The 70,738-nt window shown below is 40.2% G+C and overlaps 4 protein-coding genes and 1 long non-coding RNA gene across 5 annotated transcripts; all 5 read left to right on the plus strand.

Annotated features, from left to right (window-relative positions):
- The first annotated feature begins 10,584 nt into the window (after positions 1 to 10,584).
- Positions 10,585 to 11,158, plus strand: LOC115731672. The gene is made up of 2 exons (XM_030662352.1): positions 10,585 to 10,840; positions 11,067 to 11,158. The coding sequence occupies exons 1-2, from the start codon at positions 10,585 to 10,587 to the stop codon at positions 11,156 to 11,158; spliced, it is 348 nt and encodes a 115-aa protein (XP_030518212.1).
- Positions 11,159 to 17,355: 6,197 nt separating this feature from the next.
- Positions 17,356 to 20,147, plus strand: LOC115731671 (receptor-like protein 7). The gene is made up of 2 exons (XM_048281941.1): positions 17,356 to 19,994; positions 20,090 to 20,147. The coding sequence occupies exons 1-2, from the start codon at positions 17,356 to 17,358 to the stop codon at positions 20,145 to 20,147; spliced, it is 2,697 nt and encodes an 898-aa protein (XP_048137898.1).
- A 17-nt stretch (positions 20,148 to 20,164) lies between these two features.
- On the plus strand, positions 20,165 to 23,733 carry LOC125316050. The gene is made up of 2 exons (XR_007199366.1): positions 20,165 to 20,347; positions 23,551 to 23,733. It is a non-coding gene; the product is annotated as an uncharacterized LOC125316050 (long non-coding RNA).
- A 3,694-nt stretch (positions 23,734 to 27,427) lies between these two features.
- LOC115732292 (receptor-like protein 7) lies at positions 27,428 to 30,592 on the plus strand. The gene has a single exon (XM_030662931.2). The coding sequence runs from the start codon at positions 27,428 to 27,430 to the stop codon at positions 30,590 to 30,592; it is 3,165 nt and encodes a 1,054-aa protein (XP_030518791.2).
- Positions 30,593 to 47,645: 17,053 nt separating this feature from the next.
- LOC115733433 (receptor-like protein 7) lies at positions 47,646 to 50,633 on the plus strand. Its single transcript, XM_030664088.2, has one exon. It carries the CDS (start codon positions 47,646 to 47,648, stop codon positions 50,631 to 50,633), a length of 2,988 nt encoding a protein of 995 aa, XP_030519948.2.
- The last annotated feature ends 20,105 nt before the right edge of the window (positions 50,634 to 70,738 follow it).

Genomic DNA, 70,738 nt, shown 5'->3' on the forward strand with positions numbered 1-70,738 from the left:
TCAAGGGCAAATGGGTCCTTTCCCATATCCAGTCCAAATATACTTTTCCTGAACCTCTTTGGGGCGAACCACGAAGGAATTTCACACAGGATGAGGAAACGTCCAAAATTTTATTTATTGAAACCCCCGAAGGTCCGACGTCAAATTCTGAAGCTCGATTCGCGATCAATCTCGATCAATAGAATTTTCAGCGTATCTCAAACTAACGGGCGGCTTTTAGGAGTTACGCGTATCGACCCGTGATTAAAATCACGTTTAAAAATTACTCGAGCCACGGCGACCTTGGTTGTCAATCAATTGCGAGGGTCAATCACTAGTCCCGATGGACACGATCGTTAGAAAATAATTCGGGGACGTTTGGAACCCACACGAGGTCGAACGGAATCACCCGTGATCCAAACGTTGGGTATTATCCAAATCGTTCCTTAATTATTCTAGGATCGGCCTATATTGGTCCAAAATATTCCCTCGACAATTTTCATGGCCAAAGAGTCAGTCCATGACCAAGTTCTTAGGTCCACGTACTTGATTTTCCTAGCTAGCCATTCCCATTTGGTTAGTCTACTCGAGAGGGATCGGTTCCGAGTGAGATTCGACTGAAGTACATCGATGAGACTTTTCATTTATTCAAGGCTTCAAAACGAGCCGGATTACAGGATGTCACAACTTACCTTGACTACCATTCAGGTAATAATATTCGTATCAAGATTGACGATATAACGTAGCTTCTCAAGAGATCCATTAAACCAAGAAAGCCATTGTATAATCTTGTTTCTTTATTAGTCTTTCATTCATATCCTCATATCATTTCATTTCGTTGGACTTAGATATATGATGTTTGATGTGAGTGACTTTTTAAAGTTCTCGTTTCATATTTGAACTCATGTAGACACCAAGAAAGTTGGAGTGGACACAAAGAAGGTTAGAGCTTGTGCGGATTCATGCTCTCAGGGTTGCCAGAAGACCTATCCATTGAACTAAACTTTGTAGAACTTTCTTTTTTATATTTCAAGGCAATTGAGTTGTGTAATGCATTTGTGGTTTCACACCTCAAATAATAAATTGTGATATTTTAATTATCTGCTTGGCTAGGAACGAAGAACATGTCCATGAAATTTAGTTATGATAAACTAAGTCTGCTCTATATTATCAAAATTCAAATTACGAGACATAAATACAAAAGAAAAGCCAACCTTTAGAATAAATCGACGTTGAGTTTGTCACGAGTGTGTCTTCACACAATCAAAGTTTTACGATGTGCAGAAGAATGTCAATCTCTGACACGACATGGCGTAAGAGCATGACCTAGCGGTGTTGCAAACTAGACGATGGAAAGTCCTATCCCTTAGACTAAAGACTGGAAATTTTCCATTTTTATAACTAATGATGGTAATTAAAATATGTAATGCCTCTGTGTCTAGCAAACGAAAAAAAAGGAATTATATAAGTCATTCAGCGAAAGTGAACTCTCTTATATATGCTTGGATGGCAATTTGTAATAAGATAGGCTATCAAATGTTCTATGATCACCCTATTTGAGTATAGCCTAAAATCAGGCAAAGATTCAGGAATGTACTTTCGTCAACACTTTGACGAGTCATAACGCCGCTTGAAAAGATTCTGGAAACCGAACCGGTCTTGTCTTCTTTATAGCTAGCTAACCATCTTATGACGTAAAAAACATCAACAATCTTTGCCTCTGCACACACAAAAGCTACAGATACCATCAAAGGTTGCAAGAAAGTCCACACAAGTGCAAATTTGTGTTCGCGAGATTGCCAGAAGTCTTATTCACCACACTAGAGATATGGAAAATAGCCCAGTTAAATAAGTATGTACCACATAGACAATCGAAAATGATTTGTTCTGTTTCTACCAAAGTAGGCAACATGAATAGAAAGATCAAAGTCCAAAGCAAAGTAGATCCCCCGTTGAATTGTCTATGGATGATTGATGTGCTTCAAAAATTTGCTCCGGCAGGCAACATACATCATATTCAAACAAGATAAAATTATCTTCAATGGGTCTACTTGGGCATAATTTGTCTCGACTCAAAGTTAAGACTGACTGAACAAGAAGAAATGTATGCTAGCTCTTTGGAAAAAACTTCAAAGAGGAATCGGTGAGAAAAATGGATATTTTATTCCTTTAATAGTCTTCAAAACATTCAAAACATCTCAAGTTTTGTTGTGCGCAGTTATGAGTTCTATGGCTAGATCCCCATTGGTGCTTATGTCCTCGTCGATGCTGTAACAAGTTAAACTCTAAGCATTACATGTGACTATCTTTAATCCACTGTGAGACTATCAACCTGTTCTGGAACGCACACACTAAAAAAAAAAATTATTTTGCATTATTGTGGAGTCCACTCCTTTGAAAATTTGTAGCCCACAAAATGCTATTACTTTTACAATCACTCGAAAATTGTTATGCTCGCAAAGCCCTACAAATGTAACAGTCTGAACATTTCATATTTTTCCCTTCAGCAAATGGAGACCTTGTTTACTGTTTTGTAATGTGTCTAGATTCCAAGAAGGCCGCAGCAGAGGATCTCAAGAAGGTTGAGGTGTGAGATTGTCCCTACAGGCCGGGCCCGAGACTCATACCTGAGCCGAGTCTTCGGCAATCAAACTTGGGACCCAGTTTGTACTTGAGACTCATTCTCAAATGTGCACTTCATTATTTTCCCATGGCAAATATCAGGAAGTGACTTATGAAGTATTTGCAAAATACAACCAACCATACCTTGAAAATAAAATATTTTGAAAACAAGTTCCAACAAAGTTCACCTGTGAAACAAACGGAACTTAAGGTTTAGACACTTCCTTAATTCAATTAGGGAGTGAACGTAGTGAATTTGTTGTTCTTAGACTATGGAGTGTGAAGTGAAAATAGCGCTAATATCACATACAGAAGTTCAAGACGGAGCCAACACAGGGCAAACTAGAGTGGCAGTACGAGCAACCAAAGTCTTCAATTTCACCCGTCCATTCGTACCACAGTAAAGACTTGTTTGATATTGTCCCAATTTGCAAAATGCATATACTTGTCTAGAGTGTAGGGAACAACTTAGTGCGGTTTTTGGTTGCTTACATCTCAAACATCCATTTTCGGTTGAAGATAAAGTGAGCCGAATTCTCCTTTCAGATTGCAGGATCCGTTAGTACATATTACCGGTGACCATCCCCAGCCATAGGTGAGGGCTATAACAACCTCGCCCGATCTACACTGGGCAAGGGCTGCGGCACCCTAACAGGCCCTAAGTCCAGGAAAAAGAAAAAAAATTAAAAAACAAAAGATACATGAAAAAGAAATTACAAAATAATACAAAATATTGTTAATTATTATAAACAAAGAAAAAAAAAGATCCACGGTAGCACCGGCCAAATGGACTGAATTGATACAAATGCAAAATGTATATGACTGAATTGGCACAACTACAATAAATCTAAAATTTTCTTGATAATTCCCCTTCAATTTAGTGTATTAACTTTTCAGATCTTGATGGTGCCAACGACAATATATTTTTGTCTCCGGTTGCTATTCGTTTCGGCATAAACAACCCAAGCAATAGGATAACATTAGACAACAATGCTAGGCTATTGCACAATACAAACACCCTGTTATACAGACAATCACACTAATAAGGTAGACTGTTGAAAATTTTGGGAGAAACAATCTGCACAAAACAAGGGTCATTTCCACCTCTATCTCCCGCTCAATAAGTGAGATTGTTCAAAATTATGAACAGTCTTAATTTCTCCGAATGTATTACACAACACACTTTACATTCCTCATCACTAACCAAAGGCAATGTTCACCAATCATGAATTCATATTGGAAACATTGTTAATATCGCAAACAATGAGGTCCCACACGGAGCAGCCATCGGATGAGCAAAAGGGGCCAGATGAGCAACCGAAGTCTTCGATTTCGATCCTCAATTCTTACCATTTCATAGACTCTTCTTCTGCTATCACAACTTATGAATGGATACATAACTCATCTCTTAACTATACAAACTCTTCATCTTATCTCCTCACATAAAAACTTTTTGTTGCTATATGACCACTTGGTTTGTAATTTTCGAGCTGGCTGTTGACCCAAGTCTCCCATGCAAATGACAGCTCTGTTGACTGAATTCTGAGTCAATTAATCATTGGTCGTTTGGCCTGAAGGTTTTTCTCTTATATTCCCCGGTAGCCCCACATTTTTCTCTTATTTTGTGAGATTTCATAAAATGTGCTTCCCCGTTAGCATTGCACTGCACAAAGTCAGAAAAGCACGCTTGAGAACAAAATAGAAACCCTCCATAAATCTTTGATCATTCATCTAATTCCAATCTCCATACGAAAAAAATTGCTTTTAAATGTTTTACCTTTATTTTCATTTTTTTTTTACTTTCTTTTTTTCATTTTTCCCTCTTCTTATCCCAATCAGTCGTCAGCTCTGCCAAGAAAATAAAAAAAAAACTCAAAAAAAATTATTATCGTCGGTGACCAAATGAGATGTCCAGAGATCATGAATCCAAAGTCAAAACAGGAATCAAATTTCTTCAATTTCGACCACTTCATAGACTTTGATGCTTTCTCCACTATTGACCCAAAAGTCTCGGAACAAAATGGCCCCCTCGTCGTGCTTCCACTCCATGTCCACACACATATGAAAGTAAGTAACGACCTTCTAGATTCCGTAAGCTACCATTAACTAAAGATGCGTTCGGATATCTCAATAATTGGTAATTAGTTTTGACCACCAACGCTGGATAATATGTTAATTTGCCGGGACTAATTATTTGTTTCTTCGATCTAATCTGATCCCACGGTGCACATTTCTTTGTTAAGAATGAACGGTCCAAAATGGCGACAGACTAATAATTCAATTTTAGGCCAACTAAACCATAGAAACGACCTCCGCCAAAAAAAAAACAAAAACCATAGAATAGATCCAACATGATATTATCATGAGCATTTGCGAAAGTATGTTAGAAGAGGGATTATACATACCATGCACACATTAATGAAAAAGCAAAAAAAAGTTACCCCTCCTTGTTTTGTACGCTTTATTCTTCTTTTTTCTTCTTTTTTTTTGACATTGCACGTGGAGTTCTAAAAAGAAATGAAATAAAATATTGGAGAGGAGGGAGAGAAAGAAAAATAAACCAACGACCAATAAGATCATTGCTCTGAGTGGAGTGTCTCAAAGATGACGTGGAATCACAGATGTATGCAAAGGAAATGTCCACCGATCGTGCATTCAAAGTGAAAAACAGCGCTAATATCGCAATCAAAAGTTCCCACATGGAGCAACCGTTGGGTGAACGAAAGGGGTCAGATGAGCAATCAAAGTATGCAATTTCGACCATCAATTTGTACCATTTCATAGACTTTTTTGCCGCTGTCGCAACTTATATGAATGGATGCATTTGACTGGAATGGAGGGAATGACCTCAAACCATCTTTTTACCATATAAACTCTTCATCTTATCTCCTCCCAGCGGGACTTTTTGCTATATCACACCTTGGTTTTCAATCTTTGAACGTAACTGTTGCAAATGACAGATCTATTGGCTGAATTTTCTTTGTGCTTTATCTCACTCGCAAATTCCATTGATTTGATGCACCGTAGCATGAGATGAGGCATTTTCACATCCACCTATAAAATCTGCTTCCCTCTCTCGTACTCTGCTCATCAAAAACCTTAACTTGTCTCTGTTTCGAACGAAATGGCTCGCTCCTCCTCCTGGCTCTACGTGTCCATATACTTGCTTTTCTTGTACTTGTGGCCTCAGCCGATTGGCGCGCACAAACTCTCTCCTTCTGCGAAATCTCTGTGTCTCGAAGACGAAATGTCCGCCCTGTTGCAATTTAAAGAGAGATACGAAATAGCCAATGTTTCGGATGATCCTCTCGCTCATCCCAAGACTCGATCCTGGAATAATAGTCGGGATTGCTGCTCCTGGGATGGAATCGAGTGCGACGAGAACACGGGCCATGTCATTGTTCTCGACCTGGGAAGTAGTTTTCTCTATGGTTCTATCGACAACAACAATACCCTCTTCAAGCTTGCTCATCTTGAAAAGCTCAATCTCAGCAACAATCACTTCAACTACTCTCAAATACCATCCCGAGTTGGAGAATTGTCAAGGTTGACTCATCTCGATCTCTCTGCTTCCAGTTTTTCCGGGCCGGTCCCATCAGAAATCTTCAAGCTTACAAGCTTGGTGTACCTCGACCTGTGTTGCAATCTGCATCCAAAACACTTCCACAAATTTGTTGGAGACGAAAGCGCCAGGCTTGAGAAGCCTAGCTCAAAATCTTACTAGCCTGGAAGAACTTCTCCTAGGTCACGTCAACATGTCGTCCGAAGTGCCCAACACTCTGGCAAATCTGTCTTCCCTGAGATGGCTGAACATGGAAGAGTGCAACCTACATGGTGCATTTCTGTCTGCCATTTTCAATTTACCAAAGGTGCGACATCTCAGTGTGGGTCGCAATGAAGCTCTCTTGGGACGATTGCCCGACTTCAACTCGAGCAGTCCTCTTGAAAAGCTGCCATCGACTGGCACGAGCTTTTATGGAGAGCTACCCTCGTCAATCTTAATACTTCCTTCCTTGGGCTATCTCGACATAAGTGGTTGCCAATTCTCAGGGTCACTGCCTGCATCAATCGGAAACCTTCCCTCCTTGACTTATCTCGACATAGGTGGTTGCAAATTCTCAGGATCCATCCCGCCTTCATTTGCTAATCTTAGCAACCTCGAATACGTATGTCACGACCCGAACCCTGCGAGCTCATCGACATCCCACCTGGCCACACTTATGTACAGTTCTCCAGGATCCAAAGGCCAACAAATTCATGCGGAAGCAAAAACAAATCCCCGTACAGAAACAATTAACATCACGATGACTTGGGACGGTAAAAACAAACTTATATACATATCCACACGTTCTATACAATTTTCCAAATCTACGGCTTCGGAGGCCACTGTACAAGCCTATGACCACTAAAACAAAAAGATTACGTGGTCGAAGCCTACTATACATCCCAAATAAAACAGCCAGCAAAAGTCAAGAGGCCAACTACCCTAGGCCTCGTTCTCGCTATCCGGTACTATATCATCTCTCGCCTCCAGCTCATCCTCGTCAAGCTCAGGTGGCTGTTCCGCATCCGATGGCTTTACAACCTCCCATCTTCTCCCGGTACCATGACATTAGGGAATACCGAATCTCCCGGGCAGAACACTCATGGCTGAGGCGGGTGGTCTGAAAAACAACGAACCCACGACGGGGTGAGATAAAATCTCAGTAAGCTAGCCCCTAATCCTAGATTAGGGCTCTAGTGCCTCCAGACACATTTTTCAGTGAACAATTTCCAATAATTCTTCTTTCTTCCCAAAAATTCCACAATTTAATTCTAGAAAATTCCATTCTTTCTCCGAAAATTCTCACACCTTCTCCAATATTCTACGTTACTCCCGTTTCGGCGTTCCACGCCTCAGCCTAACAATAAAATATTCTACGTGCTCCCAGGGCCCCTTTTTAGCACAACAGGCCATAATATAAATGTCCACCTTACTCCAAAAATTTCCACGTTACCCTGAAAATATTCCACGGCACTCCGAAAATATTCCACGTTACTCCGGAAGTATTTCACATTGCTCCAGAATATTCCACGTTACTCCGGAAATATTCCACGTTACACCAGAATATTCCACGTTACTCCAGAAATATTCCACATTACTCCACCGCCATCAAGTAAGTTCATAACATTGAGCCTCGGACCTTTATGGAACACGGCTCTATATATATACCAGGGTCTCGCACACATAGGAATACGACCCACGGATCTCGGTCTCGGACACATAGGAACACGACCGGATCAAGTCTCGGACAATTAGTCGAACACGACTCACTTTGGTCTCGGACGACTTAATTGAACACGACTTTCTTACTTTCTCGGTCTCGGACAATCGGACGAATACGGCTCACTTTGGCCTCGGACGACTTGATTGAATACGACCCTCACATTTCCTCGGTCTCGGACAATCGGACGAATACGGCTCACTTTGGCCTCGGACGACTTGATTGAATACGACCATCACATTTCCTCGGTCTCGGACAATCAGACGAATACGGCTCACTTTGGCCTCGGACGACTTGATTGAATACGACCATCACATTTCCTCGGAATCGTTCGGGATCACGTGATTCACTCACGTTAGAGAATTAATAATTCGGGATCACCCGATCAATTTATGCTACCATAGTATCCAATCCACGCCATGCGACCATATTATGCTAACGTAGCAATTTATAAATCACGTGCCATTAAAATTATACTAACGTGGAAACTTATCACGGCCAAACAATAATAATTTTCTAACATATAATTAATTTACAACCATAGTACTATACTATAATAATGTCACATTTAATAAGCACCGTGGCATAACGACTTTATGTCACATAAAAGTAACCCTAGTTAATATATTAACTAACCATGGTTCAAAATTAACTAGAGTTAAATACTAACCTAACCATGATTAAACTATAGCATAAAGTAACTCTAGTTAGGGCATAAAGTAACTAGGGTTGGTAGGGTAACCATGGTCAATCTTTGACCAAACAAATATCCTCTTGCATTTACTATTCATTGCAAGAACAAGCTTTCTCTCTCCTCCAAATATTCATTCTCGGCCAAGGCATAAAAATGGCCAAAAACAACTAATTTTTCACCCAAATCTACCAAATCTCAAGTCCATTAGCATCCTAGATACCTAATATAAGGTTAGGGACCAACTTACCACTATTTTAGCAAGTTTTCCGGCGAGAAACCAAGAAAAATTTTGACCCTAATCCGGCGGCTCCGGCAACTCCTCTTGACCGGCTTTAACCCACGGAAATCCGGCGACTCCGAGTAGCTCACGGCGGTAGTCGAGCTCCGGCGGTTCAAGGCGACACCGGTGGTTGTTTGAAGAATTTTCGATGAGGGAGAGAATGAGCAAGGGTGAGTTCGGCCAAGAGAGGGAGTGACCTAGAGAGAGAAAGGGTTCTTGAAAAATGAAGAAGAAGAAAGCCAAAATAATTAATATAGGTTAAAATAATTATTGGGTGAGATATTTTGGTGTCTTGAAAGTCAAGAGGGACAAATTGGTGATTTTCTCCACCAAAAATAGTCAAAATTCGGCCAAGGGGTAAAATGACCAAAATACCCTTCGTTCCAAGTTAAAAATGGGGTATTTTTCGAGGGTAAATGGGTCCTTTCCCATATCCAGTCCAAATCTATTTTTCCTGAACCTCTTTGGGGCGAACCGCGAAGGAATTGCACCCAGGATGAGGAAACGTCCAAAATTTTTTTTTTTTTTTTTTGAAACCCCTGAAGGTCCGACCTGCCGGATTACAGGATGTCACAACGTAGATGTCAATATGAACCCATTCACAGCCCAATCCATTTCCTCTTTGTCGTGGGTTTGGAAGAATAAAAAGCTTGTCACTTTGATACTCGAGAAGATCAATTTATACGGTGCGATTCCACCTTCGACCAGAAACTTGTCTCAGCTTGTGGAATTAAAACTTCATGACAACCATTTAAGCGGTGTCATCCCATCTCAGCTCATGAACCAGATACTTGTCTCAGCTTATCGAGTCCACAATCATCATTGTCGAAAGGGTAGGCCTTTTTTTTTAACCCTATTTCTAGTTTTTTTTTTGTTGAACTCTATTTCTGGTTTCAAACAACAAAAATATTAGCCGTTTTTATTTTCCACGCATATTTATTAAAACTGTACTATTTTTCGAAACTTTAGTGCGGTGAATGAGACTTTCGATAATCTCACGAATATAAAGGTACTATAAAAGGAGAAATGCAATCCTTTTCATTTAATGAGGATATTCTTGAAATATCATCTGGTCGATTTCTTAACAAATTTTAGGGTTCATTAATGTAAGACTTTAACAATGTGAATATTGAAGAAATATTACATATGCCATCTGAAATTATGGAAGAAATGCAACGGTATTTTTTGGGCCTCTATCGATAAAGTCTTGGTTTTGTAAAATCAATTCAATTTTGTCCTCAATGCATATCATATGGTGTTCAAAGGATAAGACGATGTGTCAGGGACTCCAAAAAAAAAAATCTCTCTATCCGCCTAAGGGACTTCCTCAAGTCACTATGCTGTGGACTAGAATTAGATAATTTGTCAAGGATTAAATTGAATTTATTTTAGAGAATTAGAGCCCTTTAGAAAGAAACTTATTGATGAGATTAAATTTCACAAGTACCTGCGTATAAGAAGAAAATTATGGTCATATTTTTAATGAACCCTAAAATTTGTTAAGAAATTGACCAGATTATATTTCAAGAATATCCTCATTAAATGAAAAGGATTGCAGTTCTCCTTTGGTATTACCTTTATATTAATCTACTCATTCGGCGATCGGAATGAATCTCCAAGTATATAAAGGTGCTATATTTGTTCATCTCGACACATCACTGCACTCGCTCGCAAATCTGTCAAGACTCATTGAGAGAGAAAGAGAGAGAGAGAGAGAGGTTACGAACAGTTTAGGTTGCATAGCCATGGAGGTAACAACATCCAAGAGAATGGGGTCGATGATGCTCGTGGCGGCTCTAATACTGTGGACGACCATCGGCGCCAACGCTGCATCCAGGTCATGCAAGCTGACTTGTGCATTGTTGTGTGCTGACGACCCCTTGCCATTTGTGTGCATTCCCAATTGCCTCAAGACGTGCTCCAATGGGTCTTTGACGTCCTCGGCATTAGAGCACTGCGATGTCGGTTGCTTCTTCTCTACTTGCCTTGACTACCATTCAGGTAATAATCTTCGTATCAAGATTGACGATATAACGTAGCTTCTCAAGAGATCCATCAAACCAAGAAAGCCATTGTATAATCTTGTTTCTTTATTACTCTTTCATTCATATCCTAATTATGAGAGGATGGCTGCGTGCTATATCATTTCATTTCGTTGGACTTCGATATATGATGTTTGATGTGAGTGACTTTTTAAAGTTCTTGTTTCATATTTGAACTCATGTAGACACCAAGAAAGTTGGAGTGGACATGAAGAAGGTTAGAGCTTGTGTGGATTCATGCTCTCAGGGTTGCCAGAAGACCTATCCATTGAACTAAACTTTGGAGAATTTCCTTTTTTATATTTAAAGGCAATTGAGTTGTGTAATGCATTGTGGTTTCACACCTCAAATAATAAATAGTGATATTTTAATTATCTGCTTGGCTAGGAGTGAAGAACATGTCCATGAAATTTTAGTTATGATAAAATGAGTCTGCTCTATATTATCATAATTCAAATTACGAGACATAAATACAAAAGAAAAGCTAACCTTTAGAATAAATCGACGTTGAGTTTGTCACGAGTGTGTCTTCACACAATCAAAGTTTTACGATGTGCAGAAGAATGTCAATCTCTGACACGACATGGCGTGAGAGCACAACCCAGCGGTGTTGCAAACTAGACGATGGAAAGTCCTATCCATTGGACTAAAGACTAGAAATTTTCCCTTTTTATAACTAATGATGGTAATTAAAATATGTAATGCCTCTGTGTTAAGCAAACGAAAAAGAAAAAAAAGAATTATATAAGTCATTCAGCGAAAGTGAACTCTTTTATATATGTTTGGATGGCAATTTGTAATAAGACAGGATATCAAATGTTCTATGGTCACCCTATTTGAGTATAGCCTAAAATCAGGCAAAGATTGGGGAATGTACTTTCGTCAACTCTTTGACGAGTCATAACACCGCTTGAAAAATTTCTGGAAACCGAACCTGTCTTGTCTTCTTTATAGTTAGCTAACCATCTTATGACGTAAAAAACATCAACAATCTTTGCCTCTGCACACAAAAAAGCTACAGATACCATGAAAGGTTGCAAGAAAGTCGAAGCAAGTGCAAATTTGTGTTCGTGAGATTGCCAGAAGTCTTATTCACCACACTAGAGATCTGGAAAATAGCCCAGTTAAATAAGTACGTACCACATAGACAATTGCAAACGAATTGCTCTGTTTCTACCAAAGTTGGCAATATGAATAGAAAGATCAAAGCCTAAAGCAAAGTAGATCCCCCGTTGAATTGTCTATGGATAATTGATGTGCTTCAAAAATTTGCTTCGGCAGGCAACGGACATCTTATTTAAACGAGATAAAATTATCTTCAACGGGTCTACTTGGGCATAATTTGTCTTGACTCAAAGTTAAGACTGACTGAACAAGAAGAAATGTAAGCTAGCTCTTTGGAAAAAACTTCAAAGAGGAATCGGCGAGAAGAATGGATATTTTATTACTTTAATCATCTTCAAAACATCTCAAGTTTTGTCGTATGCGGTTATGAGTTCTATGGCTGGATCCCCACTGGTGCTTATGTTCCCTGTGAAGTTTTTTCTTATGTTCCCGGTAGCTACACGTTACGGCACTGCACATAGTCATGCTCACGCACCCAAAGATTCGTAGGAACTGCAAGTGCACACAGTGGGACGTGCTGATCGGAAAAGTCATTGATTCAATGCATGGCAGCATGAGAGTGAGGCAATGTTCATATCCCTATAAAATGTGCTTCACTCAATCCTAATCTGCTCATCAAAACAGAGTCGTCTCTGTTTCCCACAGAATGGCTCCGTCGTCGTGCTTCTACATTTCCATACACTTTCTTTTCTTGTACTTGTCATCTCAGCCGATTGATGCGCACATTCTCTCTCGTCCTGTGAAACCTCAGTGTCTGGAGGACAAAATGTCCGCACTGCTGCAGTTTAAAGAGAGATAAGAAATCGCCGATGTTTCCGGTAATCCTCTCGCTCATCCCAAGACTCTATCATGGAATAACAGTCAGGATTGCTGCTCCTAGGATTGGATTGAGTGCGATGAGAGCACAGGCCATGTAATCGTTCTCGACCTGGGAAGTAGTTTACTCAATGGCTCTAGCCACGACAACAGCACCCTCTTCCAACTTGCTCACCTTGAAAAGCTCAATCTTAGCAACAATCTCTTCAACTACTCTCAAATACCATCCCGGGTTGGAGATCTGTCGAGATTGACTCATCTTGATCGCTTTACCTCTGTGTCTTCCGGCCAAGTCCCATCAGAAATCTTCAAGCTGACAAGGTTGGTGTACCTCGACCTGTGCTGCTGTGACATCCCTAGTCCCACATTGCCTAGGAGGAGGTCTTGGGAAGGCCTTATAAGCGTTGGGTGCCCTTAGACTTGCAAGACGCATTTTCCGAGCGTTGTATGGGCGACGCTCGGAGGAACAAAACCGTGAGGACTGTGTGTCCAAAGCGGGCAATATCTTGCAGAGTGGCGCAGTGGAAGCGCGTGGGCCCCAAGGCCGTTACAGCTGCAATCTAGATCCAAATACTTCCACATATTTGTTGAAGATGAAAGCGCGAGGCTTGAGAAGCCTAACTCAAAATCTGGCTGCCCTGGAAGAACTTCTCCCATGTCACGTCAACATGTCATCCGAAGTGCCCAACACTCTGGTGAATCTGTCTTCCCTGAGAAGGCTGAACATGGATGCATGCAAACTGCGCGTTGTATTTCCGTCTGCCATGCTACGATGTCTCGAGTTGGGTTCCAATAAAGCTCTCACGGGACGATTGCCTGACTTTAACTCGAGTAGTCCTCTTGAAGAGTTGTGACTGCCAGTTGCGAGCTTTCTGGGGAGCTACCCGGTTCAATCAAGCTCTTCCGGTGATCTCCACTTCTTGCAGATATTGAATCTCAACTCATGGTCACTACCCTCGATAGTGTGAAATACATCCTTCCTCGAGCTATCTCGGTGTAAGTGGTTGCAAATTCTCGCGGTCACTACCGGCATCAATCGGAAACCTTCCTTCCTTGAGTTATATTGACATAGGTGGTTGCAAATTCTCAGGATCCATCCTGGCGTAATTTTCTAATCTTAGCAACCTCGAAGATGAACCCAATTCACTGCCCACTCCATTTCCTCTTTGCCTTGGGTTTGGAAGACTAAAAAATCTCGCCACTTTAAGCCTCAGCAAGATCCATACATATGACGAGATCCCACTTTCAATTGCATAGTGCTCGAGTTCATCAACTTTGCAAACAATTTCGTTGTGGACATCTTCCCATCATGGTTGGGATCTCTACCGGAGCTTCACGTCCTTGTATCGTGATCCAATAAATTCCACGGTCCCATAGAGAGGCCTAAATCTAGTTCCATGTTCCTTAAGCTGTAGATACTTGACCTCTCTATTAATGCATTTGCTAGTAAGTTGCCCATGGAGTTCTTTGAGTCTTGGAATGCCATGAAATCCAAGACGGAAAACTTTACGTGCATGCAAAGAGACCTGCGGCCGAGGTAGTACATTCCATTCACCTACTCTGGTGATTGTGATTTCTCCATGACAGCAATTTACAAACGGCTTGAAAGGTTTTACCCAAAGATCTCAAAAGTCTTCATGGTCATCGACCTCTCCAGCAATTTGTTCGAAGGAGAGATCTCATGTGCCATAGGTGATCTCAAGGGACTGCAAGGGCTGAACCTTTCCAGCAATTTTCTCAGTAGTCACATCGCACCGTCACTAGGGAATCTCACCACACTTGAGTCATTGGACCTTTCTCTTAACAAACTCTCGGGACAGATCCCCCAAAAGCTAACGGAATTCGGGTTTCTTTCTTTCTTGAGCATATCTTACAATAATCTGATCAGGGTTGTGCCAAGAGGACACGATTCTTTTGAAAGGAACTTGGGACTATGTGGGGAATTTGTATCCAGGAAATGTCAAGATTCAGGGGATAAGTCAAGACAACCTTCATAACACCCACAAGAAGACCCGGGAACTTGGGACTATGTGTGGAAAATTGTTCCTACGGGATGTAGGAGCGGCTTAGTGATTCGAATGGTCATCGAAAATGCATTCATCTCCTGAAAACATGTTTGGTTAGAAGGAAATGCCAGGAGAAGGCGATGGTCTAGTTGGAGGCAGCCTAGGAGGGGTATAAACTCTTGGTCAGGCAAATTTTTCAATTTTTGCAGACAATAAAACTTATCGTTAAAATGATCTAGGCATTTCCTTCCTTTTCTTGAATGTACATGTTTTGTTATAGTAATTTTGCTGTAATTTATGTAAAACCTTCACTTTCTTCAGTTAATCTCTCATCACACCTGTTTACTACCTCTCTCACCTAAACTAACACTAGGCTCTCATCCTCGCTTCAATCATTTTACTTTTTCACCACGCAAATTGGACGGACACCGTTGTATTAACATTTGAAACAAAATCCACATTTGGAGGTTGATTGGACAAGAACTATAACAAATTTTTCACTCGAATCTTCTTTTATGTTTGTTCGGTTGGAAATAAAACTCTCTCCTATAGCAGCAGAGAACCAACATCGCACGGTTGAAGTTCTTAAAGTTCTTACTATGTCTGTCTGCTAGTCATGTGCACCGGAATTTACACAGTAAATTCATATGATTTTTCCGAGCAACGATATCTTTTCTTACTGGTCTACACCTAATTTAATCACTTGGGATGGTTCTCAAGATAGTGATTGGTTGATCATGGCTCGAAGTTCATGCATTGGTTCTCCAATTGTGGGGAACTTGCGAGAGACATGGAGCATTGAGAGCCTTCTAACAAGAGAATTAAGAGTGAGAAAACTCCTCCGTTGCAATCGATTCTTGTAATTTTGGGTGTTATCTAAGATTTGAAAACACTTAAGAGTTCAGTAATCATTTATATAGTGATAAGAGATTATCGTGTAAGAAAACCTCGACGCAGCACTTTATCCTCATTTCATAATAAGTATTTTCATGTACAACTTTTATTCAGAAAAGAAAAATGAGATAGCCGAGAACAGAATAGAACTTAACATGCCATGGATCTTTGATCATTCATCTAATTAGACTCCATATATACATCAATAGTCTCGACCCGCCGGAGGAGCGTTGGTTGGAGTGTTAGCTCCAAATTAGTGGAAAGTCCTCACTTCCTGATGCTTATTCGTTTTCTTCTTCTTCTCATCGAAATTGACATGATGATGGTGATCAACGCCATTGTGGTCATCACCAAGCTTGTTACCTCTAAAATCGGCCTCTTGCAGAGGGGTCTATTCAGCTTCAACACTATCACTAGGACCAACATTTGAGGGCGACATGTAAGCACCAAAATCATCACATGAGGGACATAAATCCCAAGTGAAATATCACCCCTGATATGCGAAAACAGGCCGAGCTTATCAAGTGGGTATCTTTGGACCGAGGCCTCCGATTCGGACAAAGGGATTGAAGCACCAAAGATCCTTGCTCGGCCGAGGAACTGCTTGTTGAGGAGGCTCCTTGGGTTGCCCATGTTGAAGACGAGTTTCTCATTCCACCGGAGAGGCGGCCTGCTGTCGGAGAGGCGGCTGGGCACGGAGCAGAGGCAGCCGGCCATGGAGGAGAGGCAATAGTTGTAAAAAAAAACATGGTTCTCCTCTTGTGTTGCTCTCCTCAGCGTGCAATTTCTGCTCTTATGAAAAAAAATATATCATATCCGACTCTATCTCACCCCCTCCTCGTAGGATTTTTTTTTTTTTTTTATCATGGCCATATCCCCATATATGCTTCTTTATTCTATCATGAACAGTTACTAAACACGGGATAGGATAAACTCGAACCGACCAATTCACAATCCTATCAAATACGAGATAAACATTATCAAGCAAAACACTGTAATAACAATGACTCGACTAAATTAAGCTTATTTATCAACAAAATGACTCCTATGGGTCAACAAAACACTCGCCCAAAGTAGTTAATAATTTATCCACTACGTGCAACCCGGGATACAAAACTTTAAAAATTAATTCTGGCTAAGCTGTAATTCTAAATCAAAGTCCGTCAAATCTAAGTCTCCACGACGCCTTAACCTATTATTTTCATATAATTTCACAGCTTAACAACTCCGAACCCTGTATCTCCCGCGTGCAACTCATTCCTTTCTCTTTCTTTTTCTTTCCCCTTCTTTCTTTGCTTTCTCTTCTTGTCGTGTCTTTCTTTTTATCCCATGCTTTTCTTCTTTTTGCCTTTTTGAACAAGTCAACTTTCCTCTGTTTTTCCCTTTTTGACCAAGACAAAATAAAAGCCAAGCATTACACTTTTTAGGTGTATTTCATATGCTTTCTTTCCACGGTTGACCCAAAGTCTTCCATGCAAAAAGCAGATCTAATTTTGCTGAGTTCTCACTATGTTCCCTGGCAGCTACACGTTGCGGCTCTGTACATAGTCAAAGCACCGGCCTATAAAACCTGCTCCACTCTCTCATACTCCTTGCTCATCAAAAACTATAACTTGTCTTTGTTTCGAACCAAATGGCTCGCTCCTCCTCCTGCTTCTCCATGTCAATGCACTTGCTTTTCCTGTACTTGTTGTCTCAGCCGATTGGCGCGCAGCACAACCTCTCTCCTTCTGCGAAACCTCTTTGTCTCGAGGACGAAATGTATGCCCTGCTGCAGTTTAAAGAGAGATACGAAATCAACGATGATGCTTCCGATGATCCTCTCGCCCATCCCAAGACTCTATCCTGGAATAACAGTCGGGATTGCTGCTCCTGGGATGGGATCGAGTGCGACGAGAACACGGGCCATGTGATTGTTCTCGACCTGGGAAGTAGTCTTCTCTATGGTTCTATCGATAACAACAGTACCCTCTTCCAGCTTGCTCATCTTGAAAAGCTCAATCTCAGCGACAATCACTTCAACTACTCTCGAATACCGTCCCGAGTCGGAGATCTTTTGAGATTGACTCATCTAGATTTCTCTGCTTCTGTTTTTTCTGGGCCGGTCTCATCAGAAATCCTCAAGCTTACAAGCTTGTTGTACCTTGACCTGAGTTTGAATCGCGCTCCAGATGGTCCCGCAGGTTTGTTAGAGATGAAAGCACCAGGCTTGAGAAGCCTAGTTCAAAATCTGACTAGCCTGGAAGTACTCCTTCTAGGGTACGTCAACATCTCGTCCGAAGTGCCCAACACTCTGGCAAATCTGTCTTCCCTAAGATGGCTGAACATGGATGTGTGCGACCTGCACGGTGAATTTCCGTCTGCCATTTTCTATTTACCGACGCTGCGACGTCTCAGGGTGGGTTTCAATAGAGCTCTCACGGGACGATTGCCTGACTTTAACTCGAGCAGTCCTCTTGAAGAGCTGCGATTGTCTGGCTGGAGCTTTTCTGGAGAGCTACCCTCGTCATTTGGAATACTTCCTTCCTTGAGTTTTCTCGACGTAGCATTTTGCGAATTCTCAGGGTCCATCCCGGCTTCATTTGCTAATCTTAGCAACCTCGAATACCTGGATGTCAGTGGGAACCCATTCGCTGCCCAGTCCCTTTCCTCTTTGTCTTGGATTTGGAAGAAAAAAAAGCTCGCCACTTTGGGTCTAAGAATGATCAATTTATATGGCGAGATCCCACCTTCATTAGGAAATTGTTCTCGGCTTGTGGAATTAAGCTTACTTGGCAACCAATTAAGCGGCGCCGTCCCGTCTCAGCTGATGAACCTCACTCAGCTGACTAATTTGTACCTCCGAATGAATCAACTGTCCGGCTCCATACCGTCTTGGTTGATGAACGTGACTGGACTTGCCGTGCTTGACCTTGCGAGCAATAAATTCCACGGCGAGGTACCTTCGTCAATCTCTCAACTTCAAAATCTCCAAGTTCTCCACCTTGCTGGAAACAATTTTAGCGGTACTGTTGAACTAGACAATTTTCTCAAGCTCAAACAATTGGAAGTGCTCCACCTATCATCTAACAGGCTATCATGCCATGCGAGTAGCGCGAATGTTATTCTTCCTCAGCTTTCAGTCCTGGGATTGGCTTCATGCAATTTGAGCGAGTTTCCGGCATTCTTACAAAAACAAGAGAGTATGAATTGGTTGGACCTGTCGAATAACAACATTAGGGGAGAAGTGCCCTTTTGGGTGTGGAGCGGCAGTTTTTCCATGCAGTACCTGAATCTCTCTCGTAACTTCTTAACTGGTCTAGCGAGATATCATCCGATCAAACCTTTGCTTATGTACACGATAGACCTATCTCATAACATGTTGAAAGGACCACCCCCTGAAGCAACGTTGTCGATACTGTCCTATATAGTATCCAACAACAGCCTGACGGGACCATTGCCACCATGGATCTGCAATTTGAGTTCAGCAATCACACTAGACTTGTCTTCTAACCATTTGACTGGAGTGCTTCCGGTTTGCTTGGGCAATATCAGCAAATCTCTCATGATACTGAACTTAAAAGGCAACAATTTCCACGGAAGCATTCCTGAGCTATCGGTGAGGGGGACGCAACTGACTATGATCGATTTGAGTGACAACCAGTTGCAAGGCAATTTACCGAGGTCCTTGGCCCATTGCAAAATGCTCGAGTTCATCAACTTTGCAAACAATCTTATCGTGGACACTTTCCCATCATGGTTAGGATCTCTACCGGAGCTTCATGTCCTTATTTTGCGATCCAATAAATTGCACGGTGTCATAGAGAGGCCTAAATCTAATTCCACGTTCCTTAAGCTGCGGATACTTGACCTCTCAATTAATGCATTGGCCGGTAAGTTGCCCATGGAATTCTTTCAATCTTGGGACGCCATGAAATCCAAGGCGGGAAACTTTATGTACATGCAACGAAACCTATACCCGAATCAGTACTTTATCTTCACCTATTATGGCAATTACGATTTCTCCATGACAGTGATTTACAAAGGGCTTACATTGTATTACCCAAAGATATCGGAAGTCTTCACGGTCATCGACCTCTCCAGCAATTTGTTCGAAGGAGAGATCCCGGGTGTCATAGGTGATCTCAAGGGACTGCAGGGGCTGAACCTTTCCAACAACTTTCTCAGTGGACACATCCCACCATTGCTAGGGAATCTCACCGAACTTGAGTCATTGGACCTTTCTCTTAACAAACTCTCGGGACAGATCCCTCAAAAGCTAACGGAACTCGGGTTCCTTTCTTTCTTGAACATATCTCACAACAATCTAACCGGGGTTGTGCCAAGAGGGAAACAGTTTGATACATTTTCGAACGATTCTTTTGAAGGGAACTCGGGACTATGTGGGGAATTCGTATCCAGGAAATGCCAAGATTCGGGGGATAAGTCAGGACAACCTTCAACACACCCAGAAGAAGAGCCGGAATCACCAATTGAACTCGATTGGAAAATTGTTCTTATGGGGTACGGGAGCGGCTTAGTGATCGGAGTGGTCATCGGAAATGCATTCATCTCCTGGAAACATGTTTGGTTTGAAGGAAATGCAAGGAGAAGGCGACGGCCCAATCGGAGGCAGCCTAGGAGGGGTAGTGTGACATCCTGAATTCCGACCCACTTTCGAAGCTTTGAATAAATGAAAGGTCTCATTGATGTATTTCAGTCTAATCTCACTCGGAGTTGATCCCTCTTGAGCAGACTAACCAAATGGGAATGGCTAGCTAGGAAAATCAAGTACGTGGACCTAAGAACTTGATCCTGGATTGACTCTTTGGCCATGAAAATTGTCGAGGGAATATTCTGGACCAATATAGGCCGATCCTAGAATGATTAGGGAACGATTTGGATAATACCCTACGCTTGGAGCACGGGTGATTCCGTCCGACCTCGTATGGGTTCCGAACGTCCCCGAATTATTTTCTAACGATCGCGACCATTGGGACTAGTGATTGACCCTCGCAATTGAATGACAACCAAGGTCGCCATGGCTCGAGTAATTCTTAAACGTGATTTTAATCACGGGTCGATACGCGTAACTCCTAAAAGCCGCCCGTTAGTTTGAGATATGCTGAAAATTCTATTGATCGAGATTGATCGCGAATCGAGCTTCGTAATTTGACGTCGGACCTTCGGGGTTTCAATAGATAAAAATTTTGGACGTTTCCTCATCCCGAGTGCAATTCCTTCAGTTCACCCCAGAGAGGTTCGGGAAAAGTAGATTTGGACTGGATATGGGAAATGACCCATTTGCCCTCGAAAAATACCCCATTTTTCACTTGGAACGAAGGGTATTTTGGTCATTTTTCCCTTTGGCCGAGATTGACTAGTCTTGGTGGGGAGGAAATTATTTTTTTTTTTATCCCTCTTGACTTTGTGGATCCAATAATTATCTTAACTTATATTAATTATTATTTTGGCCCCTTCTTCTTCATTTTTCAAGAGCACACTCTCTCTCTAGCTCACTTTCTCTCTCTACCTCACACTCCCTCACTTGGCCAAATTCTCTCTCTCTCACCCTCCATTGCCGAAAATTCTTCAAGCCGCCGCCGGTGTCGCCTTGGACCGCCGGAGCTTAACTTTCACCGTGAGTCGCCCGGGACCGCCGGATCTTTGGGGGTTTTAGCCGAACAAGAGAGCCGCCGGATTGGAATCAAATTTTCTCTCGTTTTCTCGTCGGAAAATTCATTAGAATTGTGGTAAGTTGGTCCCTAACCTTATATTAGGTACCTAGGGTGCTAATGGACTTGAGATTTGGTAGATTTGGGTGGAAAATTGGTTGTTTTTGGCCATTTTTATGCCTTGGCCGAGAATGAAGATTGGAGGAGAGAGAGAAACCATGTTCTTGAATGAATAGTGAAGTCAAGAGGACTTGTGTGGTCAAAGTTGGACCATGGTTACTTTATGCTTAACTATAGTTACTTTATGCTATTATTTAATCATGGTTAGGTTAGTATTTGACTCTAGTTAATTTTTGAACCATGGTTAGTTTATATATTAACTAGAGTTACTTTTATGTGACATAAAGTCGTTATGCCACGGTGCTTATTAATGTGACATTATTATAGTATAGTACTATGGTTGTAAATTAATTATATGTTAGAAAATTATTATTGTTTGGCCGTGATAAATTTCCACGTTAGTATAATTTTAATGGCACGTGATTTATAAATTGCTACGTTAGCATAATATGGTCGCATGGCGTGGATTGGATACTATGGTAGCATAAATTGATCGGGTGATCCCGAATTATTAATTCTCTAACGTGAGTGAATCACGTGATCCCGAACAATTCTGAGGAAATGTGATGGTCGTATTCAATCAAGTCGTCTGAGGCCAAAGTGAGCCGTATTCGTCTGATTGTCTGAGACCGAGGAAATGTGATGGTCATATTCAATCAAGTCGTCTGAGGCCAAAGTGAGCCGTATTCGTCTGATTGTCCGAGACCGAGGAAATTTGATGGTCGTATTCAATCAAGTCGTCTGAGGCCAAAGTGAGCCGTATTCGTCTGATTGACCGAGACCGAGGAAATGTGATGGTCGTATTCAATCAAGTCGTCTGAGGCCAAAGTGAGCCGTATTCGTCTGATTGTCTGAGACCGAGGAAATGTGATGGTCGTATTCAATCAAGTCGTCTAAGGCCAACGTGAGCCGTATTCGTCCGATTGTCCGAGACCAAGAAAGTATGAAAGTCGTGTTCAATTAAGTCGTCCGAGACCAAAGTGAGTCGTGTTCGACTAATTGTCCGAGACTTGATCCGGTCGTGTTCCTATGTGTCCGAGACCGAGATTTGTGGGTCGTATTCCTTTGTGTCTGAGACCCTGGAATATATATATAAGTAGAGCCATGTTCTATAAAGGTCCGAGGCTCATTGTTATGAACTTGTATGATGGCGATGGAGTAACGTGGAATATTCTTGAGTAACGTGGAATATTTTGGAGTAACGTGGAATATTCTGGAGTAGTGTGGAATATTTTCGGAGTAACGTGGAATTTTCTATGACAGCCTGATGCGTTAAACGCGGGCTTTGGATCAATGTGGATATTTATATTATGGCCTGATGCGTTAAATGCGGGCCCTGGAGCACGTAGAATATTTTATTGTCGGACCGAGGCGTGGAACGCCGAAACGGGAGTAACGTAGAATATTTGAGAAGGTGTGGGAATTTTCGGAGAAAGAATGGAATTTTCTGGAATTAAATTGTGGAATTTTTAGTAAGAAAGAAGAGTTGTTGGAAATTGTTCATTGAAAATGTGTCTGGAGGCACTAGAGCCCTAATATAGGATTAGGGGCTAGCTTACTGAGATTTTATCTCACCCCGTCGTGGGTTCGTTGTTTTTCAGACCCTCCGCCACAAGTATGAATGACCCACCTCAAAGGTTCAGTATTCCCCGAGGTCATGGTGCCAGGAGAAGATGGAGAAGTTGTGGAGCCTACGGATGCTGAGTAGCCGCTTGAAATAGCGAGGACGAGGCATAAGATAGTTGGCCTCTTAGTTTTGTAGAGTGTTGTATTTTGGTTGTGTAGCGGGCTTCGACCACATACCTTTTTTCTATAGGTGGTCACGGGTTTGTACAGTGGCCCCCGAAGCCCTAGGTTTGGAAAATTGTGTAGAACATGTGGATATGCATATAAGTTTATTTTTATCGTCCCAAGTCATCGTGATGTTAATTGTTTCTGTACGGGGATTTGTTTTTGCTTCCGCATGAATTTGTTGGCCTTTGGATCCTGGAGAACTGTACATAAGTGTGGCCAGGTGGGATGTCGACAAGCTCGCGGGGTTCGGGTCGTGACAGGTAGGAACTCCTGGTCAGGCAAATTTTTCAAGTTCTGCGGACAATAAAATTTACCGTTCAAATGAGCTAGGTATTTCCTTCTTTTTCTTGAATGTACTAGTTTCTTCATAGTAATTTTGCTGTAATTTATGTCAAACCTTCACTTTCTTCGGTTAATCTCTCATCACACATGTTTACCACCTCTCTCATCTAAAACTTACACTGGGCTCTCATCCGCGCTTCAATCATTTGCTCTCTCTCTGTGTCTCTCTCTCTTTTTCACCACGCAAATTGTAGGGACAACGTTGTATTTACATTTGAAACAAAATCCACATTTGGAGGTTGATTGGACAAGAACTATAAGAAATTATTCACTCGAATCTTCTTTTATGTTTGTGCGGTTGGAAATAAACCTCTCTCTCATAGAGCAGTTTATTATGCAGAGAACCAACTTGGCACGGTTGAAGTTCTTAAAGTTCTTACTATGTCTGCCTGCTAGTCATGTGCACCGGAATTTACACAGTAAATTCATACGATTTTTCGGAACAACCTTATTTTACTTTTTTTACCTGAAAGGGATCGTTGGATATGGTGGCTTCTCTACACCAAATTTAATCACTTGGGATGGTTATCAAGATAGTGATCGGTTGATTTTGGCTTGAAGTTTATGTATTGATTCAAAATCCTACACATAATTGAAAGGAAAATGATTGCATGACGTTCACACTATGTATGACAATGTGACCGTATTATGCTTACCACAAAAAATTTCATAACTTTTTTTTTTTAATTGTGCCAGCCACAAATTCTTTTGTGGCTAGCATTGGACCGTCCACTGTCAAAATGACGGTGGACGGTCAACCTAGCAAGGCTCTAATTGAATTGTAACGAAATTTGGCCAATATTAGGAAAGTCCGAATTGAACTCTTTCCAAGAAGATCGTGGGTGATGCAAAAAAGAAAATCTGAATTCCCGTAGTGTTCATTTCATTATTGAAGTCTATGTCGATGTCGCAGAAGGGATCATAGTATTTTTTTTTAATAAAATATTCTATTGTTGAGTTTCATGTATGGTGCATGGTAGGTGCGCTTAAAAGGTAGGGAATTGCGAGAGACGCAGAGCATTGAGAGCGTTCTAACAAGAGAATTAAGAGTGAGAAAATTCCTTCGTTGCGATTGACTCTTGTAAGTTTGGGTGTTATCTAAGATTTGAAAACGCTTGAGAGTTGAGTGTTCGAGCAATTGCAATCTTCTCTTTGTCAATTATAGTGAAGTCATCTCATCGATCTCTCATTCTCTTCCTGGGGTACACACCCCTGAACCACGTAGATCCTTTTTTCGCAGTACTGGATCTCTTCGTATCATGATTTACATTACTTTCTTCACAGATATGCCCTTAAATATCAGTGTACTTCATTAGTAAGTATCAGTGATTACTATCTCGGTATTATACGATATGTCTGGGGTGTGTTGTGCATATGACCAATTTCATATGCTTTCTTGCTGCTTTCTCCATGGTTCACTCAGTCCGTCCAGTCCAAGTTAAAATCGGACGTGATCCTCCATGCCTAGGAATAAAGATACGCGATCGCTTACCGAGAATAGGGAGAGTGAAATCAAAATAAGATCCTGATTTAACCCGTGATAGTGTTTAGCCATTTGACAAAAAAAAAAGGAATTTAAAAGGTAATTTTAATCGCCTTCCCGAAGAAATTAATTGGCGGAATAAATTCGATGAAGAAATGTCATTCATCTAGATCAGCAGATTAATCGCTCTCCAACCAGCCGGGCCAGCAGGAACAATTGGTTGCGTCCGTCGAAACAGCTGTGGGGAAATGATGGACGCTTTCGCTCGATCTCCAAGAACCAGTTCAACTGAGTGGATGGAGGGTTTAGCGATGTTAGAAACCCTAAAGTACTTCCTTCGTCCACGGTGGACGGGAAAGATGGATACCCGAATAGCACTGTCGGGTTCGAATGCTAGTGAGATCTCTTTTAACAGGGGGATTAATAGCATGCCCGAACGATGCCGACATGGCCATGGATGAACATCGGCGTCGCTCATGAGCTGCTCGTCCATGGCTGGCCGCAAGTGTCGTCCATGGGCCGAGACGGGCAATGGACAGCCCCGCAACCCTCGCCGGATTTCGTAAAAAAAAAGGAAAGATGGATACCCGCAACCCTCATCCACGGTGGACGGGAAAGATGGATACCCGAATAGCACTGTCGGGTTCGAATGCTAGGGAGATCTCTTTTAACAGGGGGATTAATAGCATGCCCGAACGATGCCGACATGGCCATGGATGAACATCGGCGTCGCTCATGAGCTGCTCGTCCATGGCTGGCCGCAAGTGTCGTCCATGGCCCGAGACGGGCAATGGACAGCCCCGCAACCGTCGCCGGATTTCGTAAAAAAAAAAGGAAAAAAATCATGATTTTTTTTTAAACATTATGAAAATTTTTCACTAGATTTGTGTTGTATGAATGTGTTTTAGTAATTAAAGAAACTATAAAAAAAAATAAGTTTTCCTAAATTTGGTTAAATAAGGAAGTGTTTTAAGTAATTTGTGTCAGATCGGGTATGAGATGTTAGATTTGTATTGCATTGAAATAGGTCAAAATAGGTTAAAAATGTCAATTTAAGTCAGGCCACTTTCAACTAAACCCAACCATTTGATAGGGCTATCAAGACATCCAATGTGGGGCACATTCGGATACGTGGCGCGCTCTGAGTGGAGTGTTTTAAAGATGATGTGGAATCACATATGTATGCAATATTTGAGGGAGAGAGAGAGAGAGAAGTGAGTGAATAGTGAGAGTAGGGAGAGAGAAAGAGAGAGTTTGCCACAAAAAAAAAAAAAAAAGAGACCCGAATGGAACCGAACCATCAAACTACTCCAATTCATTCACTTATTATCTAAACCAAATGATACCCGAACTGGAAAAAACACGAAATTTCTGATCAGGTTGGGTCGGTTCAGATATTTTTGGCACTTCATGGGGTCCGATAAGTAAATTAAAAAGAACAAATTAAATTCCTCTAATGACTTATTGTCCATCGATTAAGGGAATTACCACAAGTCAGTAATGAGGCCTGGGAAAATAGAATGATTTTTCATCAGGCCGACTTTCAACACCACGAAAAGACCTCAGGCGACGGAAATTGCCCGTCCCTAGAGCATTACTATTCTCGTGCCACTGGGGATGGCTGCAGTACCGCCATTAAAAAGTCACGCTAGTCAGCGCAGAGGTCTTCTTCTGGTATTAAGAGCCAATTCCACCTCTATCTCCCTCTCGACAAGTGAGACCATTCAAAATTGTAAACAATCTTAATTTCTCCGATTGCCCTACACAACGGAAATTCCATTCCTCGTCAGCGACCGAAGGAAATGTTCACCGATCATCCATTCAAAGTCAAAGCGTCATTAATATTGCAAAAAGAAAAGTCCCCCCACGGATCAATCGCCAGGCGAACGAAAGGCGCCAGATGAGCAATCGAAGTATATAATTTCGACCCTTAATTCATACCATTTCATAGATTTTTTTGCCGCTGTCACAACTCATATGAATGGATACATTTGACTGGAATGGAGGGAATAACCTCAAACCATCTATTTGCCCTGCAAACTCTTCGTCTTATCTGCTCACAGTTTTGCTTTATCACTCCTCGGTTTTCAATCTTTGGACTAACTGTTGGGCCAAGTTTTCCATGCAAATGACACATCTATTGGCTGAATTTTCTTTGTGCTTTATGTCACTCGCAAATTCATTGATTTGACGCATCGTAGCATGAGATGAGGCATGTTCATACCACTTGTCACCAAGCACCGCCTATAAAATCTGCTTCAGTCTCTCGTACTCTGCTCATCAAAAACTAAGTTGGCTCTGTATCCCACAAAATGGCTCCCTCGTCGTGCTTCTACATGTCCATACACTTGCTTTTCTTGTACTCGTCGTCTCAGCTGATTAGCGCGCACAACCTCTCCCCTTCTGCAAAAGCTCTGTGTCCCGAGGACGAAATGTCTGCCCTGCTGCTATTTAAAGACAGATACGAAATAGCCAATGTTTCCATTGGTCCCCTCGCTCATCCCAAGACTCTATCCTGGAATAACAGTCGGGATTGCTGCTCCTGGGATGGAATCGAGTGCGACGAGAATACGGGCCATGTCATTGTTCTCGACCTGGGAAGTAGTTTTCTCTATGGTCCTATCGACAACAACAGTACCCTCTTCCAGCTTGCTCATCTTGAAAAGCTCAATCTCAGCAACAATCACTTCAACTACTCTCAAATACCATCCCGAGTTGGAGAATTGTCGAGGTTGACTCATCTCGACCTCTCTGCTTCCGTTTATTCCCGCCAGGTCCCGTCAGAAATCTTCAAGCTAACAAGGTTGGTGTACCTCGACCTGTGTTGCAATCTGCATCCAAATACTTCCACAAATTTGTTGGAGATGAAAGCACCAGGCTTGAGAAGCCTAGCTCAAAATCTGACTAGCCTGGAAGAACTTCTCCTAGGTCACGTCAACATGTCGTCCGAAGTGCCCAATACTCTGGCAAATCTGTCTTCCCTGAGAAGGCTGAACATGGATGCGTGCAAGCTGCACGGCGTATTTCCGTCTGCCGTTTTCAATTTACCGAAGCTACGACATCTCGGGGTGGGTTCCAATAAAGCTCTCACAGGACGATTGCCTGACTTCAACTCGACTAGTCCTCTTGAAGAGCTGCGACTGCCAGTCACGAGCTTTTCTGGGGAGCTACCTGCTTCAATCGGTAATCTCCACTCCTTGCAGATACTGAATCTTAACTCATGGTCGCTGCCCGCGATGGTCGAAATACTTCCTTTCTCAAGCTATCTCTATGTAAGTGGTTGCCAATTCTCAGGGTCACTGCCCGCATCAATCGGAAACCTTCCTTCCTTGACTTATCTCGACATAGGTGGTTGCAAATTCTCAGGATCCATCCCGGCTTCATTTGCTAATCTTAGCAACCTCGAATACCTAGATGTCAATATGAACCCATTCACTGCCCAATCCATTTCCTCTTTGTCTTGGGTTTGGAAGAATAAAAAGCTTACCACTTTGATACTCGAGAAGATCAATTTATATGGCAAGATCCCACCTTCAATCGGAAACTTATCTCAACTTGTGGAGTTAAGCTTTGTACACAACCAATTAAGTGGTGCCATCCCATCTCAACTCATGAACCTCACTCAACTGACTAGTTTGTACCTCCGAATCAATCAATTATCGGGTTCGATACCGTCTTGGCTTATGAACATGACTGGACTTGCTGTGCTTGACCTTGCGGCCAATAAATTCCACGGCGAAATACCTTCATCAATCTCTCAGCTCCAAAATCTCCAGTTCCTAGTCGTTGTAGAAAACAACTTAAGCGGTACTGTTGAGCTAGACAACTTTCTCAAGCTCAAACAATTGAAAGTGCTGATACTATCATTTAATAGGCTATCATGCCGCACGAGTAGTGGGAATGTCAATCTGCCTCAGCTTTTTGTCCTAGGACTGGCTGCATGCAATTTGAGCGAGTTTCCGGCATTCTTACAAAACCAAGAGCGTATGAATTTTTTGGACCTGTCCGATAACAACATTAGGGGAGAAGTACCCTTTTGGGTGTCGAATGGCAGCTTTAACTACCTGGAGTACCTGAATCTCTCTCACAACTTCTTAACTGGCCTTCATCAATATTACCCGATCTTTCCTTTAAGTATGCACAGGCTGGACCTCTCTCACAACATGTTGAAAGGACCACCCCCTGAAGCACCGCCGTACGTAATGTACTATATAGTATCTAACAACAGCCTGACGGGAGCATTGCCACCATGGATCTGCAATTTGAGAACAGCAATCACACTAGACTTGTCCTCTAACGATTTGACTGGTGAGCTTCCGGTTTGTTTGGGCAATATCGGCAAATCTCTCATGATATTGAACCTAAAAGGCAACCATTTCAACGGAAGCATCCCTGAGCTATTGGTGAGGGGAATGCAACTGACGATGCTTGATTTGAGTGGCAACCAGTTGCAAGGCAAGTTACCGAGGTCCTTGGCCAATTGCACAATGCTCGAGTTCATCAACTTTGCAAACAATTTCATCGTGGACACCTTCCCGTCATGGTTGGGATCTCTACCGGAGCTTCACGTCCTTATTTTGCGATCCAATAAATTCCACGGTGACATAGAGAGATCCCAATCTAGTCCCATGTTTCTTAAGTTGCGGATACTTGACCTCTCTATTAATGCGTTTGTCGGTAAGTTGCCCGTGGAATTTTTTCAGTCTTGGAATGCCAGTAAATCCGAGATGGGAAACTTTACATACATGCAAAGAAACCTACGGCCGACATCGTACCTTGTGTTCACCGACTATGGTAGTTACGATTTCTCCATGACAGTGATTTACAAAGGGCTTGAATTGTATTACCCAAAGATATCGGAAGTCTTCCAGGTCATTGACCTCTCCAGCAATTTTTTCGAAGGAGAGATCCCGAGTGCCATAGGTGATCTCAAGGGAATGCAGGGACTGAACCTTTCCAACAATTTTCTCAGTGGTCACATCCCATCGTCATTAGGGAATCTCACAGCACTTGAGTCATTGGACCTTTCTCGAAACAAACTCTCGGGACAAATCCCCGAGAAGCTAACAGAGCTCGGATTCCTTTCTTTCCTGAACGTGTCTTACAACAATCTAACCGGGTCTGTGCCAAGAGGGAAACAGTTCGATACATTTTCGAACGATTCTTTTGAAGGGAACTCGGGACTGTGTGGGGAATTCATATACAGGAAATGTCAAGATTCATGGGATAAGTCAGGACAACCTTCAACACACCCAGAAGAAGACCGAGGATCGCCAATTGAACTCGATTGGAAAATTGTTTTTATGGGGTATGGGAGCGGCTTAGTGATTGGAGTGGTCATCGGAAATGCATTCATCTCCTGGAAACATGTTTGGTTTGAAGGAAATGCAAGGAGAAGGCGACGGCCTAGTCAGAGGCAACATAGGTTGGGTAGGAACTCCTGGTCAAGCAAGTTTTTCAATCTCTGCAGAGATTAGAACTTAGCTGAAAATGAGCTAGGTATTTCCTTCTCAAATGTACTTGTTTCTTCATAGTATCTTTACTGTTATTTATGTCAGACCTTTACTTTCTTTAGTTAATCTCTTGTCACATCTACCACCTCTCCAACCTAAACTTTTTTTTTTTTTTTGGATAATGCCATTGCTTACTTGTAAACCAAGCTCCTGTGCACCTTTTCTGTCAATGTTCAAGCTTAATAATCAACTCTAAATTGCCACATAAGATTCTTCTTTATCCGGGGTTCACATCACAAGCTGAAACCCATTTAGATTGTATTAAAGCGAACAATAGCAAGGGTGCAGTCTTCTCATAAGTTTATGCAAATCTAAGCTCCCGTCCGCGCTTCAACCATTTGCTTTGGTTGCTTTCACCTCGCAAATTGTACAAACAACGGTTGTATTCTCCTCTGTAACGACAATTTGCATTTGAGGTTGATTGGACACGGACAATAACCCGTAACAAATGGGTCTAGCGAAACGCATATATGCATCAGTATTGTTTTTCGGATCTTCTTTTATGTTTGTGCAGTATGAAATAGAATTATTCCTTGTAGAGCGTCATGTAATGCAGAGAACGAACATGGTGCAGTTGAATTTCTTAAAGTTCTTAACTAAGTCTGCGTGCTCGTTGTTTGCTCCGGAACTTATACAGTAATTATCTTTTGATTTTTCTATAAAATGTTCTTCTTTGTTTCCCTTGAAGAAGAAGGATCATTTGATCTCGTGGCTTCTTGTTGACATCGGAATTATTTCCTATAAGCCAAGCATACGTCTTTGTGTGTGTGTGTATAAGCACAAAAGCAAAAATAATGGGACAAAAGAAAAAATAAATAAACAAATGAGAGAGTCCAGTTCGGCCATTTATGCAGCCCAAACCCATAGCATAGCCGATAAAGCCCAAATTTTAAATTTGCATTAAGCCACTTCGCACAAGCTCAGGCCCAGACTCACCCCACCAGGAGTTCCTTCTCTCTAGAACCAAATTCTAGAGACATTGTCATCGATTCTCCTTCTCTGGATGCCGCTCAACGATGTGGATCGTTGGTTCAAGCCATCTCCACTGCCACGAGCAAAGGCCCCGTTCACCCACTCTCAACCATCGTGGCTAAAGAGCTCAAGCCGCATGCTCCATTTACTCTTTCGCTCGTTCCACTATTCCAGTTGCTTCTGTGACTTCTTTGCTCAGGTTCAACATGTTTAAGCGATTCAGGCCGAGTCTTTCAGATTATTTCACAAAAAATAAATGATTTGGAGAATAGTTTCTTAAAAATGATAAATTGTATGCTTACAAAAATGGATGAATAAGACATAGTTGCAGCGGACGACTTGGAGTTGGAATAGCCGGATTTTAAGATAGCTTTTCTACACGGAGAATTACAGAAGCAGATATACATGCAATCGCGGAAAGTTTTTGTCGTCTCAAGCCGCGTAGACGTATTCTTGCACAAACCATCTCTCTATGGCTTTAAGCAATCTCATAGTGGGACAATCTATTTGACTTCATTCGATTTGACCAAAAAAAATTGACTTCATTCGACATTATAATAGTAGTATTTATGATAATCGTGTGTACTTTACGAGGTTATAAGATGATATTTACATTTTTGGGCGGGCTGTGTAAGACTATTTGGTCAGAAAGATTGGGCCTCGCTCCTTGGGCCCAAGGGCAGGCCTAAACAATAAGTTGGGCTCAACCTAAATACCCGACTAAGCCTAATCCCATCCATAGCTAATACATTGATTAAACGAACAAGTCATTTTTTTTTCTATCGAACGGTGCATATTCCTTCGTCGACGATGAACGATCCACAATGGCCGCAGACGAATATACATTTTCAAGCCAACCGAACCATAGAAAAGACCCAACACGATATCATCATGACAATTTTTGTAGTTATGTTAAAAAAAAATGGATTATACATACCCTGCCTACATCTAAAAAAAAAAGTAACCCACTTTGCTTGTACTCTTTATTCTTCTTTTTGAATGAATCTGCTTTAGTATCCCACCTTAAATATCGCACATGCAGCTTTAAAACAAATTAAAAATTTTAAAAAGAATAAATTAATTTCAACCCTCCAGAATTATTCACAAAGCAAATACCAATATGGAATTTAAGTCATTCTATCTTAATAAAACCGATTATTTCAATTTTCAAACCATCTTTTATCATCTTTTTTTTTTGGGGTAAAATATCGTCGTTTTCATGGTTGAAAAGGGGAAAAAAAAATCTTTCTCCAATTATTAGCTTGCAATTTTATCACTGTACCTAATTTAAGTAGGTCCAATCAAAAACGGGTTTAATTAGGTTTTGGATGTGTATAAATTGCCAGTACAATACTTAGTCTTACTTATATCAAGATAAACATATGTATATGCTTATGAATTTTGTTAAATGTACACTAATGTGAATCTAGTGGATAATAACCAAATTAGTCATAATTCTATTGTAAGGATACCAATTCAATCTTAAAGTCATTAATTTCATGAACATGGTCCTCAAATTTGATTCCTAGTGACAATTTTTAACAAGGACTATATTAGAATTCCGTGCAAAGGTTTAAGACTATATTAGCAAAATTAAATAGTTTATAATAGAATTGAAACCTGAAAAATATTTTTCAAACCTGAATTTGCACTTCTCGTGAATGTATTATAGAAGATGGATGGCTTAATTGCCACCAGAAAAATAATTTATTAAAAACTAAAATTTTCACTCTTCCCATTCCCAAATGCCTTGAAAATGGACTTGAGAAACACACACGAAAAAAAAAAAGTTGCGGCGGCATTTTTTTTTCTTGGCAAATTAAAAATTACCTACACATTTGGAAATAACATGAACGAAAATTTGTAATGGAATCAGAAAATTCGTAATTTTTTATATGAATTAGAGTTTCTAACTTAATAGTGAAAGATTTAAACACCAAATTAGTCGCACGTTTCCAAAAGTTACTTGGACAATCGTTCTTTGGAAATTACCTTTTGTGAACATTTAACCCTATATTACCAAACATGACTGAAAAATAAAATCCAGCAAGCACTGTTGCGACCCTCTCGAGCGCTCTCGAGTGTGAGGGCTAATGGGTCGTCTTTCCAACCCAGCTGCATGTGGACCTTCGAACGCAAGCCCCTCCCAAGGCCCATTACCCAAATCTCAATGGAGGATAATATGGTCGACCTTCACCGCAGTCTAGTGACATGTGATACGTGTGTATGCCAAGGAGTCGCCACCACTCATTTCTTGGAGGGTGTGGTTGGAAAACCCTATCGAGTAGTTGGGAGCTTTTATTCTATTCTGTGAGAACCAGAGAAATGAGATTTGAGACTTAGTTACACTAACTATCAGAGTTGACGCCCTTTCGGTACCCAAGTTAACTGAATTTTTTAACCTCAAAATTTCATGCAGATGAATGGGGTACGAATCCTAAATCTAAGAGTTCATGCAGATGGGAATAACTACCCTAACAAACACAATCAATAAAGACAGTGCACAAATCAAGGAGTCGGATTATGCGAATAAATCGCATCGAATCAACATGACATTCCAAGTAGAGCCCTATTGGATTAGAGGATATATAATCATGGTTCAAAGGATAAACAGGAGTGCTTTGGACATGATTTACCCATGAGGGGCAAAATCATCATTTCAAGAAAAGACGAGACTCGAAAATCCAAACGGAAGGATTAGCCACCTAACCCGACCCAAACCCTAATTTTGGCATTTTCACAAATCTCGAAAATTTTTGAGAACAATTTACCCCTAAGGGGTATAATCGTCTTTTCGGGCATATCGGAAGGAAAAATCTCAAAAATAGGATTGACCGGTTGAGTGTGGTTATTCCTCAATTTTTAAGAATTTTTGAAATTTTTTAGGAAGTTTTCAACGAACTTTTCCCTTTTTTATTTTTGAAATTTATATCACACATATTCATATGCAAAACTCACACAAACCACCAACAGGAAACTCGATCTTCCGATCTTGGGATATGAACGAAAAATAAATTGCTGAAAGTAAATTTACAAACCACCAGTAGCAGGTTTGACCTTCTTGATTCTGGGGTATGAATAGAAAGTAGATTGCTGAAAGTAAATTTATAAACCACCTGTAACAGGCTCGGCCTTCCCGATTCTGGGGTATGAACAGAAAGTAAATTGCTGAAAGTAAATTTACAAACCACCGATAGTAAGCTCGACCTCCCGACTCTAGAATATGAACAGAAAGTAGATTGCTAAAAGTAAATTTACAAACCACCAGCAAGATGCTCGACCTTCCCGACTCTAGAATATGAACGTAAAGCAGATTGCAAAAATTAAATTTACAAATCACCAATAGCAAGCTCGACCTTTCTGATTATGGGATATGAACAGAAAGTACATTATCGAAAATAAATTTACAAACCACCAACAGCAGGCTCGACCTTCCCGACTCTGGGATATGAATAGAAAGTACATTCTTGAAAGTAAATTTACAAACCACCACCAGCAGGCTCGACCTTCCCGACTCTGGGATATGAACAGAAAGTAGATTGCAGAAAGTAAATTTACAAACCACCACAAGCAGGCTCAGCCTTTTTGATTCTTATGATCCGATCGCTTGGAATAACATCAGCAACGAGCTTGACGGCTCAAGGTGTATTCGACGACCTTGATCGGTGATAAAATGAAGATTCGAAGAGTTCGTGGTACTTGTCTAAACCTTATTTTTTTTGAAAGAATCGAGAGCCAAAAGAGTCGAAAATAGGATTGACCAGTTGATTGTGGTCATTTCCTATTTTTTGACATTTTCTGAATTTTCCAGAATTTTTAGAAACAATCTACCCTTAAGGGGTAAAATCATCATTTTTAGAAAGAGTTGGGACACAAAAAACCCAAAAATAGGATTAGCTAGTTGAACGTGGTCATTTCTTTTTCTTTTTCTTTTTTTTTTTTTGCATTTTTCGGAATTTACAGGAATTTTCAAGGATGATTTACCCTTAAGGGGTAAAATCGTCATTTTTAGAAGGGATTGGGATGCAAAATCCCAAAAATAGGATTGGCCAGTTGAATGTGGCCATTTCCTAATTTTTGGGATTTTCTGAAAATTTTTTAAAATTTTTCTTGATTTTTTTAATTTTTTCTGAATTTTCCATAATTTTTCATTTTTTGGATATTTAATTATCCCAATTTTTTTTTAAAAAAAAAGGGTTTAAAACATCTCTTGCTGATGTGGCACCACGTCAGTGCCACGTTGACGATTGACCGGTTAACGGGCGTTGACTGGTAAGACCTCTTCAAGTTGAAGAAGACAAACGGACGGCTGAGGGCTTTCTGGCGACGATCAATGGTGAGATCTTACTCGATTTGAGCGATCTAGGTATCGTTGGAATTGTTTTGACATCAGCTATCACATATCCAAAAATGAGCACGATCCAATGGTGAAAACTATATGAAAATAGCAACAACAAGTTCAGTCGCGGTGCCGTTCGGGTGCACATTTTTCATGATATCAATCCAAACCAAAGCTACGACTAACATCCATGGAGTTCATAGGTACTTACCTTGTGGTCCGATCGCTTCGAATGACGTCGAAAACGAGCTTATGAGCTCATGATAGCCTTGGAGGGGTTCGAGGTCTACTCACAGTTTTCATGCGTCAAAAACAAAAACGAAAAGGATAGAAGCGTTTAGTAGATGTTCAGAACAAGCTTGGACAAAAAATAATGAAGAAACTTGGAAAAATGGAGGTCTGCCACCTACGGACCTCCATAGCTTCGAGTACAGTGCCTACCCTCTTCCAGGGCTGTCAATGTGTTTGAGGCGGTATAATGGCTTCGCTTGGACTCCATGAGACTCGGAGTGGCGGTGGTGCCGCTCGGCCTAGCCCGAACCGCCGGGAACCACAGCTTTAAGCTCTCCGTTTCGTTGCTTCAATCGTCTCTAGAGCTCACAGAGCATTCCTTCGATGTTGGATATATGGTGAAGAAAGATAAGGGCACTTCTCTCTTTCTTTCTTTTTTTGGCATGAATCTTCTGCGAATAGCCTTCAGAATTGTCTTGCTCTTTTAGCATCTCTGCAAGTGAAGTTCATGAGCAAAAGCTTGGAAAAAGAAGGATCAATAGAGATGCAAATAAGTCATCTTCCTGGAAGATCAGCATCACTGTTTTTCTCCATGAAAAATCTGCATCAAGCTTCCCTCCCTCGCTCCTTTGCCCCAGGATTCCTCTCTCTCTGTCTTTTTCTTATCTTCCTCCAGAAAGTCTTTAAAATGATGAGCATGTTTGGATCAGTGCACTCCAGCTCCCCCCACTACGTAACTTGGACGAAGATGAGAGAAAAAAAAAAACATCCTCCTATGCAACGTGCTCTCTAGATTGTTGTCCACCAAGCCTGAAATGCTCTCCAGCTCACCCCCACTTTTTCCTCGTGCTCTATGGAGCATCGGGAGAGTGGTTGAGTGGTAATCTTCGTCCGAAAATCACTCATTCTCCACTCGACAGGGATTTAGTTCGAATTCTACTTTTTCACCGAAAGTATCAAACAAAATCCTTCAAATACTCTTCCCCTTTCATGATTATGTCCACTGAAACATGACTCTGCTTCCTCTTTTAACCGATGATGATCACTATCAGTCTGTTTGCCAATTTAAGCTTATTCTCACACTACTGACCCAATGAAATGCGAATGCAATTTATGTAAAAATTAAATATGAGAGATATTTTTTGTTTAGAACTAAAATTAGTTCTAATTTTTATGCATAAATAACTGAAAAAGATTAGTCAAAATTTCGGTGTCAACAAGCACTTACTGGCAAAAAATAAATAAATGAAATAACAGAAAATAAAAATCCAGCGAGCACTTAATGACAAAAAATAAAATAAAATCCACATAATCTCTCTGTCCCCCACAGCTGTCCATTATCGATGCACTTGAGATTGTAAATATGATTTTGTCAAGACTCGGCCCATTTCTTTGTCCCTTTTATTCCCTCATTATGTTATTATAAGTCTTTCCCGATTTTAAACCCATTTGCCTTAGCCCATCTATTAGGTCTAATTCGATCACTTCAGCCCAGTCCACCAACCCAGACCCAATAAAGCCCAAATTTTAAATTCGTATTATGCCACTTCGCACCAGGCCCAGACTCGCCTCACCAGATGTTAGAACGGAATTCCATAGACATTGTCGTCGATTCTCCTTCTCCGGATGCTGCTGAACGGCGTGGATCGTCGGTTCAGGCCATGTCCACCACCATGAGCAAAGGCCATGTTCACCCTTGCTCTCGGTCATCGTGGTTAAAGAGCTCGAGGCACGTGATCCATTTACTTTTTCACTTGTTCCACTCTTCAAGTTGCTTCCGTGACTTCCTTGCTCGGGTTCGGAATGTTCAGGCATTCTATGCCGATTCTTCCTATTTGTTTTGCGAAAGATGAATGATTTAGATAATATATTCTTAAGAATGATAGCTTGTATGCTTACAAAAATGAATGAATGAAAAATAATTTTAGCATGCACGATAAATTGTTGTCGGTAATGAAAACATTTTTCATTGATTAGTTATTGCAAGTGACATAAGCGATCATTTTTAGGAAAAAAAATTGCGAACCATTCATTTGCCCCAAAAAAAGGGAGCCCTAGATATAGATTGTGTGTAAATCTATATCGACAAATAGAAAATGCAGGGAGACATGAGAACCACAGAGTTATGCAGATTGTATTACTTTCAGATAATGTTACTTATGCCTCGTCTACCATAGTGGCCTCCGAGGATCCACCCTCATTCCAAGAAGCGGTGGTGTAGAGCTTCAAAAATTGATTGGTGCAATGTGGGCCTCCAAGAATGAGCATGACACTTCCGGTTCATGAGCGACCAAATATAAGGCACGCCCGGTGCTGAAGGGGTTCATATGACGTGCGGGTATTCACTACAATGAGATATTCTCACTTGTGGATGAAACATGGCTCAATCAAAGTGGTGTTGGGATTATCCACGGCGGATGACTTGAAGTTGGACTAGCCACATGTTAAGATAGCTTTTCTACACTGAGAGTTACAGGAGCAGATATACATGCAATAGCTGTGCAGACTATGTATGCTTCCACAAACAATCTCTCTATGGCTTTAAGAAGTATCATAGTGGGACAAATGATTTGACTTCATTCAACATTATAATAGGAGTGGTGATATGAGCATTGCAAAGAATAGAGAGTTATATTTAACACATCACAAGCGAGTGAGTGATATTGGGTTATATGGGTGGATGGGCCACCCATGTGGGTTAACCCGGCTCAAGTCCTTAGCCTTGCACAAGTAACCGCCCTTGATTGAGAATGTTAAAAAGAGAGTTATCTTTCTTAAGTGACTAGCACGCCGTTCTTTTCTATGGTGAAGAATGACGACGACATTCCACTCCTCTACCGAACGAGAAATCAGTAGACGACCTCTCTCTCTCTCTCTCTCTCTCTCTCTCTCTCTCTCTCTCTCTCTCTCTCTCTCTCTCGTATCGTAGCACTTAATCTGTGAAAATCAAGGCACTTTCGTCGCATGACATATTCTTTCCAATCAGTGATCCATGACAATTTTGGGCATGTTTTTGGTTGTATTGTTATTGTGATCCGTTCCCGTTAGGACCAAATGGAACCGTCCAAGAGCATGAGCATGCTTTTTGGTCATTATATAGTAATAAGAGCATTTTCATTTTATAGTTATCGTATTGATTGAAATAGTCAAATAATCACGATCTATTGGCTCTCCGTATGGTTGATTTTTACTCTCCATGTGCTTAATTGCACCAAGAAATCACACTTTAAAATGTATAACAAGAAAATTTTGAAAAAGGTTTGGAGATAGAGAAATGACCCAACCAGTCTTTTTGATCTGTACTTGTCCACACAAAACGAGTGAAGGAATTTCTTGTGCGAGAGCTTTTCTTGAATTTTGCCCACAATACAGGATATGTATTGTACAATATTGTACGTGCAATTCTTTCTTTTAGGGTTCATACTACGAAAATCCTAAACCAGTACATATGTGATGAATTACCCCAATCTATTTTTTTCACCACAATTCTAAATTGGTACATTTGTGATAACTTTACCCCAAACTGGCACACTTATGATAAATTTATCCTCAATTGGTTTTTGTTTATTCTAACCATCAAATTCTTGAGTTGAATGGCACGTAACAATTGACAGGTGTATCGGTTTGACTTTTCACCCTCTGTTTGTCAAAAGTGTATCAAATTGAGACTTTTCATGGTATTAATCCAATTTAATGAAGGGTAAATTTACCATAGATATACCAGTTTGGGATCTTTCATGGTAAAAAAAATCATTTTAGGGTAAATTTAGCATATATGTACAAATTTATGGTTTTTTTATAGTCAAAAAATAGTTTAGGGTAAATTTGTCTTAGGTATACCAGTTTATGATTTTTCATGGTAAAAAAAAAATAGTTTGGTATAAATTTATCATAAATATACCGGTTTGAAGTTTTTCATGGTATTAACCCTTCTTTTACAATACTTTTTCGTTCGAACATTGCGAAACGTCATAAATCCCAAAAAGAAATCACGTTACCCCGTGTTTTGTGCTTAGTTAAGACGGAGCGTCGTTTATTTGCACGATAAAATGCTGTAGCACAGACAATCGCAGACAATTTGCTCTGTTTTTTATTCAAATAGGCAATATGAATAGAACGATCAAGCCCAAAGCAAAGTAGATCCACCATTGAATTGCCTATGGAGGATCGATGTGCGACAAAAATTTCCTCCGGCAGGCAACACTGCTTGAGCAGAATTTATCTCGACTCAACGTTAAGACTGATTGAACAAGAAGACAGGTAAGACTAGCTCATTGGAAGATGTATCCTGAAATTTTTAAAGTGGATCCGGGGAATCGATATTCATGTCGCCACTGATGCCCTCATTAGTGCCATGACAGGTTAAACTCTAAGATACTACAAGTATTACAGCCAGAAAATTTCATGTTTTTCTCAGGATTTTCCCTTGAGGCTGGGCCCGGGACTCGCGCCCGAGCCCAAGTCTCCGGCACCTGAACTTGGGATCCGGTGTGCACTTGAGACTCATTCTCAAATGTGTGCTTCATTATTTTCCCATAACAAATATCAGGAAGTGACTTCTGTATTGTTATTTTTTTCCAAATTACAGCCAATCATGCTTTGAAAATAATATCCTTTGCAAGAGAATTCCAACAAAATTCATTTTTCGTGAAACAAACGGAGTTTAAGATTTGGCCAACTTCGTTGATTGAATTAGGGAGCGAATGCAATGAATTTGTTGTTCCCCAGCTATGCTGCATGAAGTGAAAATAGCGCTAATACCGTAAATAGAACTTCGAGACGGAGCTAACTCAGGGCAAACTAAAGGGAGGGGCTATATGAGCAACCGAAGTCTTCAAGTATACTTCCTATCTCATAGACTTGTTCGTTGTTGCCGCAGGTTATGAAATGGATACTGTGTCTAGAATGGAGGGAAAAACTTAGTGCGGATTTCATCACTTCCATCTCAAACTTTCCATTCCGAATGAAGGTAAAGTGAGCCAACTTTCGCTTTTAGATTGCAAGATCCATTAATACATATTTACCACACCGCTTAAATCTAGATCTTAGGTTGCTCATATGGCTTTGCATAATTACTGGTTCTCGATGATGAAACTCGTTGAGAAAAGTATCTTTCATTTATGTGTATTCACTTCTAAGGTCTTGATGGTGCCCAACGACAATATATTTTTTTTCTCCAGCTTCTATTAGTTTTGAAGTAACCAAACCAAGCACTAGGAAAATTTCAGGCAACAATGTTAGGTTATTGCACAATCCAAAGGCCTTTTATCGTCTAGGAACAACAATCTACCCAAGAGAACGGCCAATTCCACCTCTATTCTCCCTCTAAATAAGTGAGAATGTTCAAAATTCTCTGAACAATCTTAATTTCTCCAAATGCACTACAAAAGAAATTACATTCCTTATTAGTGACCAAAGCAAATGTTTACCCATTAGGCATTCAAAGTCAAATCAGCACTAATATTGCAAACAAAAAAGTTCCACACAGAGCAGGTGAACGAGAGGGCAGATGAGCAACCGAAGTCTTCAATTTGGACCCTTAAATCATTGCATAGACTTTTTTTGCTGCTGTCACAACTTATGAATGGATACATTTGACTACAATGGGGGAATCACCTCAAACTATATATTAACCATACAAACTCTTCATCTAATTATCTCCTCACAAGGGACTTTTTGTTGCCATATGACACCCTGGTCTGCAATTTTTTAACTAACTCTTGACCCGAGTTTTCCATTCAAATGACAGATATATTGGCTGAATTCTCAGTCAATCAATTATTTGTCTATTGGCCCCGAAGGTTCTTTTCTTATGTTCCCCGGCGGCTACACGTTAAAGCATTACACAAAGTCATCTGTCGCGCACCTTAAGATTCAAATACTTTGCCCACATTGTGGTTTATCACCGGGAAAGTCATTGATTTGATGCGTCGCAGCAAATTTGTCACGTCAAATTTAGAGAGTGACACGCGTCAAGTATGGCCCACTTCTCACTGTTTTCTTGACTCTCTTCTCCGTTACCCCCTCTCTCTCCTCCTCCTCGTGGTGGCCAGGGGCCAATTTGGGCCCCAAACCGACCTGGGTCAAATTCGTAACCGGCTTGTTGGTTGGGCTCGCCGGTTCCAAATCGGAACCGACCTATGCCATATGGGCCGATTATGGTCCGAGTTTAATTGAACCGGCTTTGTAGCCGTTACAAAAAAAAATTAAAAAAAATAGGGGAAACATTTGAAGACCGTTGCAAGGCAATGGTCATTTACCCCTCCCACTTTTTTTTAATTAATTTATTAATTATATTATAACTATTATAAATATCCCTTTCCATCTTTCATTTTTTTTTACAATTTTTCTCAATTATCTCAAATTCTCTCAATTCTCTTAATCCGCTCAATTCTCTCAATCCGTTCAATTCTCTCAATTTTCTGAATCCGCTTTCCACTTAATTCTCTCAAAAAATAGCAAGTGGAAGCAGAGCTAGTGACAAGGAAAATAACAAGATGGGAGAATCCGTTTATCCTCATATTCCTCATGATTTTGCAGATTGGGCATTCGATGTTAATGATATCAACATTATTCACAATGTTGAGTATGTTCCAACGCAAGAAAGTCTTCATCTCCTACCGATATCGAAGAAATGTCAATAACAAATGAGCCAGAACATGAGGTTACATCCAACATATGAGAGCACTTCACAAAGAAGGAAAGATTTTATTTAGGTGCAAAAAGGTATGAGATAACTTGTAAACATTGTAAGGCAATATACAAATATGCAGGTGGATAAGGCTATATGGAACATTTAAACGGCATCATAGGTCAAAACATCCAACACAAGAGGGATTGACACCAGGCAACAACAAATTTTTGAGCACGCCAATTTTAACACTCCTCCTTTATTTTATTTTAATGAAAAAAATTATAAAGAAGAATTAGCTAGATGTATTGCCGTTGAACATTTATCATTTAATTTTGGTGAAAATTTTGATGTGAATCATTTTATACAAACCGCATGCACTCCACAAGCAAAACATGTTTCGAGAAATATAGTTAAACACCAACTTTTCGATTTTTATAAAAGGAAAAAAAAGATTTACATAATTTTTTATGAATTTTAATGGATATGTGCATATAGGTAGCGACATTTGGAGTGATTCTTGACAAACTCATTCTTATGTGGGTATCACATGTCATTGGATAGATGATGATTGAAATATTCAAAAAAGAGTTATTGCATTTAGAGTTTTTGATAATTGGCATACGGCAAATAATATTTATAGAATAATTATGCAAGTTTTAGAAGAATATTATTTGCTTAATAAAATTTTTTCAGTTGGTTTTGATAATGCCGCAGTAAATACCGCTTTAATTCCCTAGTTAGAAAAAATCTGTAAATCCGTTTTTGGTGGACAATTTTCTCACATTAAATGTGTTTGCCATGTTTTAAATTTATGTGTACAAGATGGTTTAAAAACTCTTGATGTTTTTCTCAACCCAATAAAAATAGCAATTCAATTTTTATGGAAACATCCCCACGTTATGAAAGAATGAGGCAGATTTTATAGATTGCATGGAAGAAAAGGAAAAAAAATTTCAAGAGATGTTCCAACTCATTGGAATTCTACGTACGAGTTGTTTATCAATCTTTTGCATATAAATATTTATTATGTGCATTTATTTCGGATAATGTTTCTTAAATTAATTTATACCCACAAGAGTGGGATATTTGCAAAAAAGAATTTAGATTTTTTAAAAAAATTTAATGATGCAACTTATACTTTATCCGATGTTTATTATCCTATTACACATTTATTTTTAATAGAGTATATTAATATTGCTAATGTTTTTGAAGAAAATTAAAAAGATGATCAATTAGGTCGGACTATTATAGCAATGCGAACAAAATGACTACATTATTATACCAAAATTCCTCTTATTTATTTGGTTGCTTGTGTTTTCGATCCACGTATCAAATTAGATGATTTAGGTAATTATTTGACTACATATTATGAATGTCCATATTTGATTGAAATGGTAGATGTTAAAGCTATATAAACAGTGATTAAAAACGCAATAGTAGAATTATATAATGAATTTTGTAGTAAATATAATTTAGGTGACAATGGATCTTCCCAACCTAGTGACATACAAAGCGGGGACCTAGGTAAAATTAGTAGAGAATACAAACTTCTGATTAATAGGAAAAAAAAAAAGGATTCTGAAATAGGGACCTATTTAACCATTTCTTTTGAGTTTCATGAATCCGAAGGCGGAACAGATTTCACAATTCTAAATTAATGGAAGAGCCATTCAACCTAATTCTCAATTCTCGCTCTCATCACAAGACAGGTTTTAGCAACCTATTATTCAACAATTGCAGTTGAACAAGTATTTAGCACTGCAGGGAACATTTTAGACGATCAACGTTCAAGATTAGCTCCGAATTCGGTAGAGGCTCAAGCTTGTGCCAATGATTGGATAAAAGCTCAACATCGACAACAAGATATGGATCCCAACAATGAAGCTGAATTCTTCAATGATGGAGATACCGCCGCCGCGGGCACCGATAATGGAACGGGTAGCGACGATTGATACCGAGGTAAGTATGGGGTTATCAAAGGTAAAAGAACTACGTGAGCTTTGATTCTTCTATCCCCAAGGAGATATATAGGCGCTTAATGATAATTCATTAAGTTCAAGCCCCTTCCTCCTTCCTTTTTTCCCCCTTCCCCCAAATTTGATTACAATTTACAATTTCATTACAATTTATATTTGATAATTTATTATTTTTTATTTCATAATTCATTATTTACAAATTAAATTTAAAAATCGGAACCAGAACCGGAATCGACGTTTCCATTTTCGATTTGAACCGGAACCGGGCCTTGAACCGGCCTGAAACCGCTTGTTCAAAATCGGAACCGGAAGTGCCCCTTAAAGTTCCGGTTCCCCTATGACCATGAATTGGAACCGCCGGTTCATGAATCGAAACCGGTCGGTTCCGGCCCGTGGCCATGACTTCCTCCTCCCTCTGTCCCTCTCCCTCACCCAAGCGCCCTCCCCCATAGTTGGCATTGGCGGAATGCTGATGTTGACCCAGCCAACCGGACATGGGCCAAACGACGCCAATAATCGCCATGGATGAACGTTAGCTTTGCTCGTGAGCTGCTCCTCCTAAGCAATCGCAACATGATCGAAAATTATAACAATGGAATGATCATGAGATCTGATCGAGGTTGTGCCTAGAAGAAAACAATTGGATATGTTAAACAGAAAAGAAGATAGATACAAAAAAGCCATATACCAAATGGCACTCTCAAGTGTGAGTTTTGGATAGAAATTTAATTTTACGGTCACTTCATAAAATCTCTTATCCAGCGTCTACTTTTTGTGCTTATTTCTGGTGACAAATTTCTAATCGCCACGCACGAAATAGTACTTCCACATAGAGTTTTCTAATCAAATCCTAGCAAATCTATTTCATTTATGTACATTTTCGTGATAAATCTCTAATCCATGCATCATAACATTTAAAAGCTATTTTTTTAAGGCGATTGGAATTAGATGAATGATCAGAGATTCATGGAGGGTTTCTATGTTGTTCTCAAATGTGTTTTTCCTGATTTTGTGCAGGGCAATGCTACCGGGGAAGTAGATTTTATAAAGCACACAAAATACGGGCAATGCATATGACTCTTTAAGTGCGTGAGAGGATGACTTTGTGGGAGTGCCGTAACATGTGGGTAACGGGGAACTTAAGAGAAAAACCTTCGAGGCTAATCGACAAATGATTTGACTGAGTCAGAATTCAGCCGACAGATCTGTCATTTGCATGGAAGACTTGGGTCAGCGGTCAGTCCAAAAATTGCAAACCAAGAGGTAATGTAGCAACAAAAAGTCCCTCTTTGAGGAGATGAGACGAAGAGTTTGTACGGTTTGTAGTTTCTTTGAGGTCATTCCCTCCATTCTAGTCAAATATATCTATTGATAAGTTGTGACGGCAGCCAGAGAGTGTATGGAATTATATGAATTGAGGGTCCAAATTGAAGATTTATTGCTCACCTGCCCCTTTCGTTCATCCGGCGGTTGCTATATACGGACCTTTTTGTTTGTGATAACAGTGCTGTTTCGACTTTTGAGTGCATGGTCGTTGAACATTTGCTTTGGTCATGGATGAGGAATGCAGTTTTCTTGTGTAGTGCATTCGGAGAAATTAAGATTGTTTAAAATTTTGACCAGTCTCACTTATTGAGAGGGAGATAGAGATGGAATTGGCCGTTGCCTTGTGCATATTGTTGTTCCAAAACAATAAAAGACTTTTGGATTGTGCAATATCCTAACATTGTTGCCTAAATTTTTTCTATTGCTTGGTTTGTTTATGGCGAAATGAATAGAAACTGGAGGCCAAAATATACTATCTTTGGGAACCATCAAGACCCTAGAAGTGAGTACACGGAAGCAAAAGATGCCTTTCTCGATGAGTTTCATCAGCGAAAATCGGTAACTAAGCGACGGTATCTAAGCAAGTTAAGATCTGGATTTGAGGGGCCTGATAAATATAAATGGATTCCGCAATCTAAATGCGGAATTCGGCTCACTTTACCTTCAACAGAAATTGAAAGTTTGAGATGGAAGTGATGGAACCCGCACGAAGTTTTTCGCTAAATTCTAGACAGAGAGTACATTTCACAAGTCGCGGCCAACAGCGAACATGTCCATGAGATGGGTCAAGGGGTATAATGGAAGACTTGGGTCAAGGGGTATAATGGAAGACTTGGGTCAACGGTCAGGCCAAAAATTGCAAACCAAGTGGCCATACAGCAACAAAAAGTCCCTCTCTGAGGAGATAAGATGAAGAGTTTGTATGGATTATTAGATGCTTTGACGTCGTTATCTCCATTCTAGTCAAATGCATACATTCATAAGTTGTGACAGCAGCGAACTTTCAACCCTCGATTCTTACCATTTCATAGACTTGTTTGCTGCTATCACAAGTTGCGAATGGAGTTTTCATGAAGGGGACCATCTTACTGTCGCTGTATCCCTCCTTGGTTTGCAATTCGCGCACTAACTGTTGGCCCATGTCTTCCACGCAAATGACGGATCAGAAGGCTGAATTTCCAGTCGATCAATCAATTTGCGCCAATTTGGGCCCCCAGTGTTTCCTTGTTCTCATGTGACGCCACAGCACAAAGTCATGCTCGTGCACCTTAAAATTCCTGTGTCTTGCACATATTCTGTGCGCATCGTAGCATGAGACGAGGCATGTTCATATCCCTAGTCACCAAGCACTGCCTATAAAACCTGGTTCACTCTACCGTGCTCTGCTCATCAAAACAAAGTTTCTCTGTTTGAAACGAAATGGCTCCCACTTCGTGTTTTCACATGTCCATACACTTGCTTTTCTTGTACTTGTCGTCTCAGCCGATTGGGGCACACAATCTCTCTCATCCTGTGAAATCCCTGTGTCTCCAGGACGAAATGTCCGCACTGCTGCAGTTTAAGGAGAGATATGAAATCGCCAATGTTTCAGGCCGCCCTCTCGCTCGTCCCAAGACTCTATCCTGGAAAAACACTCGGGATTGCTGCTCCTGGGATGGGATCGAGTGCGACGAGAGCACGGGCCATGTAATTGTTCTCGACCTGGGAAGCAGTTTTCTCTATGGTTCTATCGACAACAACAGTACCCTCTTCCAGCTTGCTCGTCTTGAAGAGCTCAATCTCAGCGACAACCACTTCAACTACTCTCAAATACCGTCCCGAATTGGAGATCTGTCGAGATTGAATCATCTTGATCTCTCTGCTTCCGTTTTTTCAGGCCGAGTTCCCACAGGAATCTTCAAGCTGACGAGGTTGGTGCACCTTGACCTGTGTTGCAATCTGGATCCATATACTTCTACAAGTTTGTTGGAGATGAAACCGCCGGGCCTGAGGAGCCTAGCACAAAATCTGACAAGCCTGGAAGTACTACTCCTAGGCGTCGTCAACATGTCGTCCAAAGTGCCCAACACTTTGGCAAATCTGACTTCCCTCACATGGATGAACATGGATGTGTGCGACCTGCATGGTGTATTTCCATCTGCCATTTTCAATTTACCGAAGCTGCAACTCCTCGGGTTGGCTGACAATGCAGCTCTCATGGGACGACTGCACGACTTCAACTCGAGTAGTCCTCTTGAAGAGCTGCGACTGCTTGGCACGAGCTTTTCTGGAGAGCTGCCCGCTTCAATTGGTAATCTCCATTCCTTGCAGATATTGAATCTTCAATCTGCCACGTGCAATTTGACAGGATCGCTGCCCGCGTCAATCGGAAAACTTCCTTCTTTGAGCTATCTCGACATAAGTGGTTGCCAATTCTCAGGATCCATCCCAGCTTCATTTTCTAATCTTAGCAACCTCGAATACCTAGATGTCAGTACGAACCCATTCACTGCCCAGACAATTTCCTCTTTTTCTTGGCTTTGGATGAATAAAAAGCTCGCCACTTTGGGTCTCGACCAGATCAATTTATATGGCGAGATTCCACTTTCAATCGGAAACTGGTCTCAGCTCGTGGAATTAAGCTTTATCGGCAACCAATTAAGCGGTACCATCCCGTCTCAGCTCATGAACCTCACTCGGCTGACTAATTTGTACCTCAGAACCAATCAACTGTCGGGGTCGATACCGTCTTGGCTGATGAACATGACTGGACTTGTCGAGCTTGACCTTGCGAGCAATAAATTCCACGGCGAGATACCTTCATCAATCTCTCAACTCCAAAATCTCCAAGTCCTCCTTCTTGTTAGAAACAACTTTAGCGGTACTGTTGAACTAGACAACTTTCTCAAGCTCAAACAATTGGAAGTGCTTCAACTATCGCCTAACAGGCTATCATGCCATGTGAGTAACGCGAATGATATTCTTCCTCAGTTTTTAGTCCTAGGACTGGCTTCATGCAATTTGAGTGAGTTTCCAGCATTCTTACAAAATCAAGAGCAAATGAATTGGTTGGACCTCTCGGACAACAACATTAGGGGAGAAGTGCCCCCTTGGGTGTGGAATGGCAGTTCTAACATGCAATACCTAAATCTCTCTCATAACTTCTTGACTGGTGTACATCGATATTACCCGATCTATCCTTTATTAATGTACACGATAGACCTGTCTCACAACATGTTGAAAGGACCACCCCCTGAAGCACCGCCATCGATACTGTCCTATATAGTATCCAACAACAGCCTGACGGGAGCATTGCCACCATGGATCTGCAATTTGAGTTCAGTAGTCACACTAGACTTGTCTTCTAACAATTTGACTGGAGTGCTTCCGGTTTGTCTGGGCAATATCAGCGAATCTCTCATGGTATTGAATCTAAAAGGCAACAATTTTCAGGGAAGAATTCCTGAGCTATCAATGAGGGGGACGCACCTGACTATGATTGATCTGAGTGACAACCAGTTGCAAGGCAATTTACCGAGGTCTTTGGCCAATTGCAAAATGCTCGAGTTCATCAACTTTGCAAACAATCTTATCGTGGACACCTTCCCGTCCTGGTTGGGATCTCTACCCGAGCTTCATGTCCTTATTTTGCGATCCAATAAATTCCACGGTGTCGTAGAGAGGCCCAATTCTAGTTCCACATTCCTTAAGCTGCACATACTTGACCTCTCTGTTAATGCATTGGTCGGTAAGTTGCCCACAGAATTCTTTCAGTCTTGGAATGCCATGAAATCCAAGACAGGGAACTTTACGTACATGCAACGAAAGCTACAGCCGAACCATTACCATAAGTTCACCTACTATGGCAATTATGATTTCTCCATGACAGTGATTTATAAAGGGCTTAAATGGTATTACCCAAAGATATCAGAAGTCTTCACAGTGATCGACCTCTCCAGCAATTTGTTCGAAGGAGAGATCCCAGGTGCCATAGGTGATCTCAAGGGATTGCAAGGACTGAACCTTTCCAACAATTTCCTCACCGGTCACATCCCATCATTGTTATGCAATCTCACAGCACTTGAGTCATTGGATCTTTCTCGAAACAATCTCTCGGGACAGATCCCCCAGAGCTTGACGGAACTCGGGTTCCTTTCTTTCCTGAACGTGTCTTACAACAATCTGACCGGGTCTGTGCCCAGAGGGAAACAGTTCGATACGTTTTCAAACGATTCTTTTGAAGGGAATTCAGGACTATGCGGGGAATTCATATCGAGGAAATGTCAAGGTTCAGAGGATAAGCCAAGACAACCTTCAACCCGCCAAGAAGAAGACTTGGGATCGCCAATTGAACTAGATTGGAAAATTGTTCTGATGGGGTATGGGAGCGGCTTAGTGATTGGAGTTGTCATCGGAAATGCATTCATCTCCTGGAAACATGTTTGGTTTGAAGGAAATGCCAGGAGAAGACGACGGCCTAGTCGGAGGCAGCCTAGGAGGGGTAACAACTCGTGGTCAGGCAAGCTTTGCAATTTATGCAGATATTAGAACTTATCTTAAAAATGAGCTAGGTATTTCCTTCCCAAATGTACTTGTTTCTTCGTACTATCTTTACTGTTATTTACGTCAGACCTTTGCTTTCTTCAGTTAATCTCTCATCACATCTGTTTACCACTTCTCCAATATGAACTTTTAGTATTTTGGATAATGCCATTGCTTACTTGTGAACCAAGCTCCTGTGCACCTTTTCTGTCAATGTTCAAGCGAAAGTACTCCTATTTAACAATCAACTCTAAATTGCCAAATGAATTCTTCTTTTTCCAGGGTTCACATCACAAGCTGAAACCCATTTACATATTCTAGTAAAGCGAACTATAGCAAGGGCACAATGTCCTCTTAACTTTATGCAAATCTAGGCACTACTCTAACACTTCAATCAGTATTTATCCTCACAAGTTGTACAAACAATTGTCGTATTGTCATTTGAAACAAAACAAATTCGCATTTGGATGTTGATTGAACAATAACAGTAACAAATGATTCTCGTGAGATGCGTATATATATGGCAGTTTTGTTTTTCGGATCTTCTTTTATGTCTATACTGTAGGAAATAGAAATTTTTCTCGTAGAGAACCAACATGGCGTAGTTGAATTTCTTGAAGTTCTTCATTATGTCCGCTTGCTAGTCATGTACTCCTGAATTTATACAGTAATGATCATTTGATTTTTCCATAAAAATGTTGTTCTTCTTTTTTCCCCTCGAAGAAGAAGGATCATTTGATCTAGTGGCTTCTTGTTGACACCGGAATTATTTCCTATAAGCCAACCATACGTCTTTGTAAAAATACAAACTACAAAAAAGGACAATAGTAAAATAATGGAAAAAAAGAACAAATAAATAAATAAATTAGAGAGCCCAGTTCGGCCATTAATGCAAGGACCTAAACCCATTTGTCACAGCCCATCTATTAGGTCTAATTCAATCACTTCAACCCAGACCCGATAAAACCCAAATTTTAAATTCGCATTACACTACTTTGCACCAAGCCCGGACTCATCTCTCCGGAAGTTCCTTCTCTCTAGAACCGAATTCCAGAGACATTGCTGTCGACGCCGCTCAACGGTGTGGATCGTCGGTTCACCCTTGCTCTCGGTCATCATGGCTAAAGAGCTCGAGCTCCACTCTTCGAGTTGCTTCCGTGACGTCCTTGCTCGGGTTCGTCATGTTTAAGCGATCCAGGCCAAGCCTTCTAGTTTATTTCGCAAAAAATAAGTGATTTGGAGAATGTTTTCTTTAAAATAATAGATTGTACGCTTACAAAAATGGATGAACGAAAAATAGTCGCGGCGGACGACTTGGAGTTGAAATAGCCAAATGTTAAGACAGTTCTTTTACACGGAAAATTACAGAAGCAGGTACACATGCAATAGCCGAAAGGTTTTGTCGTCTCAGGCCGCGTAGACGATGCATGCTCGCACAAACCATCTCTCCATGGCTTTGAGCAATCTCATAGTGGGACAAACGATTTGACTTCATTCGACGTTGTAATAAGAGCGTATATGATAATTGTGTGTGCTTTAGGAGGTTACAAGATGGTATTTACATTTTTGGGCGGGCTGTCTAAGACTATTTTGTTAGAAAGCTCGGGTCCAGCCCGTTGGGCCCGAGGGCGGGCCTAAACAATGAGTTGGTGTCAACATAAACACCCAACTAAGCCTAATCCCACCCATAAATAAGTAACACATTAATTAAACGAACGGGTCATTTGTTTCCTTTTTCTTTTGATCAAACGGTGCATATTCCTTCGTCGACAATGAACGGTCCACAATGGCCGGCGGACGAGTATTCATTTTCAAGCCAACAGAACCATTAGAAAACGCCCAACGCGATATCATCATGACAATTTTTGTAGTTATGTTATAAAAAATGGATTATACATACCATGCCTACATCATAAATAAAAAAATAAAAAAAGAAAGTAACCCACTTTGCTTGTACTCTTTATTCTTCTTTTTGAATGAATCTGCTTTAGTATCCCACCTTAAATATCGCACATGCAGCTTTAAAAATATTAAAAATTTTAAAAAGGATAAATTAATTTCAACCCTCCAGAATTATTCACAAAGCAAATACCAATATGGAATTTAACTCATTCTATCTTAATAAAACCGATTATTTCAATTTTCGAACCATCTTTTATCTTCTTTTTTTTTTTGGTCAAACATCGTCGTTTTCATGGTTGAAAAGGGACAACAAAAATCTTTCTCCAATTATTACTTGCAATTTTATCACTGTACCTAATTTAATTAGGTCAAATTAAAGACGGGGTTTAATTAAGTTTTGGATGTGTATAAATTGCCAGTACAATACTTAGTCTTGCTTTTATCAGGATAAACATATGTATATGCTTATGAATTTTGTTAAATGTACACTAATGTGAATGTAGTGGATAATAACTAAATTAGCCATAATTCCATTGTAAGGATACCAATTCAATCTTAAAGTCATTAATTTTGAAAACATGGTCCTCAACCTTTGATTTCTAGTGACAATTTTTCGAAATAACTACATTGAAATTATGTGCAAAGGTTTTAAGACTATATTGGCAAAATAAAATAGTTTATAATTGAATTAAAATCCGCAAAATATTTTTCAAACCTGAATTTGTATTTTCTCGTGAATTTATTTATTAAAAACTAAAATTTCTACTCTTCCAATTCCCAAATGCCTCGAAAATGGACTCAAGAAACATACATGAAAAAAACAAAGTTGTGGCGGCATTTTTTTTTTCTTGGCTAATCAAAAATTACATACTCATTTGGAAATGATATGAATAAAAATTAGTAACGCTCCTGAACAAATGGAATCAGAAAATTCGTAATTTTTTCTATAAATTAAAGCTTCTAACTTAATGTTGAAAGCTTTAAAAACCAAATTACTTGCACCTTTCCAAAAATCACGTGCACAATCGTTTCTTCGGAAATTACAATTTGCGAACATTGAACCCTATTACCAAACATGACCAAAAAATAAAACCCAGCAAGCACTTATTGACAAAAAATTGAAATAACAGTTAATAAAAATCCAGCGAGCACTTAATGACAAATTATAAAATAAAATCCGCATAATCTCTCTCTCCCCACAGCTGCCCATTATCAATGCACTTGAGGTTGTAAATATGACTGTCGAGACTCAGCCAACTCCTTTGCCCCTTTTATTCCCTCGTTATCTTATTATAAGTCCTTCCCGGTTTTAATTATTTATTTTCTTTCGCCGTCGTATTCGCGAATAACAATTTTTTTTTATATACAAAAAATACGCTAGTGAAGTTGTACGTGTATATACAAAAGAGACCATCGAAAAATTAAGAAAATTCACACTATCAAAAAAAAAATGCTTCAATAAAAGTAAATTATAGAAATTGCTAGATGACAAATACACAAGAAAATTGTGAGAAAATTACTTTTCAACTTTTCTTGAAAGGCGGTTGGAGGACAGATTGGACTCAAAATACAAAGGGGGATATAAAGTAGATAATGGATTTACGTATTTACTAGTGATAGTCTGGGATACCTCACCTAGGAAGGGAGTTTTCCTCCAAAGCTTGTTCGGTAACCCGGCGAGCATACAATATGTGTTCCTTATTTTAATACGCCGGTGCTTGCACGCCCTGTACTCCCATTTGTAGATTGTTAGCCAAATTGTTTGCAGACTTGACAATGTGGTTCTACATGGAAAGCCAAGCTTGTTTCTCTATCAAGATGCTGAAGTGACCGTAGCTTCCATTCAACCACTACTATTCTATTACCCCAATTGAGATTATGAGATATCAATACAAAAGAAAAGGTAACTTTAGAAAAAATCGATGTTGGGTTCGTCACGAGTATGCCATCACAAAATCAAAGTTCTACGATGTGCCGAAGAATGTCAATCTCTGACACAATGGGACGTGAGAGCACAATCCAACGGTGTCGCAAACTGGACATTCGAAAGTTAATTTATGGGTATGTGCTTATGCGAAAAAGAGCCATACATCACATTCACCAAAAGTCAACTTTGATGAATATGAACGGATGGCAATTTGCAGTACGACACGATATCGAATATCTGATGGTCACGATAATTTAGATGTAGCCTAAAGCAAGACAAGAAAATCTCTCCTCATTAAAGCGATGTTGTCCATTCTATTAGAGGAAGGATGCACTTTCGTCAACTCTTTGACGAGTCATAACACCAATTGAAAAGATTCAGGAAACCGAATTTTTCCTCATCTCATGAGATATAAAGGACATCCTTTTGTCTTCTTTATAGCTAGCTAACCATCTAATAACGTAAAAACAACAACAATGTTCGACTCTGCAAACACATAAGCTTACAGATAGTTCTTTCCTACTTCCAAACCACACACCAGAACACAAGATTAACGAGACTACAAAGACAGAAGTGAACAATCACATGAAGGTCAAAGCATTGAAGAGAGAGGTGGCGACCATGTTCATGGCGGTGTTTATAATTTGTGCATTCCTCAGCGAGGCATCTGAGGAATGTGGCATAAAGGCGTGCTCGTGCCTGTGCTATAATAATTCTGCTGCGAATATGTGACAGCCTTAGTGTGTGAGGGTGTTATTGAGGCGCGGTTCATGCTTCCAATCAATAGGAAGGCACAGGGATCCTACTTATGAATAGCTACTGAGAATGTTGTGCTGTAACAATTCTGTCGTGGATATAGTTTGGGTGAGTATTTTATTTGTAGTTAGGGCCAATAAGCTAGCCCGTTGTCTCAGGCAGAGGGTGTTTAGGAAGGATGTTGAGATCGTAAAGAAGCGCCGTACATAAAATGGAGCCTAAAGGGAACGAACAAGCGGATATCAGAGAAGGAGGGGAAACTCCAAATCCACCGCTAGCTTTCAAGTCAAGGTCAACAACTGACAACTGTCGTTGGCCTGCAGGGAGTCCTTTCTTAACCTCAATTCGCTTAGATCCCAGTCAAGCTTTAATTACCAATATACGAAGTTCCTTTCTTTCTTTTGGATTTGGACTTGGTTGGCAGGATCAGGGCCTTTCTCGCTGGGTGAGCGCATCCGATTCAAAAGTCCTTTCCTAAACCACTTCCCCGTTCAGTTGCTAAAACCCATTGATTGACCATAAATGCGAACTCCCACACCGTAGCCAGTATCAGCGACTAGTCTTCGCCGCGCCGATGGTCCAAGAAAGAGGTAAAGTAGCAGTATCTTTCTTTGCACTACGAATGACACGCTTCGCCTGCTCCCTCCCTGTGTCCACTAGTGCTCCTGTCTAGAGCGAAGAGAAGGCCAAAAAGTGCCGACGAAGTAGTATAAGCTCATGAATAGCTACTAAGTGGCCTAGGCCACATAATCTATTTCTCCTGTAATTGAGAGTTGTAACAGAGAGTAGGCAGTTAATTATAATGGGATTGTATGCTGGATAGAGCCCTAGTTTAATGGTGAACCAGGATAATATTGTGTCTCAATTTTTCTTTTCGCCTTTACTCTATATTTCATTGTGGTTTTACGCATAATCCTAACATTGTCATGATGGCAAATTATAAGTCCTAATGGTGCTTGAGCAATGCAATCTCGGTTTTGTGGTGTCCGAATGCTTCAATCGCAGCTAGTTATAATTTATACTCGATCATGACATATAGATCTTCGCTCGAAGTCAACCCAAGTAACACTCAATTTTCAATTACTAACTAATGAACCTCCCTAAAAGAATCTTTCGAGAGGATTACCTGATGTTTTACATGTAAATTCATTGATTCTTCATGTAATTAACATAATCCTTTTTAATGCATGTAGACACCGTGAAGGTTGCAACAGGCACCAAGAAATTCGAGGCATGTGTGGATTTGTGTTCACGAGATTATCGGAAGTCTCATTCACCGCACTAGTGTTTCGAAAAATAGTCTAGTTTTAAATAAATACGTGTGGCAAATAAAAATGGCTAACATTTTTGTTGTTTGAAACTAGAAATAGAGTTCAACAAAAAAAAAACTAGAAATAGGGTTAAAAAAAAAAAAGGCCCACCCTTTCCACAATGATGATTACAGACTCGATAAGTAAGATTAAAGACAAAGAATTAAACTCCTCCGCTAACTTATTGTCTACCAATTAAGAGAAGCACCATAAGTCCCTAATGAGGCCCGGGGGAAAATGATTTCTCATAAGGTGGATTCTCACTGACACTTAAAAGACCACCGATGTCGACACTAGTCGCTAAATAAATAAAAAAAATACTTAATGTAAGAATTTAACAGTGTGAATATTGAAGAAACATGACGTACGCCATCTGAAATTACGGAAGAAATGCAACAATACTTTATGGGCCTCTATCGATAAAGTCCTGGTTTTGTAAAATCAATTCAAGTTAGTGCTCAATGCATATCATATAGTGTTCAAAGGATAAGACGATGTGTCAAGGACTCCAAAAAAAAAAACTTTCTCTATTCACATAAGGGACTTTCTCAAGTCACTCTGTTGTGGACTAGAATTAGATAATTTGTTAAGGATTAAATTGAATTTATTTTAGAAAATTAGGGCCCTTTAGAAAGAAACATACTAATGAGATTACATTTCACAAGTACCCGCATATAAGAAGAAAATTATCGTCACATTTTCAATGAGCCCTAAAATTTGTTAAGAAATCAACCGGATGATATATCAAGAATATCCTCATTAAATGAAAAGGATTGCATTTCTCCTTTTATGATACCTTTATATTCATCTACTCATTCAGCGACTGGAATGAATCTCCAAGTATATAAAGGTGCTACACTTGTTCATCTCAACACATCACTGCACTCGCTCACAAATCTGTCAAGACTCATTGATTGAGAGAGAGAGAGAGAGAGAGAGAGGTTACGAATAGTTTAGGTGGCAACTTAGCCATGGAGGTAACAGCATCCAAGAGAATGGGGTCGATGATGCTCGTGGCTCTGATACCGTGGACGACCATCGACGCCAGCGCTGCATCCACGCCATGCAAGGTGACTTGTGCATTATCGTGTGTTGGTGACCCCTTGCCATTTGTGTGCATTCCCAAATGCCTCAAGAGGTGCTCCAAAGGGTCTTTGATGTCCTCGACATTAGAGCACTGCGATGTCGATTGTTTCTTGTCTACTTACCTCGACTACCATGCAGGTAATAATCTTCATATCAAGATCGACGTTATAACGTAGCTTCTCATGAGATCCATCAAACCAAGAAAGCCATTGTATAATCTTGTTTTTTTATCAGTGTTTCATTGTTATATTTTAATTATGAGAGGATGGCTACGTATATCATTACATTTCATTGGACTTCGATAAATGTTGTTTGATGTGAGTGACTTTTTAAAGTTCTTGTTTCATATTGGAACTCATGTAGACGCCAAGAAAGTTGGAGTGAACATGAAGAAGGTTGGCGCTTGTGCGGATTCATGCTCTCAGGTTGCCAGAAGACCTATCCATTGAACTAAAATTTGGAGAATTTCCTTTTTTATAGTTGAACGAAGGCAATTGAGTTGTATAATACATTTGTGGTTTCATACCTCAACTAATAAATAGTGATATCTTAATTATCAACTTGGCTAGGAGTGATGAACATTTCCATGAAATTTTAGCTCTGATAAAATGAGTCTGCTCTATATGATCAGAATTCAAATTACAAGACATAAATACAAAACGAAAGGTAACCTTTAGAATAAATCGACGTTGAGTTTTTCACGAGTGTGTCTTCACACATTCAAAGTTTTACAATGTGCAGAAGAATGTCAATCTCTAACACGACATGACATGAGAGCATGACCCAGTGGTGTTGCAAACTAGACGATGGAAAGTCCAATCCATTGCATTAAGGGCTGGAAATTTTCCCTTTTTATAACTAATGATGGTAATTAAAATATGTAATGCCTCTATGTTAAGCAAACGAAAAGAAAAGAACAATATATGTCATTCAGCGAAAGTGAACTCTCTTATATATGTTTGGATGGCAATTTGTAATAAGATAGGATATCAAATGTTCTATGGTCACTCTATTTGAGTATAGCCTAAAATCAGGCAAAGATTTAGGAATGTACTTTCGTCGGCTCTTTGACGAGTCATAACACCACTTGAAAAGATTCAGGAAACCGAACTTGTCCTGTCTTCTTTATAGCTAGCTAACCATCTAATGACGTAAAAAACATCAACAATCTTCGACTGTGCACACACAAAAGCTACAGATGCCGTGAAAGGTTGCAAGAAAGTCGAAGCACGTGCAGATTCGTGTTCGCGATATTGCCAAAAGTCTTATTCACCGCACTAGAAATTTGGAAAATAGCCTAGTTAAATAAGTATATACCACATAGACAATCGCAAACGATTTGCTCTGTTTCTACCAAAGTAGGCAATATGAATAGAAAGATCAAAGCCCAAAACAAAATAGATTCGCCGTTGAATTGTCTATGGATGATTGATGTGCTTCAAAAATTTGCTTCGGCAGGCAACAGACATCATATTCAAACGAGATGAAATTATCTTCAACGAGTCTACTTGGGCATAATTTGTCTCGACTCAAAGTTAAAACTGACTAAACAAGAAGAAATGTAAGCTAGCTCTTAGGAAAAAACTTCAAAGAGGAATCGGTGAGAAGAATGGATATTTTATTCCTTTAATCATCTTCGAAACATTCAAAACATCTCAAGTTTAGTCGTACCTTGTTGGTGTGAGTATGAGTTCTATAGCTGGATCCCCATTGGTACTTACGCCCTCGTCGGTGCCGTAACAGGTTAAACTCTAAGCATTACAAGTATGAGAAATGATTATGTGACTATCTTTAATCCACTATGAGATTATCAACTTATTTTGGACCATACACACAAAAAAAAAAATTATTGTGCATTATTGTGAAGTCCACTCCTTCGAGAATTTGTGGCCCATAATATGCTATTACTTTTACAGTCACTCGAAAACTGTTATACTCGCAAAGCCTGTCGCGACCTAAAAAAAAATAGACGAGTTAATTTTCGGGCTAATGGATTATCAGGTTAATTAATTAACTAACCTAACTCGGACTCTCCCAAGTCCATACCAAATCGCAACTTATGGTTCATGTGATTATCTTGCAAAAGATTTTTCATTTTTTGGAGCCGCCACTAATCATTTTTGGTAGGTTGATTAGAAACCTAAATAAAATAGCGGGAGAAAACTATCTTATTTCCGCGAACCAGAGATTTTGAATTCGGGGATTTGGTTACGTCAGATTTCTCTAACGCCCTTTCGGTACCATTTTCATGAAAAATATTTGATTTGGCTATTTTGATGGATTTTGCTTGAAATTCAAAGATGCAATTTTTTTGGTTTTTTCTTCTTTTTTATGGGGATGTAAAACATTGAACTTTGTACGATATACACCATGGGTGATTTAGAAAGAAAGAAAATGCAGCCAATCACGAGTATTTATAAAAATAAATTAACATGTAATAATGCTAAAATTTGAAACACGTGGCATGTCTAAAATAAACAAACAAATATTCAAACCAAACGATTACATTTTTGTAGATCGAGATGGAAAGGATTACCTTCTATTACACAAAATCTTACTCACATACACGTTATAGTTCCCTTCAAGATCTCGGAGCTGGAAGAACGCGGCTGTCGTCGAAAATGGCAAGCAATGGCCTTGTTGGGTTGCGAGGGGCGAAATATGTGTCGGGACTCGTCGAAGATGATGCTCGACTAAAACACTTTTCTTCACTCTCGAATTTTCTCTTCTGATTTTTCTCAAGAACTCTCTTTTTCCTCTCTAAAAATTCCTCTCAAAAACTCTCTCAAAACTCTCTCAATTCTCTTCCACTCTTCCTAAAAAACTCTCTCAATTCTCTTCCACTTCCCCCCTTCTCTTGGTATTTGCAATACAGTCCCCGAGGTTCTAAGTATTTGCAATACAGTCCTTGAGAAAATATTTCTTTCAAGTCCAAATATTCTTGCTACATTTTTCACCCCATGTCAAGTCCAGATGCCCGTTAAATTAAGCTCAAATGTTCTGCCCGGTCAATTATATGCCAATGCAATGTATGCTAACAAATAAATATGTGAGATGATTTTTATAATTTTTATGCAAAAAAAAATAGATTAGTCAAAATTTAGGCGTCAACAGCTGCCCCTCTTTGAGTGGAGGCTCGTAGAGGTTCCGCTCAAAGACAAAATTGAATCCTAAATTTTGACAGTGCAAATTATGGATGAACTTTTTGGCGGGAGTTTTAATCCCATTTTTTTTTAATGTAATGAAGTGATGCATGATATGCAAGACTGTAAATAACATGTGTCATAATTCCTCTTTTCCATGTTAGAGAAACATGCACATGGATCGCATACAAGAATACCTGTTTTACCAAATTTCTCGTAAGCTAATGGTTCTCTTAATTTCCAAGTTTCTTTTTTGCAGATGCAAGGATTTTAAGGTATTTGGCCTATCCGTTATCGGAGACTTCTCCCTAATGCAAGACAGCGCAAGATATGTGTGTCGTTTGAGATCACAAGAGCTACGTCGTTGTGAGTCGAAAGAAGTGGGATCAAGTTCACAAGAGCTACGTCGTTGTGAGTTGATTAAATGTCGAAATCGCCAGTGCATATGTCTTCACGATTCGATAAAGGGGAACCAAAATCATAAGAGCTACGTCGTTATGATTTGGTTTGGATCAAAAATATGGGTGCTTATGTTTTCATGATTTGATAAAGGAGCCGAAAATCATAAGAGCTATGTCATTATGAGCCGACTAAAGGTCAAGATCACCAGTGCATACGTCTTCGTGATTCGATATCGAAATCATAAGAGCTACGTCGTTATGATTTGAAGAGATGTCAAGATCGCCAGTGCATATGTCTTCACGTCCCGAGATTGAAACCATAAGAGCTACGTCGTTATGATTTGATAAGATGTCAAGATCGCCAGTGCATATGTCTTCACGTCCCGAGATTGAAACCATAAGAGCTACGTCGTTATGATTTGATAAGATGTCAAGATCGCCAGTGCATATGTCTACACGACTTGACGGAAGAGGCATATTGCCTGAATTGAACAATATTTGATAGGAGCACCATCGAATGGAATCGATAAGTACAAAAGGGGCATATTGCCTGAATTGAATCATAACAACTATCATGAGAAGAGTTGTTAATTTGAAAAGGGGTTCAGAAAACTTACCCGGGTTCTCCAAACGATTAATCAAGGAACGAAGCAGATTGCTGTATCGCACCTGGTAGGCATTTGCCAGCAAAACTTGCTCATTCAATAATCCTTGGATGAATTTCGAGACCTTGGGAGGGAACTCGAACATCGGGAATGTATTACCTATCATAGAATGTCGGAGGTAACACACACAAACATATTCAACAATGAGTATAATGCAATCACTCATACTATGGTTCATGCATAACCATTCTGTCAAGTTTGCATTACCAATTTTGTCCAGGGAGGTTCTCACATTACGAATACCTCGAATGTGAGCTGAATGGGGGACTTCGGTCCGAAAGGGCTTTCTCTCACTCTCGAGAAAAGCTATTTATCCTGTCTGCAGGATTCAAGAGAAATCACTCAATCTTTCCATCATCGCATTCGATAAGGACCCAAGTAATCTCGCAATTGATACGACCGAGTCGATCGGGAGGTCTTGATTAGGACCGTAATGAGAGCTAGGTCAAAGGTTTACAAAGGGGACTCTAGTTGAGTCAAGGCTGCTGAAATGAATTTCTTCATCATTTGCTCCGGATTTACAAGTCAAGAACCCCGCAAAAAATGAGAGAGAAATAATCTTTCTCGAACTTCTTCGAGCGATGCTTAAAATAATTAAGCCCTACATTAACTCAAGTGCCCTAGTCAGAAAAGACTTTTGAAGGGTTGCACGGTGAGTTATGATTCGGGGACTTGGAAAAGAAAGGATTTGTTTTGGCTCAGAAAATGTATGAGAAGCAGCTTGATGTTGGTGACCATCGCAATCTTGTCACCGACCTTGGCCTTCTGGAAATGTCTTCGGAAAGAATACCATCATTGAATGAGGGATGGTAGATTTCTACTGAAAATTGCACTTTGCAAACCGATTTCTTGGGGAGTCTTCTTCACAACAAGTGTCTGTCAAGGATTTGCAAGAGACACAATGCAAACATGTACATGGAATTTACAACTTAACATGCAAAAATGTACATTCAAAATTCAGAAGTACTTTACAAATGAATGTGCATTGGCCTTACTTTTGGTAGGCACTTTGCTTTTCCTATGCTTGAAATTTTCATATGAGATCGGCCTTTGCGTTTCTTACTCCCGACTCTCATTTTTTCTTTTTTTCTTCTTTTTTTCGAGAAGAAATTTCTTTTCCTTTTTCTTTGAGAGCTCTTCGACATCTTTTTATTTTGCTTTTTTTTTTTTTTTTTTTTTTTGTTTTCGAGAGCGGGCCCTTCTCCTTTAAGCTGGGTTTGCCTCTCCTTTTTTTTTATAATCCCATGATTTTGAACCAGGAATTACAACAAACATAAACATTTACAAAGAAAAATTATGTAAACATAAAAAAATCTAGCATACAAGAAATGAGTCCATTCGGGAATTCTCTGTTGACCCGACCATCTCCAATTCTAATCCTTGGGAAAATGCTATATTCGTCTTTGGAATGAGCAAATGATCACCAACAGGGGTTTAAGAAATGAATTTGCAGGCTCAAGTGGGCTATGCAAAGAATGAAGTGTATAGGATAGAGAAGTGAATGCTCTTCATCATCCTAAGGCACTTGAATTAAAATTCGAGTATAAATGCAAAGAAACACCCGAAGATTAATGTTAGTCCGAGCAAGAAAATTTCTAACCATTTACCTCGTGTTGTTGCTGGAATTAACCCGTCTGGACCCCGACGTGGGGTGGTTCTTCACGGGGGTAAAGAAATGAAACCACCGCTCAAAAGGGGTAATCAATGGATCACCTGTAGTGTTTGGGATAGAGAACTGAATGCCTCTGTCATTTCGGCTATCGTACCTTTTGCGAGAAAACCTTTTACCTTGTGAAATGCGGAACTTAGCCACCGTTCAACTCTCCCGAAAAAATGGGACGTGTTTGGGAAAGGATTGCCTTTCATCATCCTGCCCTGCCCCATTCCATACATTTGATGTATCTTATGTAGTTCATGTTCCTTATTCAGAGTTGGTAAATTAAACATGAGGAACAGTCATGCGCAAACTATGCAATGTATGAGTGTTTTTGAGCATATAAAATGCAGCAACTTTTTATCTTGATGGACAGAATTCGCAAGCACATAAGAAACTTCTTAGGGGCGTGGATTGGGAGTTGCCCCTGCTCATGCAAATGAGTTGCAAAACTTCATTATCTGGTTCGAGACATGAGATTGTCAAAGGCTCCAGGAATTTCTTATTTCATTAATTTTTCAGGGAGAATGGATACTTCCCTATCCGGAAAGGCAGTGACCCTCGTAAAAATCAAAATGGAAAGCATCAATGTACGTTCTCATGTTCTAAACGAGTTGAAACGATACCGCTTTACCCTTGTACATATTCCTTGCGAACTTTGAATTTGAAAAGATCAACTCATCTGAATCGGATTGTATGTCCGGGATGTTATCTCTCCGGTCTTGTAACCATCTCGGGTTGAGTTTCAATCGGCATTGAATCGCGAAGCAAAAAGGTTTTTATTATTTGTACATTGATGCCAAATCCCGGGATCGAACCCGGGACGCCTCGGACCACTGTCATTCCCCCAACCACTAGGCTGTGGTGATGTTGGCGTCCACGGTTGGTTCGCTTTTTGCTATATTGTTCTCAAAACAATTGGCAATCCCCCGTCGAGAATGAAATAAGCTTAAATCAGAGTTTGAAATGATCGAGAGCCAATTGGGACGATACGGAGTTACCCATCTTTGAGCCCGCTTGGTCTTTTACTCGTATTCTCCCAAGTAAGGCTATTCGGAATCTCTCTTTACGGGCGTTCGTGGGCGTCGTCCACAAATTGATTTGCTACAGGCCTAGCTTAACAAGGAACTTACGCATTTGATAAGATAGGAGAAAATTCGCCCTTTAACTCTAGACAAATTCTAGACAGCTAGAAAGTAAAAAATATCTCACGCAGGGGAACTATACATGGAATTAAAGGAGTATTCATGCGAGATTGGTTCCACCTCTTTTGCTGGCCATTCCAATGATCGATCGATTTTGTCTTGGATCATACACCCACGATTGTTGTTTGAGGATCCATAATCACTTGCTTCGGATCACAACTCGGGAGGTCCTTCAGCTCCGAACCGGCTTATCAAGGTGGTGAGCTCATCATTAAAGTAATCTTCTGATTGATTCGAGCAATTGATACTCGAATTGGGCATTGTTACTTGCTAACACTCGCGACTGATTTCCCACTTTGTTTTCGCCGTGAGCGATCTGACTCCTTGAGCTTGAGCTTCCGCCGTTGCTCGGGAACTTGTAGGGATGATCAACTGGTCTGCTGCTAGAACCACCAGGGGAAGGTTGGTATGGCCTGTATTCTTGATTGGGAAGTGGCCGGGTACCTTTTGCTCGGTAGGTTTTTCCAGTATTGATCTTCCAGCCAACTTTGGTCCGGTCGCCTTGATTCCAAGTCGCATCGTGCTTCCTCAGCTTATCTTTGAACCTTTGAAGGTGATTCGTGACACTTTGCATGGTGAGTCCGTCTATATTCATTATTTTGAGTACAGCCGTTGGTCGTGCTGAATTGGGTTGGAAGTCCCATCATACTCCTCGAAGTCGGGCATCTTGAACTTCTCGGTACTCGTGATCTTTGAAAAGACAGACAGGTCAATCTGGGGTATGTTGTGAGTCCCCTCAACCTCTCGGATCCTCTGTTCCATTTGGATCAACAGCTTGGCCGCATCACCATTCAATCCGGGGGCCACAGGATCGGCTTGAGGGATTGGGACTACGGGCGGCGTGCTCGAGTTTACACCTGTGATGATCACATCCTCTAGCGGCATTGTCGGATAGGGAGTAGCTTCCGGGGCTTTACCGAAGTTGTCCGTAGGAGGAACTAAAGCAGGAAGCGGCGGGCTGGCGGCGGATGATTGAAGTTTGGCGGTGAAGGCGGCCATCATTTCTTCCATCTTTCGGGACATCATCCCTTCAAAGCGCTCGATCAAGAAGCCAAGTTTCTCGTCTAGGGCAGCACTAACGGCGGCGTTAATGTCGGCCATCCTCTTTGCGACCGATCGAGTAATATGTGGAGGATCCGTGATAAATTACCTGTACGCAGTAACAAACCCAAAATGAGTACGGGGAGCAAGAATAGCGAGCCGGCCCATGACATCCCTCTAAACTCAAATGAACAAAGTGATTATGACCAAAGGATTGAAACATGTAATTTTCAGTTTGTCCGCTTTTACGAAACAATTCGTATTAATTCGTACGTTGATCAAAACATGTCCAAATTTTACGAACTTGTAGTTGAGAAGGTGATGAACAACTTTTATGTTGGCCAATCAGACTAGAAATGCACGGATCAAATCAGTTTAATGTGTCTTTCCAAAAAAATCACGTTCAGAAAACTGTTATAACCGCATGTTGTTGAAAAAACGAAGGGCCATCTTAAATTATGAATTTAATTCTGAAATTTTGCAAGATATTAGTTGAAACATAGGTCTACAACTTTCGTGTTTGGCACTTACTCAAAGCTCGATCGTAGAATTTAGTGAAAATCGTACAACAGGAATAAGCCAAATCAGAATTGAGGACAACCGATGAAATTGTAAACGCTACGGAAGCAAAGTACGAAATTGGAAATAAGACAATGAAACTTCTAAACAATCAACCTAAACCATGGACCGGCCCAAAATAAAAATGAGATAACAGGGTACAAGAGATAAGAAATTACCTCTCATACGAAGAAAATGCCAATCACAAAGACATGCGCATGAATTGTGAGTTTAAATCTTATTCTATCTATCCAAAAGGCTTTTGCAAAGTGAAATGATGAACGAAATGACATGTCGCAGCCTCGCGCGCAATCATCATGACTAGTCGCTACCTCGCGTACAATAGTCATGACTAGTCGGGTCCAATCACTTCGGCTTGGTTCGGTCGACAAGGGCAATTCTCATGCATCGTAGCCTCACGTGTATGAGAACGACCCTTGAGCCATTTTTTGAAAAAATTTCGGGATCCAGATGGGATAACCTTTAGCGAAACCTTACCACCAAGGTTAAAGAACCATCTAAATACCATCTTAAAACTATTATTGTGACCCAGGTCCGGCCACGGGTTATGTGCGGTGTAGTGCAAATACGATAAATCATGCACAACAATTAAAGGCAAACACCGCTTCAATGATTCAAAAGTTAAATCACAATTCCAATTCACCAAACCTGCAAAACAAAGGGTTAGCCGATCACTCCTCCCCTTATAACTCCCAATCTGCAAAAACATTTAACACCTAAGAATGAGAATTCAACCAAAGTTTACCAAATCAAGTGATTTCTTTTTCATGAAATTATCTGGCCTAAGTCCTCTTTGGATCCCCAGCGGAGTCGCCAAGCTGTCGCGACCTAAAAAAATAAACAGGTTGATTTTCGGGCTAATGGATTATCAGGTTAATTAATTAACTAACCTAACTCGGACTCTCCCAAGTCCATACCAAATCGCAACTTATGGTTCATGTGATTATCTTGCAAAAGATTTTTCATTTTTTGGAGCCGCCACTAATCATTTTTGGTAGGTTGATTAGAAACCTAAATAAAATAGCGGGAGAAAACTATCTTATTTCCGCGAACCAGAGATTTTGAATTCGGGGATTTGGTTACGTCAGATTTCTCTAACGCCCTTTCGGTACCATTTTCATGAAAAATATTTGATTTGGCTATTTTGATGGATTTTGCTTGAAATTCAAAGATGCAATTTTTTTGGTTTTTTCTTCTTTTTTATGGGGATGTAAAACATTGAACTTTGTACGATATACACCATGGGTGATTTAGAAAGAAAGAAAATGCAGCCAGTCACGAGTATTTATAAAAATAAATTAACATGTAATAATGCTAAAATTTGAAACACGTGGCATGTCTAAAATAAACAAACAAATATTCAAACCAAACGATTACATTTTTGTAGATCGAGATGGAAAGGATTACCTTCTATTACACAAAATCTTACTCACATACACGTTATAGTTCCCTTCAAGATCTCGGAGCTGGAAGAACGCGGCTGTCGTCGAAAATGGCAAGCAATGGCCTTGTTGGGTTGCGAGGGGCGAAATATGTGTCGGGACTCGTCGAAGATGATGCTCGACTAAAACACTTTTCTTCACTCTCGAATTTTCTCTTCTGATTTTTCTCAAGAACTCTCTTTTTCCTCTCTAAAAATTCCTCTCAAAAACTCTCTCAAAACTCTCTCAATTCTCTTCCACTCTTCCTAAAAAACTCTCTCAATTCTCTTCCACTTCCCCCCTTCTCTTGGTATTTGCAATACAGTCCCCGAGGTTCTAAGTATTTGCAATACAGTCCTTGAGAAAATATTTCTTTCAAGTCCAAATATTCTTGCTACATTTTTCACCCCATGTCAAGTCCAGATGCCCGTTAAATTAAGCTCAAATGTTCTGCCAGTCCAATTATATGCCAATGCAATGTATGCTAACAAATAAATATGTGAGATGATTTTTATAATTTTTATGCAAAAAAAAATAGATTAGTCAAAATTTAGGCGTCAACAAAGCCCTACAAATATAACAGCCTGAACATTTCATATTTTTCCCTTCAGCAAATGGGGACCTTGTTTGCTATTTTGTAATGTGTGTAGATGCCGAGAAGGCCGCAACAGAGGATCTCAAGAAGGTTGAGGTGTGAGATTGTCCCTAGAGGGCGGGCCCGAGACTCGTGCCTGAGCCAAGTCTACGGCAATCGAACTTGGGACCCGGTTTGTACTTGAGACTCATTCTCAAAAGTGCAATTCATTATTTTCCCATGACAAATATCAGGAAGTGAATTATGAAGTATTTGCAAAATGCAACCAACCATACCTTGAAAATAAAATATTTTGAAAACAAGTTCCAACAAAGTTCACTTGTAAAACAAACGGAGCTTAAGGTTTGGAAACTTCCTTAATTGAATCAAGGAGTGAACATAGTGAATTTGTTGTTCTTAGACTATGTAGTTTGAAGTGAAAATAGCGCTAATATCGCGTTAGAAGTTCGAGACGGAGCCAACACATGGCAAACTAGAGTGGCCATATAAGCAACCAAAGTCTTCAATTTTACCCGTCCATTCGTACCACAACATAGACTTGTTTGCTATCGTCCCAATTTGCGAAATGCATATACTTGTCTACAATGTGGGGAACAACTTAGTGCGGTTTTTGGTTGCTTACATCTCAAACATCCATTTTCGGTTGAAGATAAAGTGAGCCGAATTCTTCTTTCAGATTGCAGGATCCATTAGTACATATTACCGGTGACCATCCCCAGCCATAGGTGAGGGTTGTGACAACCTCACTCGATCTACACTTGGAGAGGGCCACCGCACCCTAACCGGCCCTTAGTCTAGGAAAAAAGGAAAAATAAAGAAAAGAAAAGATGCAACAAAAAGAAATTACAAAATGATACAAAATTTTGTCAATGATTTAAAAAAAAAGTTCCACGATAGTGCCGGCCGAATGGACTGAATTGATGCAAATGGAAAATGTATAGGACTGAATAGGCACAACTGTAATAGGTTTACAATTTTCTTGGTAATTCCCCTTCAGTTTAGTGTATTCATTTTTCAGATCTTGATGGTGCCAACAACAATATATTTTTGTCTCCGATTGCTATTTGTTTCGGCATAAACAACCCAAGCAATAGGATGACATTAGACAACAATGCTAGGCTATTGCACAATACAAACACCCTGTTATACAGACAATTACAGTAATAAGGTAGACTGTTGAATATTTTAGGAGCAACAATCTGCACAAAACAAGGGTCGATTCCATCTCTATCTCCCTCTCAATAAGTGAGACTGTTCAAAATTATGAACAGCCGCAATTTCCCCGAATGCATTACACAACACACATTACATTCCTCATCACTAACCAAAGGCAATGTTCACCAATCATGCATTCAAAGTGGAAACATCGTTAATATTGCAAACAATAAGGTCCCACACAGAGCAGCCGTCGGGTGAGCAAAAGGGGCCAGATGAGCAACCGAAGTCTTCGATTTCGATCCTCAATTCTTATCATTTCATAGACTCTTCTTCTGCGGTCACAACTCCTCCCTAGTCCCACATTGCGTAGGAGGAGGTCTTGGGAAGGCCTTATAAGCCGTAGGGTGCCCTTAGATTTGCAAGCGACCTTTTCCAAGCGTTGTATGGGCGACGCTCCGAGGAACAAAACTGTGAGGACTGTGTGTCCAAAGCGGACAATATCTTGCAAAGTGGGGCAGCAGAAGCATGTGGGGCCCAGGCCGTTACATCTGCTGTCGCAACTTATGAATGGATATGTAACTCATCTCTTAACCATACGAACTCTTCATCTTATCTACTCACATAAACACTTTTGTTGCTATATGACCACTTTGTTTGCATTCAATCCACCTCTTAACCATACAAATTCTTTATCCTATTTCCTCACATAAAAAGTTTTTTTTGCTATATGACCACTTGATTTGCAATTTTCGGATAGGCTATTGACCCAAGTCTCCTATGCAAATGACAGATCTATTGGCTGAATTCTGAGTCAATCAATCATTTGTCGATTGGCCCTAAGGTTTTTCTCTTATATTCTCCGGTAGCCACATATTTTTCTCTTATTTTGTGAGATTTTATAAAATCTGCTTCTCGGGTAGCATTGCACTGCACAAAGTCAGAAAAGCACACTTGAGAACAAAATAGAAACCCTCCATAAATCTTTGATCATTCATCTAATTCCAATCTCAATAGGAAAAAAAACATTCTTTTAAATGTTTTGCCTTTATTTGCTTAATTTGTATTAGATATTGATGGTGCCAACAACAGTGTAATTTTGTCTCCAGTATCCATTCATTTTGGCAATATACATTAGAGCAAGCGACAAGAAAATATTAGGCAACAATATCAGGGTATTGCACAATACAAATGTCTAATTGCTCATAAACAATCCCTCTATTCTACCTCTATACTCCCTCTCAACAAGTGAAGATTGTTCAAAATTCTCA

This window comes from Rhodamnia argentea, chromosome 7 (assembly GCF_020921035.1).
Source record: "Rhodamnia argentea isolate NSW1041297 chromosome 7, ASM2092103v1, whole genome shotgun sequence".
NCBI lineage: Eukaryota > Viridiplantae > Streptophyta > Magnoliopsida > Myrtales > Myrtaceae > Rhodamnia > Rhodamnia argentea.

What these genes read in the sequence shown, in the direction of transcription:
- LOC115731671 (XM_048281941.1), top strand. Translation starts at nt 17,356, where the DNA reads ATGGCTCGCTCCTCCTCCTGCTTCTCCATGTCAATGCACTTGCTTTTC. An exon ending in CAAAAGCTAACGGAACTCGG is followed by an intron (nt 19,995 to 20,089) that starts GTTCCTTTCTTT and finishes ATTCTTTTGAAG; the next exon opens with GGAACTCGGGACTATGTGGG.
- LOC115732292 (XM_030662931.2), top strand. Translation starts at nt 27,428, where the DNA reads ATGGCTCCCTCGTCGTGCTTCTACATGTCCATACACTTGCTTTTCTTG.
- LOC115731672 (XM_030662352.1), top strand. Translation starts at nt 10,585, where the DNA reads ATGGAGGTAACAACATCCAAGAGAATGGGGTCGATGATGCTCGTGGCG. An exon ending in TTGCCTTGACTACCATTCAG is followed by an intron (nt 10,841 to 11,066) that starts GTAATAATCTTC and finishes GAACTCATGTAG; the next exon opens with ACACCAAGAAAGTTGGAGTG.
- LOC115733433 (XM_030664088.2), top strand. Translation starts at nt 47,646, where the DNA reads ATGTCCGCACTGCTGCAGTTTAAGGAGAGATATGAAATCGCCAATGTT.